Genomic DNA, 72,089 nt, shown 5'->3' with positions numbered 1-72,089 from the left:
TCCAGGCAGGAATGCTGGAGTGGGTAGCCATCCCTTTCTCCAAGGGATCTTCCCAACCCTGGGATTGAACCTGAGTCTCCTGCATTACAGGCAGATTCTTTACTGTCTGAGACACCAGTGAAGCCCCCATCAATGTACAACCCTGATTAATTTGACCAGTAAAGTTTCAACCACTTCTGATATTATCATGATGGTGAAACGCCAGTTCATTGGAAGCCCAGAGCAGTCTCTGGCTCATCAGTTGTGCTTCTACATCTAAATTCAACCCAAATTCTTCTTACCCCCAAAGCTTACATTCCTGGCAAGCAATGAGATCACTTTCTCGTGTCCAGCTCCCCCCATGTGTATGAGAAGATTCCGCAGTAAGAATTGGGGCTAAACTTGGGAGAAATTGGGGGAAGGAGTAGCTGTCATCATAGCGCACCAGAAAACATCGTGATGAAAAATGTCGTAGCCTCAGAAGACTTCAGTGGGGTGCTTCTTTGCTGTGCGTTCATACAGCACGGCAGCCTGAGTTTCTGTCTGAACACAGATGGCCAGGTTGAGATGAAACATCAGACTGGCAAGAGTTCATCTTTCTGTTCTGCGAGATTCTGTTGCTGCATGTCCAGGGAGATTTATGGTTTCCTCTGAAGGGCCAACATGCTTACACCTTTCCAAAATAAGATTCTTTAGAGGCAGCCAACTGTTTTAGTGATGGACATACAGGACAAGGGGCCCCTGAATACTCAAGCCCCTGGGCCAGCAAGGACCGTCTGCCCTGCGGTTTGCTGGAGTCTCACTGCTCCTGGGGAATCTCGTAAATAAATAGGTGCTGGGAACAAGGGAGAAAGAGAGATTTTCTACCTGGGCCTTCCCATCTGTCAGCTCATGAAATGGTCTCACATGACACAGGCTGGATGGAGGGGACCAGGTACCAGGAGCAGTGACCAAGAGGAGATCAAAACCCAAACATTATCTGCTGGTTTGTGTGTGTGTGTGTGTTTCAGAGTGGGGCCAGATTTCCTTTTCTAAATACATGTTACCTGGGAGGAGGAGAAGTGGTTTGGGGAAGAAGAAGATTTGATAGAGATGAAATAATGCAAAGTGCTATGTTTAGTTGCTCCGTCGTGTCCGAGTCTTTGCAACCCCATGGACTGTAACCCACCAGTCTCCTCTGTCCATGGGATTTCCCAGGCGAGAAACTGGAGTAGGTGGCTATGCTCTCTTCCAGGGGATCTTCCCAACCCAGGAATTGAACCCAGGTCTCCCCCAATTTTCTTTAACAGCAGGAATATGTTGATATATTACTAGATCATCATATAGTAGAGGAAGGATTTTGTTTTCCTTAGAAATCAGTATAAGGACTGACGTGGAGATGTAATAAGGAAGATCTCTTAGTAGGTGGCTCAGTGGGTAAAGAATCTGCCTGCAATGCAGGAGACACAGGTGACATGGATTTGATTCCTGGGTCAGGAAGATCCCCTGGAGGAGGGCATGGCAACCCACTTTAGCATTCTTGCCTGGAGAATCCCATGGACGGAGGAGCCTGACAGGCCACAGTCCCTGGGGTCACAGAGAGGCAGACACGACTGAGTCCACACTCATGCACACTTAGTAAAATTAATAATAATAATAATAATAAACTTCTGCAAAGTGAAGCTTTAGTGGGTTAAGTAAACATCATGCAGAGGCTGAGGTTCGCTGACTCCTGGGTGAGGGTCACTGTCTGCAGGGCCTCATGGAAAGGATCCCTGTGTGGAGTAGAGTGTGAACTCCAAATTCAACGCAGTCTCCTCTCCTCTCCAGGTCTGTATAGTTGTGTCCACATGTGGAAGTGAATGGGCAAGACGCCTCAAGGCACAGGCCTGCTGCACTGGACAGAACCTAGACCACACACCCATCAGGTCAGCATTATTGTTAACATGCCAACTCAGGAGAGAAATACAAGGGAACGAGCCAACACACATAGAACACGGACTCTGTCACCAGCTGTGTCCAAGCACGTGCTCATTCATATCCAACTCTTTGCAATCCCATGGACTATAGCCCACCAGGCTCCTCCGTCCATGGGATTTTCCAGGCAAGAATACTGGAGTGGGTTGGCACTTCCTCCTCCAGGGGATCTTCCCGCCCCAGGGATCAAACCTGCATCTGCATTGGCAGGCAGATTCTTTACCACTGTGCCACTTGGCTGAGCACTTAAAAGCTTACTTACTCATTATTGTAGAGACTGGCTCAGGTTACAGAACTAGTAAGAAGAGGACCTGGAATTTGACCTCGGGATATAAGACCCCAAAATCTATGCTCCCATGTTTTTCCTACACAGCCCAACAGAGCCATCTTTTAACCACAGACTAGCCCATCTTTTCTAGAGTCCTTGTTGTCATCACTCACCCACCAGAGAAGCAGCCGGAAGCTGCACCTCGGGGCCTAGGGCGTCCCTGACACTCGGTACACAGCTACTGATGGGCAGAGGAGGGAGTGTGCAGGGGTGTGTCCAGAAAATATGTCACTGAGGCTCCACACAGAAGACCTCTCAGTATCTATGGGGGGGCGTTCATCCTGGGGGTCAGGACAGCTGCATCCCACTGCCCAGTCTCCCATCACCAGCCCCACAGTCATAAAAAAGCAGTAACCTTTCTGAGTAGAGTGTTCTCCTCTGGGGGAAGCGACTAGACGGGCACCACTCGGGTTTTGTTAGTGATTTAACCAAGGCAGAGCTGCTGGGACAGCCACTTTATGTGGGCCCCGTGGGTCAGTGAGGGGAACTCCACTTCCTTAATCCTCCCAACTTTGCCAAGCCTCCCTTTGCCCACAAAGAAGCTAGTGATGAGAAAGATGAAAACAGTTGGCTTGATCAGTTTTTTCTTTTTTTGCCTAAGTCTGTCTCCATAATTCACCTACTGACCGCACAGGAGAAAAGACCTCAGAGCTCACGTCTGCATCCTTTCTGGTACCCACCACAGTGTTCAGTTCTAGGAGTCACATCACTTGTTAATCAGTCAAAACATAATGAAGAAATAAATGTAAAATTACAGCAGTGACCATAAATGGTTCATAAGCCTTCAGTAGAGTGGTCCTCAACCTTTTTGCCACCAGGGACAGTTTCACGGAAGACAATTTTCCCAGGGACCGAAGGGGTAGGTGATGGTTTGGGGATGATTCAAGCGCACTATATTTATAGTGCACTTAATTTCCGTTATTGTTTTTGTTTTTTTTACCTTATTGTGTCATTACTCTGTTTTATTACATCAGCTCCACCTCAGATCATGGAGTAGCCCTCATTGTCAAGAAAAGAGTCTGAAATGCAGTACTTGGATGCAATCTCAAAAATGACAGAATGATCTCTGTCCGTTTCCAAGGCAAACCATTCAATATCATGGTAATCCAAGTCTATGCCCCGACCAGTAATGCTGAAGAAGCTGAAGTTGAACAGTTCCATAAAGACCTACAAGACTTTCTAGAACTAAAACCCCAAAAAAGATGTCCTTTTCATTATAGGGGACTGGAATACAAAAGTAGGAAGTCAAGCAATACCCGGAGGAACAGGCAAATTTGGCCTTGGAGTGCAGAATGGAGCAGGGCAAAGGCTAACAGAGTTTTGCCAAGAGAACGCACCGGTCAAAGCAAACATCTCCTTCCAACAACACAAGAAAAGACTCTACACAAGGACATCACCAGATGGTCAATACCAAAATCAGACTGATTAAATTCTTTGCAGCCAAAGATGGAGATGCAGTCAACAAAAACACCACCGGGAGCTGACTGTGGCTCAGATCATGAACTCCTTATTGCCAAATTCAGACTTAAATTGAAGAAAGTAGGGAAAACCACTAGACCATTCAGTTATGACTTAAATCAAATACCTTACAATTATAGAGTGGAAGTGAGAAATGGATTCAAGGGATTAGATCTGATAGACAGAGTGCCTGAAGAACTATGGACGGAGGTACAAGACATTGTATAGGAGACAGTGATCAAGACCATCCCCAAGAAAAAGAAATGCAAAAAGGCAAAATGGTTGTCTCAGGAGGCCTTACAAATGGCTGAGAAAACAAGAGAAGCTAAAAGCAAAGGAGGAAGGGAAAGATATACCCATCTGAATGCAGAGTTCCAAAGAATAGCAAGGAGAGATTAAAAATAAAGCCTTCCTCAGTGATCAATGGGAAGAAATAGAGGAAAACAATAGAATGGGAAAGACTAGAGATCTCTTCAAGAAAATTAGAGATACCAAGGGAACATTTCATGCAAAGATGGGCACAATAAAGGACAGAAATGGTAGGGACCTAACAGAATCAGAAGATATTAGGAAGAGGTGGCAAGAATACACAGAAGAAATATACAAAAAGGATCTTCTCGACCCAGATAACCACGATGCTGTGATCACTCACCTAGAGCCAGACATCCTGGAATGAGAAGTCAAGGTGGGACTTAGGAAGTATCATTACGAACAAAGCTAGTGGACGTGATGGAATTCCAGTTGAGCTATTTCAAATCCTAAAAGATGATGCTGTGAAACTGCTGCACTCAATATGCCAGCAAATTTGGAAAACTCTGCAGTGGCCACAGGACTAGGAAAGGTCAGTTTTCATTCCAATCCCAAAGAAAGGCAATGCCAAAGAATGTTCAAACTACCACACAATTGCACTCATCTCACAAATTTGCAAAATAATGCTCAAAATTCTCCAAGCCAAGCTTCAGCAATATGTGAACCGTGAACTTCCAGATGTTCTAGCTGGTTTTAGAAAAGGCAGAGGAACCAGAGATCAAATTGCCAACATCTGCTGGATCACTGAAAAAGCAAGAGAGTTCCAGAAAAACATCTATTTCTGCTTTATTGACTATGCCAAAGCCTTTGGTTTTGTGGATCACAACAAACTGTGGAAAATTTTGAAAGAGATGGGAATACCAGACCACCTGATCTGCCTCTTGAGAAATCTGTATGCAGGTCAGGAAGCAACAATTAGAACTGGACATGGAACAACAGACTGGTTCCAAATTGGGAAAGGAGTATGTCAAGGCTGTATATTGTCACACTGATTATTTAATTTATATGCAGAGTACATCATGAGAAATGCTGGGCTGGATGAGGCATAAGCTGGAATCAAGATTGGGAGGAATATCAATAACCTCAGATATGCAGGTGACACCATGTTTATGGCAGAAAGAGAAGAAGAACTAAAGAACCTCTTGATGAAAGTGAAAGAGGAGAGTAAAAAAAGTAGGCTTAAAACTCAACATTTAGAAAACTAAGATCATGGCATCTGGTCCTATCACTTCATGGCAAATAGATGGGGAAACAATGGAAACAGTGTCAGACTTTATTTTGTGGGGCTCCAAAATCACTGCAGATGGTGACTGCAGCCATGAAATCAAAGGATGCTTACTCCTTGGAAAAAAAGCTATGACCAACCTATATAGCATATTGAAAAACAGAGACACCACTTTGCCAACAAATGTCTTTATAGTCAAAGCAATGACTTTTCCAGTAGTTGTGTATGAATGTAAGAGTTGGACCATGAAGAAAGCTGAGCACTATAGAATTGATGCTTTTGAAATGTGGTGTTAGAGAAGACTCTTGAGAGTCCCTTGGACTGCAAGGAGATCCAACCAGTCCATCCTAATGGAAATCAGTCCTGAATATTCATTGGAAGAACTGATGCTGAAGCTGAAGTTCCAACACTTTGGTCCCCTTATGGGAAAATCTGACTCATTGGAAAAGACTCTGATGCTGGGAAAGATTGAAGGTCGGAGAAAGGGATGACAGAGGATGAGATGGTTGGATGGCATCACCGACTTGATGGACATGAGTTTGAGTAAACTCCGGGAGTTGGTGATGGACAGGAAAGCCTGGAGTGCTGCAGTCCATGGGGTCACAAAGAGTTGGACATGACTGAGCAACTGAACTGAACTGAACTGACCCTCAGATCATCAGGCACTCGATCCCAGAGGGTGGGGACTCCTGCCTTAGTATGTTTTAGGTTTTGTTCTGGACATGAGAAATTGAAAACAGCATGTCTTATGTGGTTAAGGAGATCAAAATACAGTAGTTAAAAGTGTTTTACATCAGTTATCTCTGTTTGGGGATTCAGGTTTGAAGATTTTGAATCTTTTATCAATGCACATATAAATAAGTATATTTATATATACATCTATACACATATATATCTTTATATACTTATACATGTATATGTACATATACAGGCATTAACTTAGGAGAACATCAAACCTGGCAAAGAGCAGGCATTTAAATTTTGGTTTCTCTCAAACGTGGCACAGAACAGGCATTTAAATTTTGGGTTCTCTTTTGCCCTTGCGTTTGAGAAGGTACTGAAATAAAAACAGCGAGCTACAATAGTTTGATTCCATCGTATAAATCACTTTTGAACCTGCTTTCCTCACAGGAATGCTGCCTGTTTATACACTGAGACATATCAGCGATGGTCTTATCCTGTCTGACCAGCTGTTAAGTACACTTTCAGAGCAGCAAAATGGACTAATGACCTTGGCATTAAGGATGCATAAAAGCAAATGTCGCTGCCCTTCCCTGCCTCTTGAAGGCAACAAATAAATAAGTGTAAGAGGGTGTTTTGTCTTCAGTCCTTTCTAGCTGACTTCCTCCCTGCAGAAGTGGTCGTTTCAGTGCAAGGGACCAGGAGTTGCCATCAGGCAGGATCCTTTCATCCAGCTGCCCCAGTCTCCTCTCACCTGAGCAGGTACACTTGTCAAGGGTATTCAGCTCACATCAAATCCAACAAATACACATTGATTCCAAGACTTTCAGAAATAGCCATTGTTTAAATAAAACCTTTGTTTTAAAGGTTTGCTTACAGTTATAGCTTCATCTTTTAGTTAATGGCTTAGTGGATCCTGTTTTTCAGAAACTGTTCACCACCTATTCCAGCATGAGGAGGCTTTCCCATGAGAGAATGAGGTATTCTGCAAGAAGTACATTTGTTCTCAAACGCAAACACGTTGACTGCATTTACACCAGAGAACAAAGAAGCAAAAAAACCTAAATTCAGGCAATGACATTTTCCTACATAGAATTCTGTGTTTAAATAGTATTTACTCATCAAAGATTAGTTTATTTTAAAATGCATTCACTCTTTGCTCTATATCGGAGGCTGAAACAATACAACGTTAATAAATATAAACTAACCAACAAATACTTGAAAAAAATTTTTTCCAGGCAGAAAACAGAGCTTATATCATTTTATTTTTGTGATGCTATCTTAATTTGGGGGGGAAGGTTAAATTATTCTGAAAGCTATGAACCATCTACATATTTATTCTTTTTAAAGGTTCTGTGGTGTGTTAGCATCTGTATTGCCAGAAAACAAAATTTTCTTCAAAGTTATTCTTGGGCAGGCCTGGGACTCAACCCATATGTCTCACAGTTAGTTGCAGCTCAAGGCTTGAATTTATGTGACTTGTTCCAAACTTGTTTGCAATGTTATTTGCTTCAGTGAATGCTTGGCGCCACCTATGGATGGACTCTCAGAATTTCACTTCTCTTTATCAGAAAACCACGTCTCACAAAAATGGTTTTTTGAAGCCCATCAAGATTTCAGAGCGTATGGGTGAAAATAAATTATTATTTTGATTAAAGTTATTTTATATGCAGTAAGTGAGATGGCATCATCCTTCCACTTAATTCCTTGGGCTGGGTGATGTTATAGAAAAAGACAAGGATGCATTTTCTTATCGGCTCTAGCTATCTCTTAAAATACTTCCCTTGACTGTTCTTTCTGAGGCATCTCTCAGGGAAGTCAAATGCATGTCTGTGCATCAGCTTTAAGAAGAGAATCATGTCGGCCCAACAACAAATGATCGCTTAACATAAAGCTGAGCATGGCGCTCTCTTCTTCCTTCCGTGTTACCTGAAGATACAGACAATTTAGAGACTCAGCGTTCCCTGCAGAGAGAAGTCCAGAGGGAATTTCAAGATGCATTATGCTGATGTAATAAATACCTTTCAGAAAACACTTCTAGCTTGCAACAGCCCTAGAACAAGTGATATTTCTCAAACCACACTGGCCTGGCTTCTCCTTCCCCATTTACAAAGTAACCAGAGGCACCAACTGGAGTTTTATGTCTCTTTCCTGTGAATTAGGGAGAAATCAACAAAAGCAGAAGCGCCGTTTCTATTGGTATTAAATACCCCAAATTATATCTCCCTTTGTGTCTCCACAACGAAAATCGTGAGGCTTAGATGAGAGAAGCAACTGACTTGTAATATTTCTGCTAATCCATCTGCCCAATGCTAAGCCACTTCTTCCTTTTTTCATCTTCACTGTAACAAAGAACAGTTGGGCAGCTATTGATGGTGAAGCTCAGCAGTCAACTACCTTGTAAATTAGAAGCCGTGGTTGTAAAAACGGATTTGTATATCACCAGGAGTGGAGAGTGTGTCTGCCTTGTAAATTTAATTAAACAGCAGGTGCAAAAATCAGGTCATATGGCTTTGATGTGCCCCGTGCGAGGATGACAACGAGACAATGATTCTAATAGGAAGAAATTTGCATACATTTGCATTGGGGAGCAGAGAGCACTGCCGCTCTCATCCACTTTCATATGTAATTTCTAGGAAGTTGAATAAGATTTGAACGAACGCCTTCTATTTAGACATTGCAGGAAAACGCAAGGAAGGTTTTAGCTCTAAAACAGACTCAGTCGGTGGACTGAAGACTAAGACGCCCTGATGCGCATTTTTAAAATACAGCTGCCATACTGGAAACTGGAGTACAGAAGGAAACAGAACCAGGAGAAGAGAGTGTGAAAATGTGTCCTATCTCTATTTTTTAATCTTTCACAGATAGGGTAACACTGATTGACTCTTCCTTCTCGGTCATCTGTTCAGGAGGGGTCACAATAGTTCTGTGCCCCAAGAGTTGGAATCATTAAGTGAAATGGCTGATGGATGAAAGAAGATGAAGTGATGAAAGATGGGGGAAAAAGACTTTTCACATACAGCCATTAGAACTTTAGATACATTTTTAAAACAATATACTTTCTACTTTGCTGCCTTATTGAGTAGACCATACCTTTGATAACAGCAAACCAGAATGTTTAGTATAGACACATCTTTCCTCTCCCTGTGATTGCCTGCTCTGGTATTAGAATATAGTAAGCAAACAATCGCTGCCAGAAATCAGTATTATCTTTAAGGTGGCGCCAGAAAGTCCAGGTGGTGGATAAAAAACTCGCCTGCCAATGCAAGAGACATAAGAGATGCAGGTTCCATTCCTGGATTGGGATGATCACCTGGAGAAGGAAATGGCAACCCACTCCAGTATTCAGGCCCAGAGAATCCCATGGACAGTGGAGCCTGAAGGGCTACAGACCATGGGGTTGCAAGGGCTTCCCCGGTGACTCATTGGTAAAGAATCCACCTGCAATGAAGGAACTGCCGGAGATGTGGGAGCAATCCCTGGGTTGGGAAAATCCACTGGAGAAGGGCATGGCAACTCACTCCAGTATTTATTTTGGGAGAATCCCATGAACAGAGGAGACTGGCAGGCTACAGTCCATGGGGTCGCACAGAGTCGGACATGAGTGAGGAGACTTAGCAGCAGAAAGAGGAAAGCCTGTCCAGGTGCAGAGGGACAAGACAGGAGCACTTGAGCCAAGAGGTCCAGGAGAACTCACCTGCAGAGCCTGGCCTCACCTCTCCCTCATCTCAGTTTTCCTGAAACCTCCTTCTAAATGTTCTTGCTCCCCTTGGAGAATTCATCCTCTCCACCCTGTCTGCAGATCTGGGACTGCCCAGGGCCCTTTTCTCATCTTTCCGATCCCTTTCTTTTCCTGAGTAGAGCTAAGGTTATCCCAGACCCTACGCTTCTGGGTATTAACTTGGAATTCTACCCCTTTTGTGGACATTATGATAAGATATTGTCAACACAAGTTTGTGTGCCTGACATACAGTAGGCCAAGCACATCAAAAACGTCTGAGCTTGGAGCAGAGAAGGGTTTACTGCAGGGGCCTGCAAGAAGATGGTGGCTCATACCCTAAAAAGCCCGGGGCTTCCCCAAGGATGTCAGCAAAGCAGTTTTCAAAGCCCGGTGAGGCAGAGAGTCACAAGGTCAGTGATCAGCTCGTGCATAGTTCTCTGACTGGCTGATGATGACAAGGCAGCAAGGTGGTGTCAAAGGGGCTCCAGCAGGCCTGGGACTTTGAGCTCAGGGTTATACCTTTTCCATTTGTTTGAGGAGATTTTCACATCTGCAAAACAACTCAGGAAATGTGCATCAAATACTTTGATATATTCAAAAGCTGCTCAGTTATGATACAGTGTTAGACAAAAAGATGTGACTTCAGATTTCCAGTAAATTTTGTTGCTATTATTTATTAAAACTAAATTCTACCATGGCGTATATTTGAGATACTTCAGAAAGTCAGCTTTTAAATAAGCAATGCTTTCATTGTGATAGCCTGTAATTTATTCCTTGTCCTAACTTGCTTACAATTCATCGACGTGGTAAAGTATCCTATGTGTGTGCTAAGTCCCTTCAGTCGTACTCAACTCTTTTCAACCCTATGGACTGTAGCCCACCAGGTTCTTCTGTCCTTGGGGCTCTCCAGGCAAGAACACTGGAGTGAGTTGCCATAACCTCCTCCAGGGGATCTTCTCAACCCAGGGATCGAACCCAAGTCACTTAAGTCTCCTGCATTTGCAGGTGAGTTTGGGCTTCCCTTGTGGCTCAGCTGGTAAAGAATCCGCCTGCAATGCGGGAGACCTGGGTTTGATCCCTGGGTTGGGAAGATTCCCTGGAGAAGGGAAAGGCTACCCACTCCAGTATTCTGGCCTGGAGAATTTCATGGACTGTATAGCCCATGGGGTCACAAGGAGTCAGACACGACTGAGCGACTTTCACTTCACTTCACTTCACTTCTTTACCACTAGTGCCGCCTGGGAAGCCTAAAATATCTTACAGGAAGCAGGAAATCCTGCGCTCTTGTCTTTAAGTAGGCTTTTCAGGCACTGCCCCTACTGAATGCTAATTGCTTGTTGCATTGCTCATCCTCCCGCACTAGGTTGCTAATTCCATGAACAGAAGATGGGGTTCATTTTGTCACCAGTGTCCTTAGTATTTACTCCAGTGTCTGGCTTGTGGTGCTGTTTGCTGCTGCGCTTACTTGCTAAGTTGTGTCTGACTCTTTTGTGGCCCCATGGACTGTAGCCCTCCAGGCTCCTCTGTCCATGGGCTCTCCTAGGCAAGCATACTGGAGTGAGTAGCCATTTCCTCCTCCAGGGGAGCTTCCCAACCCAGGGATCAAACCCACGTCTCCTGCTTGGCAGGTGGCTTCTTTACCACTGCACCACTTGGGAAACCTACACACACACACATACACACACACATACATATATCTTTGAATCACTTTGTTGTACACCTGAAACTAACACAATATTGTAAATCAGCTATATTTCAATTAAAAGATATACAAAAACAATCCTGCAGCCTGTCCTGGTTACACAAAAGAGCCCTTTCCAACCAATGAGCTGCTGCCTAGGGACACACACACACAACATTACCCAAGGAAAAGCAAGGCACCTCAAAATGTCAAGATATTGGTCTAGAAAGTAGCTCTCTAAGAAATCTAACCCTGATTCTTGACTTTAAAGCAAATACAATACACAGATTAAGTTGCTGTCACAATGAAATCATTGTGGAATGCCTACATTATATGAGATTTTGCTATTCTTCTTGAAGGATGACTTTTGACACTGCTGAAGACAATAAAATTAGCTAATGGCCAAATAACATTTACTTCTCATCATATCGCAAATCCTAAGACTTAATGCATAATTCAGAACAAGCCAGCCAATGAGACACCTCCGAGTCTGAATTTTCTCACCTGTCAAATAGCAGGTAGTGGTGAAGATTATAATACAAGGCGAACATGTGAGAGGGCAACAGGAACGCTCGGTACAAACTTCCCTAAGAAGCCACAGACAGCGTTGTTCCTATTGTTGACTTAAATAAAAATACACAGCATGAGAGTTGTGAGTTAGGTTTTATTTGGGGCAAAATGAGGGCTGTAGCCCAGGAGACAGCACCTCAGATAGCTCTGAAAATTGCTCCAAAGAGGTACTGGGGGAAGGTCAATATATGTGATTTTGGTGAAGGGGGAATACATAAATCAAGCACATATTTTTCCAGAAGGTTTCTGCTAGTCACTAGGAACAGGTGTCACCATGCAGGACTTTAGTGCTCTTCTAAATATGGGGAAATACAAGAATCGAGCTCATAAAATCAGCTCCTGAAAATATCTAATTATCTGAAGACCTGTCCTGCCAGTTTTTCCCGCAGAGTACAGAGCACCTCCGTTCTGCTCATCGCCCTGAACTCCCTGCAGGGGGTGTTGTAGGTCAGCAGCTACAGCAGCTCATGATTTAATCCTTGTAGAGGTAAATGGTAAGTGCCGGTGGCGAGTGCCAATTTGAGGCTGACACCACACACAGGAGGAGCTGTGAATGAATGAATGCATGCATTTATAGCACATCTCTCAAGACATCTCTCATCTCCTTTGTACTGGTAGGTCAGACCCCTGGATCTCCATTTTGGATGCAGTTTAATCCAATATGGGCTCTTGCAGCTTCCCTGGTGGCTCGGTGGTAAATAATCCACCTGCACTGCAGGGGATGCAGGAGACACAGATTCAGTCCCTAGGTGGGGAAGGTCCCCTGGAGGAGGGCATGCCTACCCACTCCAGTATTCTTGCCTGGAGAATCTCGTGGACAGAGGAGCCTGGTGGGCTACAGTCCGTGGGGTCACAAAAGAGACAGACAGGCCTGAAGTGACTGAGCATGCACACATGGGCACTTAGTCAACAGGTCCTCAGTCCTGCCTTAAGGGCCAGTCTACCGCATTATGCGGGGACACCTGATGCTTTCTCTGGCTCTCGGGAGGCTAGGGTGACATCTGGAAAACACTTGAATGTGCATGCATGCAGACCTCTCCCCTGGATGTATTGTGAATCATACACACTGATGATAGATGCAGAACTTCTCAGCAGAGGCTCAGACAACGATGTGGGTCTTTAGTGGGATGGGTCCTAATGAGCTGGAAAGTTAGTGCACTTCTAGAGCAGAGACAGATCTTAAAGAGAATCTGATACCCTGAGGAATCCTGCTATTCTTGAAACTTGAACGCTACTCTCGGGCTGCCTTGCCAAATGCTTGCTTTGACAGCTGCATTTTTCAAGACAAGTCGAATCTTACCATCATGTTCACATTCAACATTCATTTTTATCCTTCGCTTTTCACTGCCTCATAAGAAAGTCCGCTCATTCTGCAGGTTCGTTGAATTCAAGGCAACTATTATTTCTATTGTACTTCACAAAGGCCTTTGGTTTGGGCGTTGCTGATTTTCCCTTCTTCCCACAGTGATTTTCAACAGGTTTTTATCAGGTAAACAGTTATAGAGACACCTGGGGCCATCTCCCATCCCTACAATGTACGACTTCCTTCTTTAAAATTCTGCTTGCTCTTTTAAGATCTCTAAAGTGAAAATTATGTTGTCCAGTCATCTTGTACAACTTGGTACATAATTGGAATTTTAAAAGTGGTGCAGACAGATTTTTTTTTTTCACCAGCTTACTTTATAACCAATTTTCTTACTCAACATAGCAGGGGAGGTAAGGAGGATAGGGTTGCAAAAAGGTTATGGATTGGAGAGACGTGTGTGAGCCAGAGATTGGTGCTTCTGCTGCTCAGCCCTCAAAGCTCATCCCAAACCCAAACGCCCTCCCCACCCTGCGCTTGCACCCCAGATGCTCAGGCTTCCCTCTGTTCCTCCAGTCATTTCCAACGTGGTGAGGGTGGGAACACAGCCTCTCTGGGAAAATGGTTTGACTGCAGAGAGTTGCTGCAGTAGAGTCATGCTCCCCTTATAGCCTATTACACCTTGAGACTCTGAGAGCATAACAGGCATGGAGAAAGGATGGAAGGGGGAAATAATACCTAATTTCTGGTGTAAATGGGGAAACAGTGAGTTTGGGCGTGTCTCGTGTTGCTTCTCCATGTCCTCCTCAATCGCAGATTTCTGCATTTATGACTCTAGACAGCTTCTTGAAACTCAGATGTGGCCAAATATCTGACCCATGTGCCCCTTTCCATGGGATCTTTTACAGGACGGTGGAGTGATGAGCCTAATCCCGATCCATTCCAGACATGCTCGGAAGCAAACAGAAACATGGAGATGAGCAGTCAACCTCATCTGTGTCAGCTCCAAGGACATGTGATTAACATGCTAGCAGGAGCCTCTAAGCAGATAGATATCTGATCACAGCAGAGGGCCTGGAAAAAACCCCATAAGAATTCACAGCACTCATCTCACACAGCCTCACCCAGGGATCCTTTAACTGGCAACAGCCAAGACAAAGCTGGTCTGAGCTCCCTGCAAAGGGTTGAGTCACAGCCCTGGGGACAAGGGAAATGTTTGTGCTGATCACTGGCTGTACTCCACTAAGTTTTTCGTGCATATTATTTCCCTAATCTGTAATACGACCTTGAAAGGTAGCTATTACTGCCCCCATTTTACAGGGGACGAAATAGAGGCTTGGAGAAGTCTACATGGCAGAGCAGAGATTCAATTCCAAATCAATCCTATCCCCGAAGTCAGGCTTTGCGCTCATCACTGGGTCATGTCCCAAGTGTTTCTCTTCTCTACTATTTTGTTTTTGAATTATTTGCTCTTAAGGAAATCCCCAAAGAGGAGGCAGCACATGGAGTGAAAAGAGAACCATTTGGGACTCAGAGGACCTTGATTCTAATTCTATCTCTACGTTGACCTTTGGCAAGCCACCCAAAGTTTCCATCTCCATTTCCCAATCTGTCCAACAAGGAGGAAAGAATACACTCTCCAGTCCAGCTTCCACATTCTAGACTTTCTGATGAGTCACTGCATGCATATATAAATGCAAGTCAGAGTTAAGTCCTCCCAAAATGACATTAACAAACTGTTTCCCAGGCAAACCAAGAAACAAAAAGGATGCACTTCTGTTTCCACTTAAACTTCTTTTTGAAATGTTGTAGAATTCAAGTAAATGCTCACATGTATTTGGAAAGCCATGTGTCTCTCCCAGGGAACGATGTCCCATTTCCTTTCACAGTCCTGACCCCTCTCTATTGTAACTGTGTGTGTTTACTACCCATGTGGTCAGTTTTCTGCTGACAACAGAACTCTTTCCAAGCATCTGATGAGATTTATCCCTATTAGCAGAACACAGAGCAAGGGCGGGATATACCTAGTGACCACCCTCCATGCTTTTGGTTTGTACTGAATACTTTTCACTCAAGATAGGAACATCTGTGATGAGGGACCTAAAGGACCGTTTCACCAGATTGCCATCTGAGATGGCCACAGGGCCATTTGGTGATCCCTCTGCCCCTGGGGATTCGCCCCAGGACTTTTCTAGTGACTCAGACGGTAAAGAATCTGTCTGCAATGCAGGAGACCCAGGTGCGATCCCTGGGCCGGGAAAGATCCTCTCCAGTATTCTTGCCTGGAGAATCTCATGGACAGAGGAGCCTGGCCGGCTACAATCCATAGGGTTGCAAAAAGTCAGACATGACTGAGCAACTAACATAACTAACACTTTCACTTTTTTTTCTTTTTTTTTTGCCCCTGGAGGGTGAGGCTAACATGTATACAGTTCGGGCTAGTGGTTAGGGCAACAGATCCCATGATGAAGGGGAGAGAATGTGACTGCTGAATGATGGGAAACGTGGTAACTATGGAGATGAGTTGTCCTCAGCCTGTACCATAAAAGCATGGTTACTGCAACCTCCACAGACACATGATTGTACCAAGCGAGGATGTGGCTCCCTACCCAGAATGCTACTCCAAAAGGTGCTGCCTTCATGCAAAGGGTACTAGGAAAGCAAACCAAAGAAAACCTCAAATGCAGTTGGCCTCGGACCAAGTGTAGAATCAAGAACCATGGCCTTTGCATGGATTTCTTTGCTCTATAATGTGATTTAAAAAAAAAATCTACCTTATGCTCTTTTCTCACCTTGTGCTTCTGTGTATTGGATGTATTGGAACCAGGAAAAAGATAGATTAAAGTGTAGAGAAGTTCAGAGGGTTATGGATGCAAGGATGGGAGAGAGACTGTAACAGGGGCTTATCTACCAATCCCACTGCCTGCTGATGAAAATTAATGGATGTCAGAAAGTTTCTACCTTTACAATTTTAAATGAAATGGAAGCAGCTGTTCCTGTGAATTTTTTTAACCCATACAGAAAAAAAGACTGTTCAAAGTCTTTTTTCCCTGAGTCAATAACGTAGCCGAAATCCTAGGCACTTTTTTGTTTGTTTGTTTTTCCAACCTCTGTGAGACTTTCTGTCTGAGAAAACCCTTCATCTCTGAAAGGGCTCCAGGGAAAGACAAAGAGAATATTGCCCTCTGAGGTTTAAGCACACAACAAATATGTCATCTTTTGTTTAATCATGTTTTTCCTTTAAAACTTTAGAGAAGAATATTCAGGATCCCTCACTGCACATGTGAAAATATAGACAGTTGAACATGAAATGTCTAACTCTTTACCAGTAAGAAGATTTCAAGTAAACAAGTTTATTTCCTACTCTGATCCTAACTTCCAACAGATTTTTTAGAATATAAGAAAAAAAATGTTTCAGCAAGAAGGTTAATTTCCTATGACCCAAATGAATGCCACTGAGGCAAGTTAGTAAATTCACTTTTATATCTAAGAGCCCCACTTATTTCAACTGAAGGGCATGGTAATTAATTATATCAATTCCTAAAGAGAAGTGCCAATTACAAAGAATGACACTGTATATTCTATATTGCTCTAAACTGTTTGGTACTTAATTGTGTCTGAACTATAATGCAATGCACAGATGTACATAATTAATTATAGGAGGAAAGGGGTTACCATATTTTGCCTCAGTATTGAGCAAGAAATAAAAGTATCTTTGCAATCCTCAAATAATTGCTGAAAGGCAATTTCTCTAGAGAAAGAATTCAGGTAACTGGACTTGTTCACATTGGGTAGGGTATTCTTTACAGAATTAACTCACTTCACTGGATATTTGTCTTTATAAAATGGGGATGATAAATCAAGCTCAATGAGAAATTATGAGAACTCATTAACTCTTTTAATGTTTTGTTGCTCATCTACTGAGATTGTGATGAGAAATATCGATAACCTCAGATATGCAGATGACATCACCCTAATGGCAGAAAGCAAAGAGGAATAAAAGAGTTTCTTGATGAAAGTGAAAGAGGAGAATGAAAAAGCTGGCTTAAAACTCAACTTTCAAAAAACTAGGATCATGGCATCTAGCCCCATCACTTCATGGCAAATAGATGGGGAAACAACGCAAACAGTGACAGACTTCATTTTCTTGGGCTCCAAATTCACTGCAGATGGTGACTGCAGCCATGAAATTGAAAGATGCTTGCTCCTTGGAAGAAAAACTATGACCAACCTAGTCAGTATATTGAAAAGCAGAGACACCACTTTGCCACAAAATGTCCTTATAGTTGAAGCTATGACATTTCTAGTAGTCGTGTATGGATGTGAGTGTTGGACCATAAAGAAAGCTGAGCACCGAAGAATTGATGCTCTCGAACTGTGGTGTTGGAGAAGACTCTTGAGAGTTCCTTGGACTACAAGATGATCAACCAGTCCATCCTAAAGGAAATCAACCCTGAATATTCATTGGAAGAACTGATGCTGAAGCTGAAGCTCCAATACTTTGGCTACCTGATGCAGAGTTGATTCACTGGAAAAGACCCTGATACTGGGAAAGATTGAGGGCAGGAGGAGAAAGGGGTTGACAGAGGATGAGATGGTTGGATGGCATTGCCAACTCAATGGACATGAGTTGAGCAAACTGCGAGATGGTGAAGGACAGGGAGGCCTGCTGTGCTGTGGTCCAGGGGGTAGTAAAGAAGAGTCAGACATGACTGAGAGACCAAACAACAATAACTCACCTATTGTCTTACATGCAATACTGTTGGCTCATGATGGTTATTAATTTCCAATGTCTAACACTTTTAACAACTTCTCATCCTCTCCAAAGCTTTAATTTAACAAAGGAAAGTTGCAAGTCTAGCTTCATGGTGCACTGGCATTGAATCCCCTTCACCCCTTCACAATTGCCTCACAAAACCATTTTACCTCTACTATTAAATATACACCATCATGACTGAAATCTCACAAAGAACCCACAAGCCAGCTCTCCTTACCATTAAAGAAAGACAAAGGAACCTCCCTGGTGGTCCACTGCATAAGACTTCACCTTCCAATGCAGGGGCTGAAGGATTCAATCCCTAGCTGGGGAACTAAGATCCCATATGCCTCCTGGCCAAAAAAACAAAACATAAAACAGATAATATTGCAATGAACTCAATGAATTCTTTAAAATACTTTAAAAGACACCTAAAAAAAAAGACAACTATATTGGGTACCCTTTCTAGCAAAGAAACGACATCCAAATGCTCTGAAAGGAACTTGGCCCAAAGTCCCACTGCGTCAAGTGTATTCTTCTCTAACTGCAGGAGAGAGGGGGAAGTGACTGTCATGATTTTCGGAGGGGCCTGGGGAGGCTGGAGGAACAGATATCACGATGGCCATTGGCTGACAGACCATCTCCCGTGGGTCTACTCTGCCTGTGCTCGGCACATTCTTTACCACTGAGCCACCAGAGAAGCCCCTGAGGGGCGTCACTGAAGACGTGTTTGAGCTTTGCAGTGACCTCTGTGGTCGGTGTCTTCAGGGAACAGCTTTGCTGTGGAGGGTGTCCAGGTAGGAATCCAAGGATCACCATATAAACCGGCAATGTCTCCAAACCGCCACAGAGAGGAAGTCAAAAGCAGATCTTTAAAAAAAAAAAAAAAATCAGCTTTACTGAGGTATGCTTGACATTTAAAATTGTAAGATTATTTAAAGTATACAAACAGTTCTCCTAATGTTTGCCCTGGAAACCATGAAACATTAAGTTGGGGTAATAATGCACTAGTAACTTAAACACAAATATTCTCAAGTCTTCTCATGCTAGTCTTCTCATGCTAGAAGAAGTAATCTTCTTTTTTTTTTTTTTTGGTGTTAATCAAATACTGTTGTATTATATTATCTTTTAAAAATGTATTTTGAAAGATACTACTTACCTTTAAAAAAAAAAAGGTAATGTGTTTAAACACTGCTTGTGGAAGCCACCTATTTGTCAGAAAGCATGTGGAAATAGATAAGTATGTGTTCCTGGTAAACACAACAGCAGTAATAATGAAAACTATAGGTGAATATTCATCAAGAGTTTGGTGATACGCCTCCCCTTTCTAGCATTCTGTGCTTCATTTCAGGGAAACGTGGATTACAGCTTTTTAAAAGTAACTTGGAAGCATATTTGCTCAAGGGGTTGACTTTGGGAAGCAGGAAAGTGTGCTGCTCTGCTTACATCCTTTAGTCAATAATTCAAAAATGGCTTCAGGGGACTAAAGCATGTTAAACTTGGCCTCCTTGCAAGAAGACTCTTGAGCAAAATGTGCTTTCTTGAGTCTGAGTTGCTTCTGAACTGCTGAGTGGCAGTTATAGATTTGCCTGAAATCTTCCTCTGGTTATAAAATTGAACTCTCCGTTTCTGCTGTAAGGTTTTGCCTCCCAAACCATTCCTGTTCAACAAGAAGGTAATTGCGTCTCTGTCCCGGTGGGCGCCCTCTGCTGCCCACAGCTGGAGAGGCACACAGTTCAGTCCAGTTCAGCTCAGTCGCTCAGTCGTGTCCGACTCTTTGCCACCCCGTGGACTGCAGCACCCCAGGCCTCCCTGTCCATCACCAACTCCCAGAGTCTACTCAGACTCATGTACATCGCGCCGGTGATGCCATCCAATCATCTCATTCTCTGTTGTCCCCCTCTCCTCCTGCCTTCAATCTTTCCCAGCATCAGGGTCGTCTCAAATGAGTCAGTTCTTTGCATCAGGTGGCCAAAGTATTGGAGTTTCAACTTCAACATCAGTTGTTCCAATGAATATTCAGGACTGATTTCCTTTAGGATGGATTGGTTGGATCCCCTTGCAGTCAAAGGGACTCTCAAGAGTCTTCTCCAACACCACAGTTCAAAAGCATCAATTCTTCAGCATTCAGCTTTCTTTATAGGCAGAGCTCAGACTTAATGGAAAGGACTGCAGAGTGCATTGCTGTTCAGTCACTCAGTCATGTCCCGCTGTTTTGCAGCCCATTGACTGTAGCCCCCTAGGCTCCTTCATCCATGGGGTTTCCCAGGCAGGAATATTGGAGTGTGTTACTATTTCCTTCTCCAGGGTATCTTCCCAATCCGGGGATCGAACCCACATCTCCTGCATTGGCAAGCAGCTTCTTTACCACCCTGGAAGACTCACTGTTACTAGTTAAGCCTCTACTAGTTAATTGGTAGAGGGCTTCTTTAACTCTGGCTTCACCCGCACGGGTACCTAGAATCCTTCCTTCTCTGGTCTCCTCTTCCAGGGCGTCCCCAGCCCCTCTCCAAGGTCGCAGGGTCATTGGCCACAACAGCTAAATTCTGGAGCATGTCCTTTTGTCTCATTTTGTTGCCTTCTGCAAGATGGGCAAATCCCAAATCCTATTCTGTCCTGGATCCTCTTATTCTTCACAACGAACTTATGGTCTGCAAATTATCTTTCTCTTGTTATTCATAGTAAGGAATGCCCTCATTGCATGACATTACTGCACTGTTTAAAAGAAAACCTTCTAACCTATCAGAGGTGAAGATAGGAAAGAAAACAACATGACATAAAGAACCCCTGATGTAATCTTTGAGGTTTTCTCCTTGAAGAGCTTTCACAATTCCTGCCCTACATTTCTCATCAGTAAAGTAAGAAATTTCAACTAAAATGGTTCTCCTCTTGCCCCAAGTGTCTTTGGTTCAGAAGTTGATCATCACTGAGTTTCTGCCCCAACCAAATACATCTTCTGTGCCTCCCATCCTTCTGCCCCTCCTTCCATCCCCGTTTTCACCGTGTTAAACCAGAGTAACTTTCTGAAGGCTGAACACAGACAATGACTACTCCACATCAGCAGATTAGGGATAGGGAGGAGACACACACTATAGAAATGTCTTGTGAATCACACTGCATGAGAGCATGTCAAATACTAGCTAGAACACTAATTCCAAAATGTTTTAGAGGCAGCACCATAAAGGGAAAAAGATGAAAAATCAATACAGGAAAGATTTTCCACAAGTAACTAATGCGTTCAAGGTGGCCTCAGATTTCCTTCTGGAAAATTCTGAGCTCCACGATCTCTACTTTTTGCTTTTAGTCTCAGTATCTGTCAGTGGGCTATCACAGTCTCTCCTCTTCTTATTCTCTCCTTCCTGAATTTACCTTCACGGTGCTTTTTTTTAAATTGACAGTCAAGTAATCACACAGAATGTCACCTCTGCACAAGTAACTTTTTCATTTATAAAGACCAGATATAGGTGCTTTGTCATAATTGAAAGTGTCCATCTCTTTTCGACTCACATGTAAAAGCTCATAGAAAGGCCAGAAGGGGAAAACTGGGCATCTTCCCCAGCCAGTGAGATCCACATAAATGACACCAGGACCTAAGGCTAGGGAAGCCTTGCTCAGCTCTGCTATTTGACCAAAAGTCACCATCCACAGGTAATGTCCCATCTGAGCAGAGCCAGACAAGGGCCACGGCTGCTGCCCTGCTCAAGAGCCTCATCCTATGATGCTTCTGCTGCTGCCTCCCCCGTGTTTCCATTTCAGGCAGAGCAAACATGTGTAAATACTTTATTAAAATTAAAAAAAAAAAAAAGCACAAAGTGAAAGCTGTTCCCCTCTGATTGATTTTTCAAAAGCTCCCTAGACTGCTTCTGCTACAGATGTTTGCAAAATGATTGGCTGCAAAGGGGGCTTAATTCATAAAAGCAATAAAATGTTGCTTATTGACTGAACAGATGAACTAGCTGGGGGTGGGGGGTGGTAATTTGGAGTGTTCTTATTGGAAGTGCTTTGAAGAAATGTAATGATAGTGGAGAGACAGAGTCTTATTAGCTGTGGTAAATATATTTTCTTACAGAAGGCTTGGGAGGTTTTTGAAATAACTGGAAAATAACCCTCAGATTTTCCGTCTTACTGGCTTTTCGACTAAATGTGTAACTCTCAGCTTCGTAAAATCCTATAACTCTTGATGTGCAACATTTAAAACTGATAGGTACATTTTTAGTGTAATGGGGAAACATTTAGGGCTGGGAGTCAGGACAGCTGGGTTCAAGTTTTAGTTTTACTACAGACCCTATCACAGTTCTCTACAATAAATAAGTGTTGGGGAGACAGAGATGGGGAAGCCTGTTCTCTTGCCTCCAGGAGCAGAAAGTCTAGGGTAGTGAGTGGGATTCTCAGAGGACCCTAAACATTCCAAAGAAGTACATCGGGGGTGACTGGGGGGCAGTAAAGTGAAGCAGTGAAGTGGGGTGAGCTGGGGTGCTCTGGGTCCCCCACCTCTGCTTCAGTGAACTATTTCTGCTTCTTCCAGTCATATCAGGCTACAAGAATACATTTCACCTGCCTAAACTATTGGTTTCTTTAAAGTTCTTTTGAGAAACAGTAGTTTCATGATAAGTCATGCCTGTCCTTCCTTCCAGGCCAAGTGCACCTAGAACAGTAAGAAGCCAGTGGTAGGTATGCAAGACTCTGTTAAATCTGAGTCATGAAGAAGCAGATGTCATGTTCTCTGTTGTCACCTCTTCCGCCAGTTTGTGGATCTTCTTGGATCAACATGAATATTTCCGTTATTGTAACTCTTTATTTTTACAAAACCTAATCTGTATTTAGAGATACATGAATAAGAATAAACAAGTGCTATGAACGTTACTCAGCAAAGAAATGTAATGGATGTTGGACAAAACGATGGTCAGACACAGTGATGCCTACCCCACCTCCTCCCCAACCTGCGGGAAGTCAGTTCGGAGGGAATCAATGCCAGGCTGTGTTTAGAGGCCCATGGCCTTTGATGTCTGTATCCTGACCCCACAACACTCTTCCCCCAAGGATTACGGGGACTGTGTCCTGAAAAATCAATATTTAATTTGTTTACAGCATCAGATGAGATACTAGGTAGCATTTATAAATGCTGGCATCTTTAAAGAACACATCATTTGCTGGAAACTGTAACAGCAGTCCCCAACCTTTTTGGCACCAAGGACCAGTTTCATGGAAGATAATTTTTCCATGGACCGGGGTGGAGGGGTTGGTTTGGGGATGACTCAAGAACATTACATTCATTGTGCACTTTATTCCTATCATTATTATATCAGGGCCACCCCCATAGCATCAGACATTAGATCCTGGAGACTAGGGACCTCCTCTACAGCCTCCCATGAGACCTGCTGCCTTCCTTCTCTGCTCTCCATTTGCTGTCACCCCTTGTGGTCCTTGACACCCAAGAGGTAGGTCAGGATTCCATCCTAAAACACTTCCAGTGTTGTCTCTCCTTAGTTTTAGTGGTTATACGATAGCTTTGGGCATCAAATGGAGGTAATGAGAACATTTATTACTTTAAATGTCAATGACAAGAATGCATACATAGCCATCGATGGATAATTACATATGTTTCACTGCACATTTACATTAGCTGTGAGTTCCTCATGTCTGACATGTGTTAGGGACTTAAAGCATATCTGTAATGAGTAACTTCTTGCATATACCTATTCTCAGTCACTCAGTCATGTCTGATTTTTTGCATCCCATAGACTGTAGCCCGCCAGGCTTCTCCATCCATGGGATTTCCCAGGCAAGAGTGCTGGGGTGGCTTGCCATTACCTTCTCCAGGGGACCTTTTTGACCCAGGAATCAAATTTGCATCTCTTGCATTTCCTGCATTGGCAGGCAGATTCTTTACCACTGAGCCATTTGGGAAGCCCTGTATATACCTAACTGAGCTTATTGCTTCCTAAGTTTTTACAGTCTGAGTTTCCTCAGGGCTCAACTTTGGGAGTGGAGTTGACGTCTGCTATATGGTAGGTATTCTTTGTTTCCTTCCTGAGTTCCTCCAGGGCTCACCAGCTGGAGGTGACTGCAATTGCCGATGACCATGACTGACATGACTTAGGGACTGGGCCCAAGCACAATCTGTCCTAATGTAAGCTCTTAAATGTTACCTGCAGTCATTACCAGCTTCTGGGGTGGCACTAGTGTTAAAGAACCTACCTCCCAATGCAGGAGATGTAAGAGACGCAGATTTGATCCTTGGGTTGGGAAGATCCCCTAGAGAAGGGTGTGGCCACCTGCTCCATTATTCTTACCTAGAGAATTCCATGGACAGAGGAGCCTGGCAGGCTACAGTCCATAGCGTTGCAAAGAGTTGGACATGACTGAAGTGACTTAGCATGCATGCACACACAGTCATTCCATTATAGCTTCCCAATAAAGCAAAACATTCTACACCTTATGAAGTGTTTTTACATATACTTGGTTGGGAAGTAACAAATTTGAATTTAAACTGGAAGTACATGCACGGATTAGGTGTGCCCAAGGCTTGGGGCTCTGGGCACAGTGTGAAGAGGCACCAGTCCTTCTCCACCTCCTTCAGGAAATCTCACACAGAGGAGATGCCTTACCTTCAGTTCTGCTCTCTGAACAGCCCAGGGCAGATGCCAGCTCATTCAAAGAGCATTGCTTGAGCAATAAAGAGGAGAAAATGTATAAACGGGTTTTCCTTCAGAAGAGAAAAGGAAAAAATTAGTGAAACAAGACTGAATACCAAAGTGGATGGTAGAAAAATAGAAGCAGTCTAGATTGAGAACAAAGAAAAATAATAAGATTTTTTTTGTTGAAATGACTGTATTGTGATTTTGGGGGCACTCACCCTTCAGCAACTTTCATTAAATATAAAAAGACCTTGGGACTTCCCTGGCAGTCCAGTGGTTAAGAATTTGCCTTGCAAAGCAGTAGGTGAGGGTTCCATCCCTGGTCAGGGAGCTAAGACTTCACATGCCTCAGGGCCAAAACACCAAACATAAAACAGAAGCAATATTGTAACAAATTCAACAAAGAGTTTAAAAATTTGTCCACATATACAAAAAAATTTTAATTAAAAAAAAAAAAACAGACCCTGATGCACATGGCACAGATTTATACAGTGAGTTACAGAGTGATGGCCTTCCGGGAGGAAAATGGAACCTGAATACTTGATTTTTCCTAAAAATTTTTCAGAGAACTCTTTATTCGACAGGAGGGCAGATTACAGAACATAATAATGTCTCAGGGCAGCTACTTCATCAGACGTAGGCCTATGATGGCACTAGTGGTAAAGAACCCACCTGCCATTGCAGGTAGACATAAGAGATGCAGGTTTGGTCCCTGAATCAGGTTGATCCCCTGGAGGAGGGCATGGCCACCCACTCCAGCATTCTTTCTGGAGAATCCCATGGAGAGAGGGGCCTGGAGGGCTAAGTCCATATGGTCGCACAGAGTCACAGAGTCAGGCACAACTAAACCAACTTAGCAAGTGTGCGTGTTTGCATTTTCATACCTTACAAGGCTATTTTCTTTCTATGGTGTTTCATATCATTAGATCCAAGTTGTCTGAGATCTGGAGTCAAGAATAAGCCATTGATCTGAATGGATAATTGAAATGGAATTGGCCTGAGTTGTGATCATTGCTTTCAAGTTCTATCTCCACTGCCACCCAGTTATGCAATGTGGACAGAGCAGTGAATACCACAGAGACTGTTTCCTCATGTGTGAAATGAAGGAGTCAGACCACAGCATCTCTAGTTTGCTTCCTAGTGTCTCTCCTGATGGACAGTTCAGCAGTGTGAGCGATGTTGGTTCATTCCTGACTTCACTGGTCCTCCAGACTGTCCATGACCTTCTTAGAACTCTGTTTGAAAGGACTGGTATTTCCTTGTAAAGAGAAAAACAGGGATTGTTAGGATTCTTGTCTAAGAGAGCCTTTAACTTGCCTTCAGATTCCTTTGAAGTTGAACAAAGATAGACACGGAGTCACGTCTCTGAAATCAGGCATTAGTCACAGCCCAGAAAGTGAATGACAGCTCCCTCAATTCTTGTCACCAATTTTAAGTGAGTGAAATGAGGAGAGGTGGGTGTGTTCAAGTCTCTTTTGAACGCATTTCATATTGTGGGGAACTTTCCTTCAGGTCAAGCACTCTTCTGTTAAATTTCACATGGCTATGCTTTTTAAACTATGAATATTCATTTGATTAATATTTCTACACCCGTGAGTTTAAAAAAGAACCTATTCAAGCACAATAGCCTAAGAACACTATGAGATGGACTTATTATTGGACTTGAATGGTCTACCAACAGGGCTGCCCTATTATCTGCTCTCATGTAAGAGGGAGAAAAGAAAGAAAGAAATCCGAAAATCAGGGGTCAGCTTTTCAACACGCAGTTACCGGCATTTCAAACACTGCAGCTAGCAGGAGAACAAAGCAGAAAGAATAATACACCTTCTTTGAATGAAGGTACATGGAAGGTGAATTCAAGAACATCCTTCACTCTGAAAGAATAAATTATTTTCAAAAGGGTGCAATGAGGCAAATTTTCTCAGTGCTAACCACTGGGGACATACATTTATATAATCTTTTACAGTGCTGTTAGAAAAATAAATCGGAGAAGGCAATGGCACCCCACTCCAGTACTCTTGCCTGGAGAATCCCATGGACGGAGGAGCCTGGTAGGCTGCAGTCCATGGGGTCGCTAAGAGTTGGACACGACTGAAGTGACTTAGCAGAAGAAAAATAAATAATATATGGGGGATAACATATGGGGGAATGATGGAGAGGTATATAGACAATAGGAGGAGAAATAAGGAAAAAGGGAACATATATCAGAAGACTTTAGGAAGTGCATGTTCTTTGTTGCAGCAGTAATTCTCCTTTATCTGGAAATACATTTTAAAACTAATATTTGTACATACATGTGTGTGAATATTACATATATTGTTGCAATAGGTAAGTATATTTAAATGTTTACATATAAGAGTATGTCTGTACATACACATATGTACACACAATGTATATGCAATTATATATGCATGTAGAATAGAAATCCTTCTTTCAAATTTCATTGTATTTCATGCACATACACATATAGTAAACAATGTTGTGTGTCTGTATTTTTTATCAATTTAGAAAAAGTTAAGCTGTAATTGACAAATTGCTGTAGGTTTAAGGTGGAGAAGTTGAAAGTTTCAAATGTTTAGGGTCAAGTCTTGGAGAAAAGACTCCCATTTATCAGTTTTATCCCCAAGATTCCACCAGCTTATCAATGTGCCTACGATCTGAGAAGACTCTGCTCGTGACACAATAGGGAGAGAGGAAAGATAACTATTTTGAAATACAGCCAGAACATCCTTCTCTCCTAAAGGAATTGTCTCAAAAGAAGTAATTTTCCCAGAGCCTAATAACCTGGGAAATCACACCGCAGGTGCCTCTAGCCTTGTCATCTCCCTTAAGGTGGGAAAAGCTGAGATCTTGTGAAGGTTGTGATCCAGGGACACAGACTCACTAATAGGCTGAGAAAAGCCCCAGGAAGGTTGTTAAGAGAAAACAGGGCAGAAGACATAGTTGAAAATCCTTTAAATAACGTTTCTCAAACCAAAGTTATGGCAAATGAAATTTTGTTTTTATTCAGTCACTAAGTGGTTTTCGACTCTTTGTGACCCATGGACTGCTGCACTCCAGGTTTCTCTGTCCGCCACTATCTCCTGGAGTTTGTTCAAACACTTGTTCATTGAGTCAGTGGTGCCATCCAACAATCTCATCTTCTGCTGCCCTCGTCTCCGCCCTCAGTCTTTCCCAGTATCAGGGTCTTTCCAATGAGTCAGCCTTTGCATCAGGTGGCCAAAGTATTGGAGTTTCAGCTTTAGCATCAATCCTTCCAATGAATATTCAGGGTTGATTTCCTTGCTGCCTAAGGGACTCAAGAATCTTCTCCATCACCACAGTTCAAAAGCATAAATTCTTCAGTGTTCATCCTTCTTTATGGTCCACTCTCACATCCATACATGACTACTTAAAAAAACCATAGGCTTATCATAATGAAACTGTTGAAAGGAAAAGGCCAAAGAAAAATTTTGAAAACAGAAAAAAATCACAGTCAAGAGAAATAATTATACTGACATCTGATCTCACAGCAGAAATGACAAAACCCAGAAGACAAAACACCATCTTTAAAGTGGTAAAAGAAAGGAAGAGCTAACCTAGAATCTTGTAGAATTTAATACCCAGCAAAAATACCCGTGAAATAAGAAAATTAAAGAGATATATTTCTAGCCAAACAAAAACTCAGAATTTTTTGCAAGTTGGCATCATTAAAGGAATCAACAATTTCTAAGAAGAAGGAGAAAATATCCCAGATGGAAACATGGAAATGCCAGAAGGAATGAGGAGTAAAAAATAGTAAATATGTAATTAAATACAAGTATATGTGAGCTATGCAAAGCATGAATATTAAAGCCTCATGGAGACTAAAATACACACAGAATTAAAATACATAGAAAAAGGACCAAAAACATCCAGTGGGTGTAAATGGAAATAAAGGTCCTAGTACTAAGTGGCAAGTGCTAAAATTACTAAAATATACTAGGCAGTAATAAGTCAAAATAAACAATGTAAGGATCAATTTAAAATATAATAATAAATTATAGCATAACAATATAATATAAACTTAATACACATCAATAGAAATGAAAATGTAATAACGAAATATCTATTTACATAAAAGTCAGGGAAAGAGGTAAGTCTTATAATATGTAACTATAATAACACACAACCTAAGAGAGATGAATAATATAATAAACCTCCATTAATTCAAAAGAGCACAAGAAAAGAGAAAGAAGTGTAAGCAGACAGCAATGATCAATGCAGAAGGTTAACAAATGCTTTTGCTTCATGAAAACATAAAGATTGAGAATTACATATCAAGAAACAAAAAAGACACCGGTTACCAGGCAGAAAGAGAGGCATATTACTATAGATATTAAAGAAATTAAAATTATAAAAAGTAGTAAAATGACTTTGTGTCAAAAATTCAAGAATGAAAATAAAATAAAGAAAGTCTTGCAGGAAAAAGTCCTTTCCAAATGACAGAAGCAGAAATAAAATCTGAATATATTTCTATTTATTAATTCAATTTTATAATTGCATCAAAAATCTTATATATAAAAATAACGAATGACATGCAAAACCTCTTTCTAAGAAATAAAAAGCACTATTGAGATAATTTAAAGGAAATTTAAATGTATAGATATATCACATTCATAAATTATTTCAGGGCATGTATTTCCCTCAAGCTGACCTATGGATTCAAAACCCCAACAGAGTTCAGCTTGAAGTGAATTCTAAAATGTATATGGAAATACAAAGAAATTAAAAGAGACAAAAAAGAACAAAGTTGGAGGATGTGCACTAGCTGATGCTGAGATTTACTATGAAACACAGTTACTGGTTTGTGAATCCAGATTATTGGAACAGAATAGAGACCAGAAATAGACCCACATATGTACATTCAGTTGATTTTTTTACTAAGGATCTGAGGCCTCTCAGTGGAGAAAGTCTTTTGAAAGAAAATAACACTTCAATAATTTACTAAACACCTGGGAAGTAAAAAATTAATTACAGACCCCCACCTCACCTTTTGCACAAAATTTAACTTAAGATGGATCATAGCCCTAAACCTAAGAGCTAAATTCATTAAAGTTCTGTAAGAAGTCATAGGAGAATAACTTTCCAGGTAGATTGTAAAAAGACACACATAAATCATAATCATAAAAGAAGAAAGGCAAATTGGAACTGATGATAATTTAGATTCCCTACTCTTCAGAAGCTACAACTAAGAAAATGAAATAAATAAATAAATAAATAAAAAGAAAAGACAAACCAGGGGCTGGGAGAACAAAGTCTCGGTAGGTATCTAACAGTGGAGTAAAGGAACCATTCTGTGTGGTTCTGGGGTGAGGCATACATGAGTCTATGCACTTGTCAAAACCCATATTGTTATACATGCGAAACAGAGAACTTTAATGCATGCAAGATAAAAAGTACAAGTTAACCCAGGAGGCCTCGGAATCTAAGGATGGGACACCAAGTGAATCAAAGTATCAGGGATATGTGACTTAACTTCACTGAAGGGGACAGGGGCAGAGGACCTGAGATAGCCTGGAAACTATTGCTTAAACTGGTGACTGTGAAACTAGAGATAAAGGAACTGTACTCTAGTTGTCAATTTGCTTCTCATGGCAAAATAGGTTAATGATTGTTAAACTTCTTCACATGTACACTGGTGTTGGACAAATAAGAAGCAGATGGTAGATGTCTACAATGAAGCTTCTCGTTGTTGGAAAGGAAAATTCCAGGTAAGCAAGAAGGGAAGGCTGGGATGAACCCAGCCTTCATAGTAAGTGTATGAGTCAGATATTTCAGTAAGAACCCATCTTTGCTTGGGTGTGTACATACACGAATACTAACATATTTATACAGAGGCAATATTTCATCCCACATACATCAGTTTGTATACATACATGTGTTATCTAACTTGTCCACTGAGACGGCCTTAACACCTGAATGCTAACATCCAGGTTATTTTATTTCTAAATATTATTTATTTCTAAATATTATTCTCCTAGGACTTCCCTAGATTTCCCTGTAGCTCAAAAGGTAAAGAATCTGCCTGTGATTCAGGAGACCAGTGTTCAGTCCCTGGGTTGGGAAGTTCTTCCGGAGAAGGGAATGGCAATCCACTCTAGTATTCTTGCCTGGAGAATCCCATGGACAGAGAAGCCTGGAGGGCTACAGTCCATGGGGTGGCAGAGTCGGACACGACTACGGACTTCCCTGGTGGTACAGTGGATAAGAATCGGCCTGCCAATGGGTGCAGGGCAGCTAAACCTGTGTGACACAACTACTGAACCTGCATGCTCTAAACCCCATGCTCCTCAACAAGAGAGGCCACTGCAATGAGAAGCCCATGCAAGAGTGGCCCCTGCTCGCTGCAACTTGAGAAAGTCCGTACAAAGCAACGAAGACCCAGCACAACCAAAAACAAATATTATTCTCCTAGAACCCTGAACATTCATTGGAAGGACTGATGCTGAAGCTGAAACTCCAATACTTTGGCCTCCTGATGCAAAGAACTGACTCATTGGAAAAGACCCTGATGTTGGGAAGGATTGAGGGCAGAAGGAGAAGGGGTGGCAGAGGATGAGATGGTTAGATGGCATCACCAACTCAATGGACATGAGCTTGAGCAAACTCTGGGAGATAGTGGAGGATAGGGAAGCCTGGCAAGGTGCAGTCCATGGGGTTTCAAAGAGTCAGACACGACTTAATGACTGAACAACAATAACAACAGTCTCCTAGAAAATACACCAGGGCTCCTTGGAGAAATGTCTGGTTCCAGAACAGTGACGGGGAATCTATATGATGAACCTGGAGCATCTTATCATTCCAGAAAGTAAGGAAATGTTAAAAAAAAAAAAAATGAAGTGATGCGGACATACACATGAACAGGGGTAGGAGATTAAGACATACAAAATACCGAGTATAAAATAAATAAGTTACATGAATATATTATACAAATCAAGGAATATAGTCAATATATTACATAGCTATAAATGGAATATAGCTTTTTTTAAAAAAGGGAACACAGGAGCCAACCTGAAAGAGTTACCAATGGCCAGAACTACTTGAGCAACAATATAAATAAGGTAACATTTGATTATCATCCACAGGGTAAAATACATCCATAGTCATATAAATAAGTGGTTGAATATACAAGTAAATGAAGGCAAGGAGGAAAAATCTCCCTTACACAAAACCTCAAACATATATAGACACTTCCCCCTTAGAAGGTCCAGGTAATTTACCTCCCACCCTGCTGAGAGTGCTCTGAGTTTTGCGACTCTTTCCACAGTGTGGAGAATGAAGAGGAAAAATAATGATTTTCCCTGGAAGAACTGGCCATCACTCCTTCACCAGAGGATCCGCTAGATATGGCACTGAAGCTATGAGGAGGTCAGGTACCTAAATAACATGCGACAAGAAGGGCTCGTTGCCCATGTCCTATTCTTTTAAAAAAGAAGTCTATTAAGTTAAAAACTCACCCACATTCTGTAAAACACCTGGTGAGGATGCCTTAAAACCATCAAGGTCATCAAAACCAAGACAATCTGAGAGACTCACAGACCAGACAAGCAGAACACAGTAATGTAAGAGGATAACATTAAGGGAGAGAGAAACTGGATGAAGAATGTAGGGGCATTCTCTGTCCTACTTCTGTGAACCTGCAAATCAGAAATCACTCAAATAGAAAGTTTGCTTAAAAAATTCTCATGGTGCCATGTTTAGGGCAGCATAGAAATTCAATACAGTTGAATGAAAGAATTATATCAGTAAATGGCTTGGCATGTCTGGAACACAGTAAGTAATCAGTAATATGATAGTTCAAGGTAAAAATTAAAAAGACATAATAATTTACCTTTGATTAGGAATCACACCAAGTAAATGTTTTAAAGATAAAACCAAATACTGATTTTAATGAAGTTTGTTTATGTTTTCTCTTTTTTTCCATTTATTTTTATTCGTTGGAGGCTAATTACTTTACAGTATTGTAGTGGTTTTTGCCATATGCTGACATAAATCAGCCATGGATTTACATCTGTTCCCCATCCCGATCCACCCTCCTGCCTCCCTCTCCATCCCATCCCTCTGGGTCTTCCCAGTGTACCAACCCTGAGCACCCATCTCATGCATCCAACCTGGGCTGGTGATCTGTTTCACCCTTGATAGTATACTTGTTTCAATGCTGTTCTCTCTGAAAATTCCACCCTTGCCTTCTCCCACAGAGTCTAAAAGTCTGTTCTGTACATCTGTGTCTCTTTTTCTGTTCTGCATATAAGAAAGCTGTGGTACATATACACTATGGAATATTACTCAGTCATTAAAAAGAATTCATTTGAATCAGTTCTAATGAGATGGATGAAACTGGAGCCCATTATACAGAGTGAAGTAAGCCAGAAAGACAAAGACCAATACAGTATACTAACACATATATATGGAATTTAAAAAGATGGTAACAATAACCCTATGGGTCATATGTTGGTTTCCTTCTACAATATTCTCTTGGCCTGTAAGATCAGCTCTAATGTCTCTAAGCAAGAATTCAGTTCACATCAGTCAGTCAGTCGTGTCTGACTCTTTGTGACCCCATGGATTGCAGCACACCAGGCTTCCTGGTCCATCACCAAGTCCCAGAGCTTGCTCAAACTCATGTCCATCGAGTCAGTGATTCCATCCAACCATCTCATTCTCTGTCATCCACTTCTTCTCCTGCCTTCAACCTTCCCCATCATCAAGGTATTTTCCAATGAGCCAGTTCTTTGCATGAGGTGGCCAAAGTATTGGAGCTTCCCCATCAGTAAATGAATATTCACTGATGAATGAATACTTCCATGAATATTCAGGACTGATTTCCTTTAGGATTAACTGGTTTGATCTCCTTGCAGTCCAAGGGATTCTCAAGAGTCTTCTCCAACACCACAGCTCAAAAGAACCAATTCTTTGATGCTCAGCTTTCTTTATAGTCCAACTCTCACATCCATACCTGACTACTGGAAAAACCATTGCTTTGACTAGATGGGCCTTTGTTGGCAAAGTAATGTCTCTGCTTTTTAATATACTGTCTAGGTTGGTCATAACTTTTTTCCAAGGAGCAAGCATCTTTTTCCATGGCTTCAGTCACCATCTGCAGTGATTTTGGAGCCCAAGAAGATAGTCAGTCACTGTTTCCACTGTTTCCCCATCTATCTGCCATGAAATAATGGGACTGGATGCCATGATCTTAGTTTTTTGAATGCTGAGTTTTAAGCCAACTTTTTCAATCTCCTCTTTCCCCTTCATCTTTAAGGGGTTTCCTTGGTGTCTCAGACAATAAAGCATCTGCCTGCAATGTGGGAGACCTGGGTTCCATCACTGGGTCAGGAAGATCCCCTGGAGAAGGAAATAGCAACCCGCTCCAGTACTCTTGCCTGGAAAATTTAACAGATGGAGGAGCCTGATAGGTTACTGGGGTCACAAGAGTCAGACATGACTAAGCGACTTCACATACACATACATAAGAGTATGCTTTTTAGTTCTCCTTTGCTTTCTGCCCAGCAAGAATTACCCAGCAATAAAATTCAAGAGCACCTTTTTAAATAATACATCTATCTTTAGATTTTCAGGTGTGAAGAAGAAACTGATATCTTCATTGTGTTCTTCTTTTCCTTTTGTGCTAAACTTGGTTTTTGACTAATGCTTATTTCCTGGTTATACCCATTGACATGGGCAATTCCAAAAAATATTAATCTTTGTCTCATATTACATTTCACATGGGGACAAATACAAGCTGAACTTTAGAATTATTCATTTATTAAAGTTATAGAAGTTCTTACATGTTAAGTCAAAGGAACACAAAGTTCAACTTCAATCCCAATGTTACACCCTGTCTGAAACCCAAGTTCATAAAAAGAATGAAAACACAGAATTTTTAAGTGCATTTTTTTTCTCTCTTCAACTCCATGCCTCAGATTGAAGCCTCTGTAAACACAGTGTCGGAGTGAAAGATATCTTGTTCCTTAACTGCGATACAATTTCACAGAACGTGGAAATGAGAGACAGAAAAGAGCTATTAAATCATGGTGTCCACTCCCTGCCGGCACAGGATTGCTCCCTGCAGTACGTTTTCCGTTGCTTTGTCGATTTTGAAATGACTCAAGCGAGGAGGTTTCCATCACTTCCCTTGGGAGGCTTTTCAATGGCTTAATAGCCCTCACTGTTAAGATTGCTTTAATTTTCCTTCGCTCAATTTTCCTTTGCTTAATTTTATTCTGTCTTTCCCAGTTATACTTCTCTGAATATTCTCTTCCAGTCCCCAGTGTTAAAGGAGCACCCATCTGCTAGTCATCTAAGGCATGAATTTAGTCCTTTTAATCTCCACTCAGAAGCCCAATGCTAGGTCTCCTTTAACTGTTCTCATTGACTTTCTTTGGAGACATCCGATTGGTTGTCAGTTCACACCAGATCGGTTTAAGTAGAATATAACTCAAGTATTAGTATTCTGTTTATTCCAGAACTCTATAACATGTGTTTGATATATTCTTGGATCAACAGCAAGCTCTTCTGTAGCCTTTTTTTTAACACTTTAGTGCCACAGCGCACTAAACAGTGTGCACAGGAGACTGGCCCATTACTTCCCATGGATTTAAACCCCAAATTCAAACATGGCCTGAGTAGAGGTGAACCAAGTTTTTAATGATGCATATGCTTCCATATTTTTCTAGGAGATTTGTAAAATTATAATAAAATTAGCTATGATTTATTTCAAAGAAAGTATATGCTAACAACCGTTACAAAGATATATTTCAGTAAGTTTTAAAATTCATCTTTTGATATTAGAAAACTTAAAAGGAAAAATTTACTAAATTATGATACTGTTTATATTGGTAACATGGGAATTAGGGTCCTGTCCTCAGCCCTGTGGAAAGAAACACATATCAGAGGAAGAGGCCAAGGGGCACTTATTGTTGGTATTCAGTCGCTCAGTTGTGTCCGACTCTTTGCGACCCCACGGACTGTAGGCCCCAGGCTCCTCTGCCCATGCAATTTGCCAGGTAAGAATACTGGAGTAGGTTATCATTTCTTTCTCCAGGGGATCTTCCAGACCCAGGGATCAAACTCATGTCTCCTGCATTGGCAGATGGGTTCTTTACTGCTAAGTCACCAGGAAAGCCCAAGGAACATTTAGCTTGAAGCGGTTGAAGCTTGAGGGCCCCTCAATTTTCTTTCCTCTGCCATGTTCTGAATGTTTGGTTCCTTCTAAAATTCATATGTTGAAACCTGGTCTCTAAGGAGTTGCTATTAGGAGGTGAGATCTTTGAGAGGTGATTATGTCACAAGCGTGGAGCCTTTGTGAATGGGCTCAGAGTCTTGTAAATACCACTTGAGAAAGCCTCCTTTCACCCCTTACTCCCTGTGAGAACACAGAGAAGACAGCCACCTATGAACCAGAAATCAGGTTCTCAGTAGACACCAGATCTGCTGGCACCTTGATTTTGAAATTCCTAACCTCCAGAACTGAAAGAAATAAGTGTGTCATTTATTAACTGCCCAGTCTCTAGTAAATTGTTGTAGCAGCCCAAGCTAAGACACCCTTCTTCCCTCCGTTAACACTCAGAGTTGCTGGTAATATTCTCAGTTGTGTGAGGTGGTAGACAATTTGCGATGGGAAGCATTTCCATGTCAGCATAGCAGGCCCACTGCCCGAAGGCAGCTCGCAAAGGTTGGAACCTAAATCTCTAAGGTTCCAGCAATTTGTTATGATGCATATTTTCATTCTAAGTATGCACTCCTAACTGCTTTCCTGATGTATTTATACGAGTAATTTTGTCAATTTTTCTCAACAAAGACCACTCAAATTGTCTAGGTTTTAGCTCACACCATTGTGAACCCACATTGGCTGAACCAGAGAGGCTGCAGGTCCCAGGTACTGACGAAAGTGAGGACAGGTAGCCTCTTCTATTCCTCTTTCTCTGCCAAGTGACCGGACACGATCCAAAGCTACCCTTGGGGGAGTCCAGTGACAAGTCAGTTCATCCAAGGTTGGCAGGACAGTCATTTTATTTCCTAAATCATTATGAGCCCTGATAACTTCTGCAACTTTAAGCTTAAAATATATATATATATATATATATATATATATATATATATATATATATATATATATCTTGCGGCTTCTCCGGTGGTCCAGTAGTTAAGAGTATAGCTTGCAATGCAGGGGACTCGGGTTCAATCCCTGGTCCAAGAAGATCCCACATGCGGTGAACCAACAAAGCCCGTGAGCCACGACTACTGAGCCTGTTCTCTAGAGCCCAGGAGCCACGACTACTGAGCCCACGCTTCTAGAGCCCGTGGCGGCAACGAGAGAAGCCACCGCCGTGAGAAATCCGCACATCACAACTAGAGAGGAGCCTCTGCTTGCCACAGCTAGAGAAAGATTGTGCAGTAACAAAGACCCAGCACAGCCAAAAATTAAAAATAAATAAGTAAAACATTTTTTAAAAAGTCTTAATTGCTGTACCAGTGCTTCCTGATTTTATTTGACCACAAACACAGCTTTTTTCCTTGTTAATACATTACACCCCATTTTACTAAAGGCCTTAGGGCCTGAGGAACACATTCTGGACAATATTCCACTACTGCATTGCCTACAGATCTAACATGAATGCTCTCTACACAGCAGGACTTAAAGGACACTAATGTGATGATTGAGTCCTGTAAACAGACAGGGAAGGTAGACAGTCATCTCCATGAAGCTTAATGAGTAATAATCTCTCTATTCCAAGGTTACTGAACGGAACAAAATTCTTCTATAAGACAAGAAAAGTGAGCCGTCTCTACTTGGCCCCGAGCCCCCAGTCCTTGAAGATAATTTCCACCTGGAGTGTATGGGGCCAATCATTCCAGACCCCGACCCGGCTGATAAATCATGCAGAATTACTGTCTGCCTCAAACCTCACCAGAGGCTTCTTGCAACGCCATCTGGTCTGATGTTACTTATTCAGCTGTATTTCTTAAATCTTTAATTAGCAACAGGTTCTTTGTGTGAGGACAGAACGCAACCCCTGGGCTAGTTCACAGGCCAGTGAGCCTCACACACTCCTGCGGAGGCTTGGTTCCAAATCCATTCTCTGCGTACTCTTCTTCCACAACTCATTGGAATCAGACAAGGAAACAAATTACTCCAAAGTGAAAGTGAAGGTCATTTGATCTAGAAAATCTGAATCTCCATACAATTGTTCCCACAAAAGCAGGTGTGTAGGAAGATGGACATATTCTTGCTGACTTTATGTCTACTTCTTTCATCAGTATTTTTTGGGGGGGAGGTGGGGAAGAGTTGATTGAAATCTCCAACCATCTCTGTCCTAAATTCCTGGTGTAAAACAGTCCTCTCCTCTTCTCACCTGGTGGTCCAGGGATTAAGAATCCGCCTGCCAAGGCAGAGAACATGGGTTCGATCCCTGCTCGGGAAAGATTTCACATGCCACAGAGCAGCTAAGCCCATCCTCTGCAACAAGAGAAGCCACCACAACAAGAAGCCAGTGCACAACAACTAGAGAGTAGTCCCTGCTCACCGGAACTAGAGAAAGCCCCCACACAGCAAGGAAGACCCAGCGCAGCCTTTAACAAATACATAAATAAAATAAGATTGAATAGGCTCACAATCATTGTAGAAAAAAAGTAGCCTAATAATGATCCTGTAGACTATTATAACCACTGCTCAAATTGGTGACTCTTCAATATGCAAGTATAAAAGAAGCATGTGGTACCCAGCGGGTCAACTGCTGATCAAAACGGTATGTGTCCCAGGGGAAGTGGGTGGGGGGGGGGGGTGGTGTACAGCTCTGTCTTAACTCATATTTCAGTACATAATTCTCAGTTGAGGAAAGATGGGAAAATACTGCTTCCATCTCATCTGGTCCATAGACCAGGCAACACAGACGTTAACCTTCTGAAAACCATTTTCCTTCTTGATCTGTACGGGTAAAACTTGTCCACAGAAGCTTCCAAAGACACCAAAGAGGCACCCTGTGACCTTGCTGTCTGGATCTTTTTCAAGTATGTGCACATGCTCAGTCACTTCAGTCATGTCTAACTCTTTGCAACCCCATGGACTGTAGCCCACTGGGCTCCTCTGTCCATGGGACTCTCCAGGCAAGAATACTGGAGTGGGTTGCCATGCCCTCCTTCAGAGGATCTTCCCAACCCAGGGATCAAATGCACATCTCCTGCATTGCAGGCCAATACTTTACCCACTGAGCCACATGGGAAACCGGTTTTTCAACTATAGCTTTTGTTAAATAGCCAGAAAACTACAAAGCCCAATCCAGTGATGGAGGCCAAACTTATCAGGCAGTAATGTAATGAAGTAATGAAGTAAAAAAAAAAAAAATCCACCATCAGCAGAATGGGTATGAAGTCCCTGTTTAATAAAGACAATCAGTATCTATTGCCAGCTTTCTTCTTAACTGGAATACGACTGAAATGTTGATGGATAAAAATAAGAAAATAAACTTTTGGTCATTTGTTTTTAACATCCATAACATGTTAGGACATGCAAACACCACCCTGTGATTTTATTGTAAAGCTTATCCAAAAAAATGAAAAGCTAAAGCAACATACAAGGTGTGTGAGATTCCCCACAAAAAGTCAGTATCCTCAGTGTCATCATATTATTGGTAGATGCATCCCTCCCCATCAGTATCCAGCTTCCATTCCAATAGGAGAATGGTGTCTCTCTACCATCCAGGTGTGGTCCTATATCTTCTTTCAGCCAATGAAGGGTGCAAAATGGCGTGCATCAATGGTATAAGCTTTAAGAGTTGAGCTCACTTTGTCAGTCTTCTTTTATTGTTATTGTGGCTTTTAAGAGTATTACAGATAGAGGTAGATATGACAGCCTGTAGATAGACCAGAGATGCCAGCTGACCTGAGATGAATAGCTAGGATGAGCAAGACATAAACCTTTCGTCCTTTACACCCTTGGAATGGATGCTTCCTCTGTTACCATGGCAGAGGCCAGACAGTCTGCCTGACATCCTTGACTTCTGAACTTTATATCTACCCAAGAAGACAGCCCAATTCAGACTTAAATTGAAGAAAGTGGGGAAAACCACTAGACCATTCATTCAGGTATGACCTAAATCAAATCCCTTATGATTATACAGTAGAAGTGACAAATAGATTCAAGGGATTAGATCTTATAGACAGAGTGCCTGAAGAACTATGGACGGAGGTTTGTGACATTGTACAGGAGGCAGGGATCAAGACCATCCACAAGAAAAAGAAATGCAAAAAGGCAAAATGGTTGTCTCAGGAGGCCTTCCAAATAGCTGTGAATAGAAGAGAAGGGAAAGGCAAAGGAGAAAAGGAAAGATATACTCATTTGATTGCAGAGTTCCAAGGAATAGCAAGGAGAAATAAGAAAACCTTCCTCAGTGATTAATGCAGAGAAATAGAGGAAAACAATAGGATGAGAAAGACTAGATATCTCTGCAAGAAAATTAGAGATACCAAGGGAACATTTCATGCAAAGATGGGCACAATAAAGGACAGAAATGGTATGGACCTAACAGAAGAAGGAGATATTAAGAAGAGGTGTCAATAATACACAGAAGAAACATACAAAAAAGATACTCACCACCCAGATAATCATGATGGTGTTATCACTCACCTAGAGACAGACATCCTGGAATGTGAAGTCAAGTAGGCCTTAGGAAGCATCACTACAAACAAAGCTAATGCAGATGATGGAATTCCAGTTGAGCTATTTAAATTCCTAAAAGAAGATGCTGTGAAAGTGCTGCACTCAATATGCCAACAAACTTGGAAAACTTAGCAGTGGCCACTGGACTGGAAAAGGTCACTTTTTATTTGAATCCCAAAGAAAGGTAATACCAAAGAATGCTGAAACTACCACACAATTGCACTCATCTCACACTCTAGCAAAGTAATGCTTAAAATTCTCCATCCAGGCTTCAACAGTACATGAACTGTGAACTTCCAGATGTTCAAGCTGGATTTAGAAAAGGCAGAGGAACCAGAGATCAAATTGCCAACATCCATTGGCTCATCAAAAAAGCAAGAGAGTTCCAGAAAAACATTTATTTCTGTTTTATTGACTATGCCAAAGCCTTTGACTGTGTGGATCATGACAAACTGTGGAAAATTCTGAAAAAGATGGGAATACCAGACACCTGACCTGCCTCTTGATAAATGTGTATGCAGGTCAGGAAGCAACAGTTAGAACTGGACATAGAACAACAACTGGTTCCAAATAGGAAAAGGAGTACTTCAAGGCTGTATATTGTCACTCTGCTTATTTAGCTTATATTCAGAGCATATCATGAGAAACACTGGGCTGGATGAAGCACAAGCTGGAACCAAGATTGTCCAGAGAAATATCAATAACTTCAGATATGCAGATGACACCACCCTTATGGCAGAAAGCAAAGAAGAACTTAAGAGCCTCTTGATGAAAGTGAAAGAGGAGAGTAAAAAACTTGGCTTAAAACTCAACATTCAGGAAACTAAAATCATGGCATCTGGTCCCATCACTTCCTGGCAAATAGATGGGGAAACAGTGGAAACAGTGACAAACTTTATTTTGGGGTGATCCAAAATCACAGTAGATGGTGACTGCAGTCATGAAATTAAAAGACACTTGCTCCTTGGAAGAAAAGTTATGACCAAACTAGACTGCTTATTAAAAAGCAGAAATACCACTTTGCCAACAAAGGTCCGTCTAGTCAAGGCTACAGTTTTTCCAGTAGTCATGTATGGATGTGACAGTTGCACTATAAAGAAAGCTGAGCATTGAAGAATTGATGCTCTTGGACTGTGGGGTTGGAGAAGACTCTTGAGAGTCCCTTGGACTGCAAGGAGATCCAACCAGTCCATCTTAAAGGAAATCATTCCTGAGTATTCATTGGAAGGACTAATGCTGAAGCTGAAACTCCAATCCTTTGGCCACCTGATGCGAAGAACTGACTCATTGGAAAAGACTCTGATGCTGGGGAAGATTGAAGGTGGGAGAAGGGGACGACAGAGGATGAGATGGCTGGATGGCATCACCGACTCAATGGACATGAGTTTGCATAAACTCCGGGAATTGATGATGGACAGGGAAGCCTGGTGTGGTGTGGTCCTTGGGGTCACAAAGAGTTGGACATGACTGAACAACTGAACCGAAGAAGACTGCTATAATCATCTAGCTATTTGTCCTGCTTCTCCCATTCCTTTGTCAGAGCCATCATCTACATTTCTGCTGGTGTAAACCTTATGAAATCCAAGTGTATTCCTGCCTTATTACAATTCTTCTATGAAATACAGTCTAAAAGTAAAACCCAAAGTGTATAACTGAAGTCACCCATGACCCACCACCTCCTATCAGATTCCCTCCCACTCTTCTCCCTACACCATCGGCTCTCACATGAGGCTTCCTGCAGTGCTTGGATTGCTGATACTCATTTCTATTTCTGAATTTGCTCATAAAATGTCCCCTACATAGAGGACAGAATTTTGCCAGCTCTCCGATGAAAGCTCACCTATTCTTCAAAATTCAGCTCAGAGAACTCCAATCCTATGAAGGTCTCCCTGGTATTAACCCTACAACCACCACCAACACTGTCATAGTCTCCTAAATATAATTCTAACACTGGATTTGGTATATCTGGCTTTGTAATAGTGTACTTATCCCTCTATCTAATTTGAGTCCCTCAAAGGCATTTTTTCCTAAAGCTCAAATATTAAGGAACTTGCTTAAGATGAAGTAGTTCTAAATGTCTTTGAGGAACTCACGTTTAAATAGGTAAGTACACAAATAATTACAAAGCCAAATATTACATTAAAGGTTAAAGCTGTATTTAGGAGAGTGTGACAGCGTTAGTGGTGGCAAAGTAGGGCTTTCCAGACAGCGCCAGTGGTAAAGAATCCACCAACCAATACACGGGGCACAGAAGATGCAGGTTCGATCCCTGGCTTGGGAAGATCCACTGGAGGAGGAAATGGCAACCCAATCCAGTATTATTGCCTGGGACATACGGAAAGAGGAGCCTGGTGGGCTACAGCCCATGGGATCGCTAAGAATCAGACATGGCTGAGTGCACGGGCACACACACACGGAACTGCAGGGCAGACCTGAGACTGTAATCCATGCCCTTCCCTGTAAGTGCTGCCTTCCCCCTACTGAAGTCAGAAGACCTGTGTTCTAGTCCTTGCTCTGTGAACTATGTGTCAAGGTGGACATTCTCAGCAACGTATGAGGTATTTGAGACATGTTAGGGCTAAGTATTCTTCCTCTTTCTCAATGGCTCTTCATTTATTACCTGATGACTCTCTGACAGGTTCCACATAATCTGCAGAACCAGGGAGATATCAGAAAAGGACTATGCATTTCTAACCTGTCCTTCCCACTGCTCTTCAGTAAGACTTTTGTGATTTTCTGTTCTAAATCTGTAGTTTATTAAAGTTTGATTTGGAATGTCAGCAGGGCTCTTAAACTCTTTGATGGGGTAGATTGAGCTACAGAATCTTCTATGGAGATTATATGTTTTGGCTTGGGATCAAGGCCACATGTCTCAGGATTTAAAAAAAAAAAAATTAACCTTATTTAGATGATCCCCAAGGTCTCTTAAGGGATTCACTGGTGGCCTAGACTGTAAAGAATCTCCCTGCATTGCAGGAGACCCAAGTTCAGTCCCTGGGTCAGGAAGATCCTGTGGAAAAGGAAATGGCTACCCACTCCAGTACTTCTTGTCTGGAGAATTCCATGGATAGAGGAGCCTGGTGGGCTACAGTCCATGGGGTTGCATGGAGTCGGACACAACTGAGCTACTAAAACCACGAGGTTTCTTGTAGGGTAACATCCCATGAGTGTGAAGTTATGGTTCATCCGACCAGTAACAGACAACATTTACTGAGGACATTACAGGCACAAGGTCTCGGATCAGAAGCAGGGACCTGTTCACTAACCTAGAGTTTTTATATGAAGCTCTGAAGGTGTCGATGATAGAATAGAATCTTCCCCTGCTACACTTCTCTCTCTGTATTTCAAGTTCGTGATTCCAAAGCTTTACAACCAGCATCTTCTTGTTTATTACCAATGGCGCCCTTGGTGGGTCCCTGTGGAGTGACTGTGGGGAAATTAAATGTTTTCAAGCTGGGCGCAATCCTTCAAAGAAAGTTCTTGCCTGAGACAAATTTTCTCCATAGGTTGTAGTTAGTAATTTGCTTCCTGTTAATAATTCCACGCACATTGATCTCACAGCAGCTGGTGATTATTTGGCACAAAACCCTCTGGATTTATTTTAAATTTAGAAAAAAAAAAAATTGTTCCAGTACCTGCTTCCTGCTTAGGCATTGCTTTGGGAGACCAGAATATTCTGAATAGCTTGATGAGAATGACCAGTGTTCTCGACAACAACAAAGCCTCAAACTTCTCATCCAGCTGCCCACAGGAACAGATTTTGTTTTTCATTCAAGTGAACTTCTTCAAGCGGTTTCAAATAAAGCCTTTTCTAGCTTCATCCCAGTTCACTCAGTAATAAACAGCTAAAATAAGGCATTTTCTTTCCACAGTTGGCTTCTGTTTTTGCCCTTCACACCATCCACCCCTCTCCACTCCCACAAAAAAAGAGTGGCTATTTCTCATTAAGGGCCTGATATCTGTATTGGGGACATCTTTAATGCCAGAATAGAAGCTCCATTAAAGCATCCTTGTGTTGTTCATTGTGGCATCTGGAGCAACTGGGACAGTGCCAAGTACATAAGAGGTGTTCAGACAGTACCTGTGCTAATTAATCAAGAATACCAAATTGCATTTTCTATTGCATAAATATTATTATCTCTTGCCAAAAAACAAAGGTGAGTTAAGATTTCTCTGAGTATAATGTGACGAACATTTTTCTAAACATAATTTTACTACCAATGCACTCTATTTTGTTAGAGGTAATCACAGCTGAATGTATTTAGATCCTCTGTCTGGTTATCTTATCTTAGGAACCGTCAACAAGGGGATGAATATCCCATTTATCACCTCCAAATTGGGACTTTTGGTGAATCTCCTTCATCATTTTGTTTTTCTGTTCTGAAGCCATTAATGCTCTTTTTACCAGATCACTTAAAATTTAGCAAGCACTTAAAGCTTTCTGAAATTAACCCTAGTCAGAAAGTTTATGCCCCAAATGCCACATGTTCATTCTTTCCTCTTTTTATAAAAGAGCTTCTGACTTTTACCCCAGGATTTTTCCTATGCTTCCAGGGATGTTACACTTTGTACATTCAACAAAAGTGAGCACTCTTCTTTGGCCGGAGGCTAGCAGCAGAACCACATTCTATCAAAAGTGAAGTCCCAACTTAACTTTCTCATTAATCCTTCTGTTAATTCAAAGGACATCTCCTATAGATCAATTCTGTTTTATGTAAACATGGAACGAAACACATGACAGCAAGTGAAATGAAGACATTTCCCTACTCATTCTTGACCCAAGTCTACTTGAGTAGCGTTTTCTAAATTCTCACATGAAATAAATAAATATCATACCTCCTTTGTGGTAGATACCCTGAGAGGTGATGCCTAATGTGATGACTGTCCTTCCCTGGAATGTGGACAGGTCCTGTGACTTGTGTCTAATAGATAGAATAGGGTAAAGATGGTGCTCTGTTGGTTGGGTTATGTTACACGACAAAGGTGGATGCTATCACTCCAGGATGACATTACATTATTTAAGATTATGACTTAGCGAAGAGAGGGCTTTTCCTGATGGCTTTGAAAAAGCAAACAATCCTGCAGTGAAGTGCCGTGGAGAAGGCCAAATATCAGGGAGCCTCAGTGGTCCAGGACCTGAGGGCAGCCAGTGAGAAGCCAAGGGTCTCAGTCATAAAACCACGAGGAGAAAAATTTGACCAATAACCTGAAAGAGCATGAAAACGGATTCTCCCCCAATGAGCCTCTGGGTCACAACACAGACCAACTGACACGTCAGTCACAGCTAGTAACACCCTGAGCTGAAGACTCAGTTAAGCTGCGCCTGAACTCCTGACCCACGGAAACTGGCCGGAAACTGGATGTTGGTGATAATTTGTTGTGGAGCAAGAGAAAACTAATACATCCTTGTTTCTGCGATTTCATCGTATGAGATTTAAAATCAATGTAGTAATAATATCTACCACTAGGAAACTAGTATGATTGCATTAAATATATATTGAAAAAGAGGAATTTAAGTACCTCTAATACGATATATTGATGTCCCAGATGCTTTGCTAAACACAGAGGATGGACTAATAGAAAAAGGACGCAAGCTTTCTGGCTTCGATGAACCCACAGTATGGACGAAAGAGACACTAACAGCAACAAGGCACCGCAGAGATTTCCACTGCCAGCCCCCCTCCCACTGATGACAGCTGAAACTGGACAGAATACAACAAAAAAAGGTACTTGAGATCGCTGAAAAGTAAGGTATATCAGATGAACTGGGAACTGAAGTATAACAACTTACAACCAGAGTGACTTTCATAGATTTTTTTTTCGTCTCTTTTGTATTCTCAAGGGTGGAACTGCTCCCAAATTGCAAAACTATGCAGACTATTGTGACTATGCAGCAGTCACAAACTGCAAAAACAATAGAGAAAAATATCAATAGAATCAAAAGCTCATTATTCCAAAATTTGATGAAATGGATAAAGCATTCTCCAAAATGCCCATGAAAAAAGATGCAAACTGCCTAAATCAAAAATCAAAGAGGAAATATAACTAGAGACCCTCAAGACTTTAGAAGGAGAATAATGGAATTTTATGAGCAATTGCAGGCCCTTCAGTGTGAAAAGGCCACACCGTGGCCCTTTCCCAGTAAGGAAAATGATAGTGACCTCAGTGTCTCTTACAAACGACATGAAGAATTTGGTCTTTATTTGAGGACCACTGCAAAGCTATTGAAAAATGCTCAGCACACATAGAACAAAGTTCCTCTGTCTCAGAATGGATTTGGAGATACAAACCATAATTAGGAGCCTATGGTGCTACTTGAGACAAGAGACCATCAGATCCCCACCTGTATTGTTGCAATGGTGATAAACAGAACTGAAAAGATTCTGGAACATCCATTCAACTAATGGATGAAATTTTTCATTGGTTTGGTTATGGCACATGGCGGCAAAGTGTCAAATATCAGTCTAAATCTGGAGTCCCTAAACATTTTAACATTTCAAGCTTTGAAGGCCACACGTGGACTCTTGCATATTCTTGTCCTTGGTTGATTTTATTCTGCTTCTTACTTTTTAGCAAAGATTTTTAAAACGTTTGGCTCATCCTTAGCTCATGAACAACACAGAACTAGCCACAGGCTGGATCTGCCTCGTGATGTAGGAGATTCTGGCTTTCATATGACAGTAGGTACCACTGCCTTCTGTGGAACAGGTGATGTGATTCAGAGTAAATCCATCAGGGGATTACATTTTAAAATGTTGATCTTGAACTGCTTATGAGGTACCAGATGGAGATATCAAGTCATCACTTGGGTATGCTTGGGTATAGAATTGATGCTCAGAGGAGAAATATGGGCAAACACATCCTTCAGCACCATCTATGACTGTGGTAATAAAGGCAGAGATATGGATAAAAATGGCTGAGGAAAAGTTAGATGGGAAAGAAGAGGGAGTTTGGGATTGAGTCTTGAGCAACTGCCTAAGTTAGTGTCTCAATTAAAGGTGATGAGCCCGCAACAGAAACAAAGACAGTGGGCAGAAACATTGAAGGGAATTAGATCAGGTTGTGTTTAAAAAAAAAAAAAAGGATTCCATTCACATGCTCATTTCTCCTCTCCTCCAGAATTACACTCAAAAAGGGGATTTAAGCTTATGAGTGTGTGTGCATGCTCAGCCATGTCCAACTCTTTGAAATCACCAGGCTCCATGGAATTTTCCAGGCAAGAGTGGGTTGTCGTTTCCTCCTCCAGACTATCTTCCCGATCCAGGGATTGAACCCACGTCTCCTATATCTCCTGCACTGGCTGGCAGGTTCTTTATCACTGTGCTACCTGGGGACCCCTGATCTTATCAAAGTCCTCTCCAAAAGAGCCTTCCAAATCTATGATGGCCCTGGGTTGTTTCATACACTATTTGGATAATGCACTGCATTTTTATTAATATGTGAGGGTCATAGCAATCCTTTAAAATCTAATATCCATAATACAATATTGATTATTTATAAGAATTACAAAGTCTTGTTTATTTAACATTCACACTTGAACTCTCTGCACCTAACTAATGTTGCCTTCCCCATGAACAATACAGAGATCTTAAAACATTTATTTTCCACTGCCTGTCTTCTGACTTCCAAGCCATATTGTTCTCATTGATTTTAGTTTTTTCCTGTTCTTTTTACATCACAGACTTCATTATTACTGTAGGACACAATTGATGATAGTTTAGATTCTTTTGCATATTTATTACCCTCTTTGCCCAACACTTCATGATTCTCAGAAATTCCATGGGTGATAGTTTTCCTTCTGACCAAAATATATCCTTTAGAAATTTCTCTAATATTGCCTGGAGGAAATTTGAGAGTTTCTACTAATAGGAAATATTTATTTTGTCTTCATTTTAAAATACATTTTATAATATTTACAATTATAATTACTACATATAAAATAATTATAATACATATAATTACATAATGATTATAATCATACATACATATAATTTTGCCTTGTCATTTATTTCCTCTTAGTATATTGAAAATTTTAACATTTTTTGACTTTCATTGTGGCTTTCGAGAAGTCAAATATTGATCAAACTGTCATACTTGTAAATGTAATATTTCTTTTTCTGTTTTAAAGACACTCTTAAACCTTTGGTTTTTTCCAGTTTTATTGTAATGCATCTATGTAAGGATTTCTTTTTACTCGCCCTGCTTGGGATTTATTGGGATTTCTGGATCTAAGGATTGATTTCTCTCAAAAATTCTAGGAAATTGTAAGTCATTATGTCCTTTAATATTGATTCTTCTCTCATTCTCTCTATTATCTCCTTCAGGAACTCCAGTTTGATGCAAGTTAACAACTTCGATCTTCCCTGCATGTGTTTCAAATTCACTCTCCTGTGTGACATCTGTTTATTTCCTCGATCATATTCCACATGATGTTGTGATCCTGCAGTTGTCTGACCTTCCGTTTACTCTCTCCAACAGATTTTACTCTTAATTGTCATAGTGTTTTAATTTTTAATTACTTTAGTTCTCTCATTAACCTTATTATTTTTCACTCTCTTGTTTTTGAAGATGTTATCAAGTTTTCCTAATATCTTACTACACATAATGTAGAGAATGCCTCTCCCAAAGATGCCCACACCCTAATCTGTGAGACTTACAAATATATCATTTCAAATGGCAAAAATGACTTTGCAGATGTGACTGAGATTGAAAAAGAAAGTGAAAGTGAAGTCTCTCACTCAAGTCTGACTCTTTGCGACCCCATGGACCAGGTTCCTCCGTCCATGGGATTTTCCAGGCAAGAATTCTTGGATGGGTTGCCGTTTCCTTCTCCAGGGGATCTTCCCAACCCAGGGATTGAACCTGGGTCTCCCACACGGTGGGCAGACGCTTTACTACCTGAGCCGCCAGAGAAGCCCATAAGCCTGATTAGCCTCGATTACCCAGGCTGATCCGATCTAACCACATGCAGCCTTAAGAGGGGAGAATTTCTTCCCATAAGAAGTAGAAGAAGAACATAGTGGAGGGGAAAGCAGGGAGACCCCAAGTGGGAGAAGTGTTCAGTATACCTTTGCTGGCTCTGAGATGTAGGTGCTCCCAAAAAATGACCAAACAGAGGCCCCCAGGCAACAGTCAGGAAGAAGATGGACCTTAATCTTACAACTGCCAAAACCCAGATTTTTCCGATAACCCTGTGAGCTTGGAAGTGAATTCTCCCAAAAACCGTCTCTTGAGACCCTGCCAGAAACACCTACATTTTCCATTCCTAAACCTGGAGCAGAGAACTTGGCTGAGCTAACTCCCAGTGCGAGATAATAAACTCTGTTGTTTCAAGACCCTAAATTGTGGTAATTTTTATAGCAACAACAGAAAACTGATACAACACATTAAACGACATATCAAAACTTTACCACTTAACGTGTGATCCAAAGGCTGGCAACAATGGCAACCCCCTGAGAGTTTATTAGAAATGCAGGATACCGGGGCCAACTCTCAGACTTACTGAGTTAGAATTCTAATCAAAATATAACCAGGTGACTCCCTAGGTGGTCGCTAGTGGTAAAGAACCTGCCTGCCAATGCAGGAGACATAAGAGATGCCAGTTCAATCACTGGGTTGAGAAGATCCCCTGGAGGAGGGCATGACAACCCACTCCAGTATTCTTGCCTGGAGAATCCCATGGACAGAGGAGCTTGGCAGGCAACATTCCATAGGGTCACAAAGAGTTGGACACAACTGAAGCGACTCAGCATACAGATGGCTCATAAATGCCCAGCAGCAGTGTTCTAAAACATCCAACATCTGGTTATGGCAACAACAAGGTCTTTGTGGTGTGAGTCTTGTTTTTTTTTGTTGTTGTTGTTGTTTTCTGCTCATGGTGCCTGGATCCTTTGCATTTTATAACTTACTGTGCATCCCATTGATTGAAATGGTATCTATGGGATTTCCATATATGCATATGTTGACCGATTTTAACTGAGTGGATCTGGGATGGATCAGGAGTATCTACATTGCTAACCAAGGAAGTTCTTTCAGAAAGAAATTGTATCTGTTCTCATCTGCTGCCTGGGGACCCTCAGCTCTGGCTCACATCTTTCATCCTTCACAAGGAGGTGAGTTTGATCTCTAGACCACTGTCAGCGTCAGCTTTTGGTTTTGATTCTCAGGGGAGATGTCTTTGACCTTCAGCCTAAAATAAAAGGTAATTCTCCATGTAGGGGACTGGGCAGGGAGTTTATTCTAGTTCATTCATAAGCTAAAGTCGAGGCTACTCAGAATCACAGGTTAGGTGGGGAGACCTATTGGCTCTCTCACCCTGGGCAGGGCTTTGACTCTGTAGGACCCTATGGTCAGTGTGGCCTTGACCACAGGGTCTTCTAATTACCCCAGTAACAAAGGGCACCTTTGCTTTACTGTCCCAATCTACTCACTTTTCTGAGCTTTATCTTTCACACTCTACTTGGCCTCTGAAAAGGTCAGAAAGAATTTCTTAAGGGATCATTAAAAAAGATGATTTCTATAAATTTACAGAAAAAAAAAATGGCCTCCCCAGGTGACGCAGTGGTAAAGAATCCACCTGCCATTGCAGAAGACACAAGAGACATGGGTTCGATCCCTGGGTTGGGAAGACCCCTGGAGTAGGAAATAACAACCCACTCCATGGACAATCCCATAGACATAGGAGCCTGGCAGGCTACAATCCACGGGGACACAAAGAATTAGACACGACTAAGCCACTGAGCATAGAAAAATATCTCTAAGAATTGTAAAGTGATGGCATTTTGAATGTTTTCATCAATAAGGCCATTTGAAGAGCTTGTTTCATTGTGCAGCTGTAAACACAACTCTCAAGTCACCAGGCTAGGTGACACGTTACATACAAGGCAGGAAGGTGGCCCAGCAGAGGGGTGGGGCTTCCATGGTCCTTATCCCCGGATAATATAGCATTTTGTATCTTATTATTGAACTTGTCAGGTTGAGTCCATGCCATGCATATGTTAGGCAAAAGGGAATAAAGTCATACCTGGTTTGTTTGAAGTTTTCAAGGTGAAAGAGTTGCTAACCCAAATGAGATCCCTCGGGATGGATACCCATGTCATACACTGAAATACAACTGGATTGAAGAGGGAAAACTTCAAGGGTGACGTTTGAGATGTTTTCTCTTGAGGTTTCCCAATGGCGATGTCAGCTATGCTACTGGTCTGGGCTCAGAGCAGAAATCTGGGCTGGAAACATAAAATGTGGAGCGATTTGGGGCAACATTAGGAAGAAACAATATTTCACATTTTCAGGAGACAGGGAAGCTGGCTGATCTTAGAACGAATGCTAGCCAAAATTCACAAGGAAGCCTTCCTGGAAGAGAAAGGTTGTGGGAGCCACAGAGACTTATGAGAAATATTTGCAAGTGAGAAAGAATGATGTGTGCTGAGTGGTAAGGTTGCTCTAAGAGTAGAATTCTGACAGCAGGCCCACCTGAGAGGAGTGGGCAGGAGACAGCGGTGTTTGTTTTCACAAGGAGATAATGAGGTAAACAATCTCAGAGTCATGTTATTTTCGAGTGGCATGATGTTGTGTGAGGTTATTTAATCTTCCTGTAAACAAACAAACAACCCAAAAAGAACAGAAGGGGAATACCATAAACATAAGCTGGAGGAACCTCCGGAAAGGTAATCTGTTAGGCTGTAGCGATGAACATCAGCCCTGCCTCCCCCAGCTTCTCTGGCTACGGGTGCTGCCTTTCACAACCTGCAGAGTCCCAGTCCCCTACACTTGCCTATGGCCCAGTGGTTAAGACTTTGCCTTCTAATGCAGGGGGTGCTGGTTCTATCCCTGGTTGGGGAGATGAGATCCTACATGCCTTGTACCCCAAAAGCCAAAACATAAAACAGAAGCAATATTATAACAAACTCAATAAAGACTTTAAAAATGGTCCACATCAAAAAAATAAAAAGAGAGAGAAAGAATCCCAATCCCAGAGGGGAGAAGCTATAGGACCTGGCTCCTAGGAGCACGGAAGTCTGCATTTAGCCGAAGAGGAGTTTGCCCAGACCAGAGTGCAGTCCGTGTGGATAGAGTCCTGTCTGCCCTCTGCTATCGTTCCCCATTTTGAGAGTCCTGGCAGTGTGGGACTCTCTGCATCCCTGCTGCCTCGCTGGTCTTCCCGCCTGGCCACCCCATCCTGACCCCATTCTGTACTTGTCACTCCTAGATCCGGTCTCATACCTCACGCTCCTCCAACTCAACTCAACTCTTTGATATCTTCACTGCAGATGTCACCTCCTGCATCCAGCTTGCAGAGCAGGTTGCCCTGGATGCTGACACTGGTCTGGATCAAGCAAAAGTTTGTTCCACCCCAATCCCCCCCTTGCTGCAGTGTTACTGTAATGTTGGAACACTGTTACTCAGGCTCTGGGTCTCAGGGTCCGAAAGCAGCTCAGCACCAGGTCTGACCTGGTTCCAGCTTTCTTTCCTAATGTCTTAGCTCAGGTCACCATTAGTTTTTCATCCCTGTTTCTGAACCCAGGTGATTCTGCTCCATGAAACCTGGAAGTTTCTAGGAAAGCCATTCATTACTTTATTCCACAAATATGTATTACCTGGCTACTACGGGCCCTATGGATTCCTTACTGTCTGAGCCAGCAGGGAAGCCTGGAGATTCTGCAGCACCAACAAAAATAAAATCCCTGTCCTTAGGAGACATGTCCCACTCATCTGCGACCCCATGGACTGTAGCCTTCCAGGCTCCTCTGTCCATGGGATTTCCCAGGCAAGAATACTGGAGTAGGTTTCCACTCCCTTCTCTAGGGGATCTTCCCTACCCAGGGATCGAACCCACATCTCCTGCATTGCAGGTGGATTCTTTACCACTGAACCACCAGGGAAGTCCCATGGGGCTTTAGATGGTGTTGAATGTGCTGAAGAAGAGTAAAGCAAAGTGAGAGAAAAGAAATTTCCAGGGGAGGTGAGGGAGGGGTCCCTATTTTTAGAGTGCCTGAGGATGGTCTCAAATAGAGCGATATTTAAGCAAAGGGGTAAGACCCTGTTCAGCACTGTGGGGCATCCATTCTGGATTGTGAAGTACACGTGGAGTGACCAGACACTGAAGAAATTGCAGTTCGAAAACTCCACTGTGGAAGAGAACATCATGATGAGACTTGCACACGAGGCCATGTGGAAGGGCTGTTGCATGAACGGTTAGTGAACTGGTGCTCCCTCAGTCACCGTTTCGAAAATGATTACCTCTCTGTCTTTAGCAGGTCCCGAGCGGAAACATTTGATAGCTCTAATTCTCTCAAAATATTTGTTACGAGTAGAAAGGTGACATTGAAAATAGAATTGGTCACTGAGCTTTTTTTCTTTCAATGATATTTACTTAAATAAAAGAAGTGTTGCCACTATGGTGTACTGAGAATCCGGTTTATTCAAGCTCATCACATACTTTGTCTCTGTAGACTCTGTCACTCAGGAAAAACAGTTCCCATTTTAGCTATAGGGCCCAAGGTCGCATATTCAGTTTGAAACTAGAAATCAAATACAGACTTAATTGAATTTAAAAAATGTTGACTTTTGCAACATATAATCCTTACTCCTTCTCACGGGGTTTAGCCTGTTAAACTGTCCCATATTCGTATGGAAATACTAAATAATCTTGGCATTTTCTCCATGGTAATGCAAATATAAAGGGTTAATTTTGAAGACAGAACCAGTTGCAAAATTTCTAGGTAGTTGAACTAAAATTCAGGAAAAAAATTGTTTTCTTTAACCAAGTCTCTAGTCTCTGGTCCAAAATGAGAAGACTTTGCCATTTAGATGAAAAGAATATTTGCCAAATTTGGTTTGAGGTGGTAAATTTTCAGCTGTAGGGGACCCTGTCAATTATATGGATATCATTAGAACCCAAACAGAGCTAACAAAGGTAGCACATTTTCACAAGACTGCAGAAGCTTGATTTAATCAGTGAGAATTTCTTCTTCACACAGATTTTTGTTATCTCACTTAGCTCCAGGGGCCCCTTAATGACAAATTAGAAAGGTGCTACTGTATTGTAACTGGAAGACATTTTATCACATTGACATTCAGCATTGTGACCTGCTTCTTGCCAGACAGATTATTAATATTTGCACTGGCTACAGAATTAGCTTGTTTTTTAGATTATTTTATACTTGAAATCTGCCGTCATATGAAGCAGGTTTTCATCTGGAAGCCAACTTTGTTTTCATTTTGTTTTATTAGTGATATTTACAAGAACAAACCAGTCCATCCTAAAGGAAATCAACCCTGAATATTCATTAGAAGAACTGATGCTGAAACTCCAATACTTTGGCCACCTGATGCAAAGAGCCAACTCATTGGAAAAGACCCTAATGTTGGGAAAGATTGAAGGCAAAAGGAGAAGGGGATGACAGAGGATGAGATGATTAGATGGCATCACCGACTCAATGGACATGAATTTGGGCAAACTCCAGGAGACAGTGGAGGACAGAGGAGTCTGGCATGCTACAGTCCATGGAGTTGCAAAGAGTTGCAAACAACTTAGCAACTGAACAACGATAAAAACAATTACCGTGGATGAGATGTGTTTTTGCTGGCCTTGCAGACATCTTGATTACTTATATGACTTCTAGTGCACTAAAGTGGGCAAGATAAATAACATTAGCTCCATTTCATAGCTTAGGAAACTAAGCATCAAAAGTTGGACTAATCTGTCCAAGCACATGCAGTTGATGAGGACTGCAAGGAGATTCAAATGCCCTTCTGTCAGAATCCAAAGAATCTGGTCTGGACCAGACCATCATCATCAAACTAAAGAAGGTCCACTCAAAAGAGAAACAGAAATCAATCAAAACTGCAAGTTGAAGCCTCATCTTAGCAGGTGTCCTGTGTTACTATAGATCTTTCAGCTGCAACAAAGAGAAAACACTCTTCCAAACCAAATGATCTAATTGGGAGTTATGTGAATACACCTGAACTCCCCAGGTATTCCTCCAGCATGCAAATATGATCCCAAGTACCATTAAAAAAAAAAAAGCATTCATTTTGATGAATTTATACTCAGCGCTAAACCAGCTATTATATATATATTGAATCACATTCCAAAAGAACAGAAACTGTATCTTCACGTGTTTCTTCATGAAGACAGAACAGTTTTCTTAATAATAAGAGAATATAGTTGATGATAAATGAACGTATTACCCTGTTTTATTGACTACGTCTTTGTGGGAAGAGCTAACAAAAGTAAAATCATGCTGGAGGGCAATGGGAACCAAGAGTCAAGTCAAGCCACCTGAGTTTACTCCCAGGAAGGGCAATTTGTTTGGGGCCTTGACTGTAGTTGAAGTCTCAGGATTCTCCTCAGTGTTTCTTTTCTAAGCACAATTTTACTTTGCCAATGACCGAGGTCAGGACTTGAACAGATGGCAGCTGGCATTTCCAAACTGTCGCTTTCTGGAAAGATTTGGGAGAAAGACTCTAAGAGTTCTAAACTGAAAAACCTAAAATTTTTAAAGAAATCACCTTTAAAACAAAGGTCAAATAAGTGTTGATTTCTTCTTTAAAGGAAAGGATGTTCAAATTCAGATAGATGTTTCATTCATTTTTACTTTTACTTTTAGTGTGTGAAAGTGTTAGTCGCTCAGTCGTGTCCGACTCTTTGCGACCCCATGGACTGCCTGCCAGGCTCCTCCTCTGTCCATGGAATTCTCCAGGCAGAATACTAGAGCAGGTTGCCATTCCCTTCTCCAGGGGATGTTCTCAATCCAGGGATCGAACCTGGGTCTCCTGCATTGGCAAATAGGTTCTTTACCACTAAGCCACCAGGGAAACCCCAGCATACAAATACTGAATGCTTATTTGGGCAAATGGGAAGTACAGAGAATAAAAAAAGGAAAAGAAAGAAAAAAAAATATGTATAATCTCTTTAGAAATAAGGGAGCATTGCTATCAACTTGATTTGACTTATGTTAACCCAACTGTGGGAAGGAGATATTTTTTTTAATTTCTTCATAACCTTCTTGGAACTTGTCTTTTTTACACCCTATAGACTTATAATAAGCATGTTTGTATTACACAATGACATCATATTGTATATACTATCTGTAAAGTATTATCAGGCTTTTGTACTAACAAGTTCATTATCATGTTCACTATATGTATGTTACAGTGTTTAGATAATGTTCATTGTTATTTCGTGGCTGGGCCATTCCATCAAATGGGTGTAATATTTTTCTTGATAAAGCCTTAAATAAGATTGCAGTTGATTAATTTTTGTGTTGTTTTTATTTTAAGAAACACTTCAGTGAACATCTTTGTGTATACACATTTTGGCACTTCTAATAATTTACTTAGTATAAATTCCTAGAGTCAGGTCAAAGCAACAAACATTTTTAAAGCTTTTAATGCAATCTGTAGAGAGGTTACAGCAAATTATTTTCATACAATCTGCGTGCAAGCGTGCCATACCTCCTCACCCTCTTCGACACTGTATATTTTTATTCTGTTTCACCACTGTCAGTCTCATCAGTAAATACAAGAAAACAGTAGCTCATTCTTGTCTTAATTCAGCCTACCCCTTTCAAGCTGTACTCAACACCATACAAATCCAGCACAAGACTTTAGGATATTTGGACTTTATGCTAGACATTTTTTCATCCTATATCTTTAAATGTTGTCTTTCCAAGCTACTTTCCATTTTCTGCCTCACTCTCTTCTGAATGCCCAGCACTTAAGCACTTGCTTCAAAGGAAAAAACCTAAAGAATGGAGCTTGAGAACTGCAGTTTCCTGCTTGTCTCTCTGCTCAGTAGCAGAGAACAGCAGAAGGGGAACAGACTGTGTCCCAGGCCCCCGCCTCATACAGTTCCTAGAAACAGATACCCAAGTTCAGAGAAAACCATAATTCGAAAAGATGCATGCACCCTAGTATCCATTGGACTGTTGACAACAGCCAGGACATGGAAGCAAGCTAAATGTCCAGTGACAGATGAATGGACAGAGAAGGTATGGCACATCCACTCTGAGTGGAATGTGTATTCTCTGAGTGGAATACCACTCAGCCTTAAAGAAGAATGAAATAATACCATTTCTAGCAACATAGACGGACCTAGAGATTCTCACACTAAGTGAAGCAAGCCAGACAGGGCAAGACAAAATCATATATCATCACACATGTGGAATCTAAAAGCAAAAAAAAAAAAAAAAAAAGACGCAAATGAACTTATTTCCAAAACAGAAGGAGACTCACAGACACAGAGAGAAAACCTTTTGTTCGTTACCAAAAGGAACATGGAGATGGGAGGAGGGGTAGATGAGAATGTTGGGATTAATATATACATGCTGCTGTGTATAAGATAGGGAGCCATAAATGATCTGTAGCACAAGAACCTATACTCAATATTATGTAATGATCTATAAGGGAAAAGAATGAAAAAGAATATATATATATATGCCATAAAGAAGGCAGATCGCCAAAGAATTGATGCCTTTGAACTGTGGTGCTGAAGAAGACTCCTGAAAGTCCCTTGGACAGTAAGGAGATCCAACCAGTCAATCTTAAGGGAGATCAACCCTTAATATTCACTGGAAAGACTGATGCTGAAACTGAAGCTCCAGTATTTTGGTCATCTGATGTGAATAGACGGCTCACTGGAAAAGTCCCTGATGCTGGGAAAGATTCAGGGCTGAAGGAGAAAAGGGCATCAGAGGATGAGATGTCTGGACGGCACCTGTGGTGCAGTGGACATGAACCTAAGCAAACTCTGGAAGACGGTAAGGGAAAGGGAGGCTTGGTGTGATGCAGTTTGTGGAGTCACAAAGAGATGGACACGACTGGGTGACTGAACAACAACATCAAATATATATGCTACATATATATATATATATATATCTGCTGTACACCTAAAACTTACATGATATTGCTAATCAACTATACATCAATAAAAGTTTTGAAACTATAAATAAATAATATGTTTTAAAAATGGAAAAAAGAATGGATACCCAGGTTTCTTGGCACCTAAATTTCTCCATACTGAACAAGGCACAGGCCAGGCAATGTCCGAGCCCAGCAGCTCTATGGCAGTCCTTTTATTTGAAATAACAGTCTATTTTTATTTTCTGTAAGTGATTATCCATTCAAAGTGTATGTTTGGTGGTTTTGATAATACTGACCCATTTTCCAAAAGATGATGTAGTGGGTGCATTTCCCCTCACTTTCAATGAAGTGTTTCTCCTGAGCAGGTTGCCCCTCTTTCAAGGATTCCTGCCCCAGGGGTGACTGAGAAAACACATGGACAGTTTGGCAACCAATGTGCAAACAAGCCCCGTCAGTGAGGCTCACAGATAGGGGAACATCTCTAACTTCAGCTTCAGCTTCAGCTTCGCAAAGATCAGTACGTGAGGAGGTGAGGAGATACAGGACTTGGAGTGAGGTAAATACTGCTCCATCCTGGAGTCAAGGATACAGCCAGTCAGTTGACACCTGGGGAATCTATCAACAGACATGGACTGGTTAAATACTGAAGCCCTGAGCTACTTCCACCAAGGAAGATGGTTAATGTCCAAACAGGGCTCCCTTATCATGTCAGAACTGAACTTTTTCTTCAAACACTAACACATAGAAACAGGTTAAATCCCACAGATTTTAAAGAACTCTTCCAGTATTTACAATATAGGAAACAGGTTTACAACAGGGCAAGTAGGGGCCATTGGAGAAAAGTCCTCCACAGGGATGTTTGTCTTAATCACACTAAAGAGAGGAAATTAACTTTAGAACCACTGTATAAATGGTTGTACTGGAAGTTGTACCTGAATAAGAGTAATAAAGTGTGTTGTTCGTATTTATAATAACCAAGACATGGAAGCAACCTAAGTGTCCATCGACAGATGAATGGATAAAGAAGATGTGGTATTTATATTAGCAGGGGTTTCCCAGGTGGCCCAGTAGTAAAGAATATATATTGGAATATTATCAGTCTATCAGTCATAAAAAAGAAGGAAATGTTGCCATTTGCAGCAACGTGGATGGACCTAGAGACTATTACACTAAATGAAGTAGCCAGAAAGAGAAAGACAGATACCATTATGGAATCATTATATGTTGAATCTAAAACATGATACAAATGAATTTATCTATGAAACAGAAATAGACTCACAGACATAGAGAACAGACTTGTGTTTGCTGAAGGGGAAAGGCAGTTGGGGAGGATAAATTTGGAGCCTGGGTCTAGCAGATACATACCACTGTACACAAACTAGACAAACAACAAGGTCCTACCTTATAGCTCAGGTAACTATATTAAGTACCCTGTAATAAGCCATAATGGAACAGAATATAAAGAAGAATATATATGTATGTAATGTACATGCGTGCTTAGTTGCTCAGTCATGTCCGATTCCTTGCTATCCTTTGAACTTGAAGCCCACCAGGCTCCTCTGTCCACGGGATTTCCCAGGCAAGAATACTGGAGTGGGTTGCCATTCCCTTCTCCAGGGAATCTTCCCAACCCAGAGATCGAACTCAGGTCTCCTGCGTCTCCTGTTAATGTAGAATTCTTTCCCCGCTAACCATCAGGGAAGCCCCATGTATGCATAGAGCTAAATCACTTTGCTGTCACCAGAAATGAATGCCACATCGGAGGGTCTCACACAGCTCCACTTCTCCACGAGCAACCCTGGGCATGCCCAGTGGACCACGTGCATTCCAGAGCACACTTCTCACAAGGTCATCACAGAAACACTGAGGACGTGAGCACCAGGCGCAGCGCGGCCCAGAAAACCCCCAGGCTGTGGTCCAGGAGACGTCGGCTTTGTCTCTGGTCCTCTCCATCCCTCCAGGATGAGGAAGCAGCCCTGGCTCCAAGACATGCCAGCACATTGCTGAAGGATGCTCCTCAGTGGTTCCCCATGAGGCCCAGCCCCTCTGTCTGGCTTCCGAAAGGATGGACACTCAGCCTTTCAAGACATGCAGACGATTTACAGCACTTACGAGGTTTCATACTCATTTCAGGCTTCCCTCATAGATCAGTTGGTAAAGAATCTGCCTGCAAAAAAAAAAAAAAAAAAGAATCTGCCTGCAATGCAGGAGACCTCAGTTCAATTGCTCGGTCTGGAAGATCTGCTGGAGAAGGGATAGGCTACCCACTCCAGTATTCTTGGTCTTCCCTTGTGGCTCAGCTGGTAAAGAATCCGCCTGCAATGCGGGAGACCTGGGTTCAATCCCTGGATTGGGAAGATCCCCTGGGGAAGGGAAAGGCTACCCGCTCCAGTTTTCTGGCCTGGAGGATTCCATGGACAAGAGTAAGACACAACTAAGCCACTTTCATACCCATCTCAGAGTTCCTTTTGCCAAGTCTGCGTCTCCAATAGAGCCTCTCCTCCCTGGGGCGTAAGCACCCTCGGGCTGACCCAGGCTCTGGCAAGGCTTTCGCTGTCCCTGTTGCTGAGGACAAAGGTAGGGATTTCTCCTGAAGGAGACCTCGGGGGCTGAGAGGGCTTTCAGATTCCCAGCATCTGGAAGGAGAAGCGGGCTCACTGTGTCAATGGGTACTGCTGCACTGAACAAGCAAGGTCAAACGAGAGGCCAGGGACCAGAAGACAGAAACAAAGAGGGAAGAAAGGTTTTCTGTGTTGAAAAGCAAAGAAATCAAAGACCCCTCTGGCCTGGCACAAAGCCTCCTGACAAAGAAAAGCAGAATAAGAACTGGCCCTCGCCTGAGGAATCCGGAGAAGTTAGAATGAAGAGAGCATCTCCTCGGGGAAACAGAACAGACTCTTGTGGGAGCCAAGGCCAGCACGCTCGGAGCAGACCCGGTCCACCAGGGAACTGGTTTCTGCTGATGAATTTCCCCAAGCAATGAAGCGCCCCAAGGTCACCCTGCCACCCTCCTCAGGAGGGTGTCCTCTTTCTCTGTCTTCCCAGCACTGGGAAAATGAATGCTTGCTGTCGCAGGCCTGTCAAGTTTACTTTACAGTATCCTCATGTTCAAATATGCAGGCCCCTGATTTCTTTAAAACCCTAGAAATTATAACAGGAAACACATGATAAATGCCCATTTCATATGTACTGGTAATCTTAGCAAATAATTCTACTATTGCTGATTTTTCATTTGCCTTGACCCACTCCCATATTCTTGCCTGGAGAATTCCATGGACTTGGCGCCTGGTGAGCTATAGTCCATGAAGTCATAGAGTCAGACACCACAGAGCAACTAAGACTTTCACTTTTCATTTTAACTTTTAATTAAGGCAGGATTTGGAGTATTGATGACATCAAATTCTTACCTTGTATTTTTTTTTTAAGTAGACACATGTTTTAAATGACCCACTCTCCAAGTAGTTACATAAATACTTTCAAAATAATTATTTTGGGGTCCCAAAATTCTTTTTTCTCACCTATACAGATACAAAATTCAGCTTTTGACAGTCAGAGAAAATCCATCAAATGGGAATCACTAATGCCTGAAAGGGAAGAGTTTTGACTTGGCAGGGGATTTTAGGGGGTGTGCTGGTCTGGAAGTTAGTAGAAGTGGTCTGGGGAGGGTGAGTGAGCTGGGCTTCCTCAGATAAATGTCTTTACCTCTCTGAGTCATAGTTCTCTATGTGTTAAATCAGGGAATCAGAGCATAACTCAAGAGTTTTCAAACTTTCATAGAAATCTTTAACCCTCTTTGCATATACCAAAATATCTGCAGAGAAGCCTAGTTTTAAAATTAGGAACTGTGGGGGGCTTCACATTTTCTCCCAGAGCAGCCTTGAAAAGACTCCTTGACAGCCAAAAGACCCCACATAGCAGTTTGCCAAGCACTGGGTAGCTGCCTTGACCTATTGTCGGTCCCGGGGAGTCTGTGGTCCATGGTCAGGGGCCACATTCCTGCAAGAAATACAAGCTGCAGATCACTGCGTGTGCATCCCGCTCTGAGAGAGGAGGGTGACCAGCCTGAGGAAGTGCTCCCGGTCATCATGAGAGTTGAGGGTGACAGATCATCCAAGAAAAATTGCAGTAATGGGAAAGACTAAATTATTCCTGCTCTTAAATAAAACTAGGAAGAATTCCACTTCTTTAGGCTTCCCTCTGCCCAACTCTAAAATGAGAGATCAGATTAGAGGATCATTAATAATACCTTGTTACTCTAGAACAACGTATTAAACATGACAATTTCATTTGCTTTTTGCATCTCTGTGGTACCGTTCCTAGCTTCATTTTCTGGCTGAAGAGACAGGCTTGGGGGATTGTGGGGGTTGACCGGCGACACCTCCCAGGTGGTTCTAACCCCCCATTCCTGTAATTCCTGACCCAGTGCTCATCCATCACCCCCAAATACTCCCTCCCTCCACCATGCACGGTAGCTTCAAGCTCTGTAATCTATGATTCTCCGAAATATTGTCCTCACATTCTTATCATGGAGAATTGCAGCTTTTCACGTGGATGTGAAACCAATAATTTGCAGATTCCAACATATTGTGAGTGACCACAGCACTCCCTTCTCGGACGAGCACACATGAAATATGAGCATTCCTAACACACAGCAGCTGGACCCCAGAGCAGACTGCATCTTCAGGCAGGCTCCTCAAGGTGTTACTGTCACGTCTTCCAGGGCCCTCTTGATCCCTCTACTCCAGACATGGGGGGCTTCCTCCGTTCTGTTGAAATCTCTCGGGAACACGCTCTCAATCCTCATCACACCTGGACTGGGTATTACAACACAACTTCAGTTTCCCGTTTTCCTCTCTCGTTCATGTTAATTTCGCTGATTGCCCCCTTATCACTTAATACATTTTCCTCGTTATTGGCATCTGGGCTGATGGCTGTAACACAAACACTGAAAGACCAAATCAAGATTTAAAAAAAAAAAAAAAAGAGCAAAATATTCCCGTTTCAGATGGAGAAGCAGATGGGGCTCTTGGCACTTCAGAGGATTTAAATTGACCCTCTGCACCATGCAAGGGAAGACAGACTGTCACTGCTGACAAGGAAGCACGCAGAGACCTGCTTTCCAATCGAACATAGCAGCATTTCATAGCTTTTTTCTCTTGATGGTGCAGGACAAGAAGGAACCATATGATTTATCCTCACTCTCTGGGAACCTGCAAGTGCAGCGGTGGGACCAAGACAACCCTGGGTGCAGACATGGCACTACCCCCAGTTCCACCTTGGCAGTCTGGACCCATTGACTTCTGAGCCTCGGTTTTGCCTTGTGAAGATGGTAATAAAAACACCTGCCTCTCATCAGTATTACATGAAGGGAGGTGAGTGCAGGTCAAAGTGCCCAGCACGTAATATAATACACTGGGTTTCTTTTCCCTTTTTTTCACATGGTCAGAGACGTGAATTTTTGGAATCTCTCTTTTCACAACTTTCTCTTTCACAGCTGGTAAAGATAAGGACCAGGTGGGTAGTTCTGACCTTCCCTTGGATGACATTTATGAAATAAGCACGATCTATACATAGGACAAGTGTGATCGGCATTTGAGACAGGAGTTACTTATTTTAAACAGGTTTTGAGCTTGCCTGCAAATCTTTAAAATATGGGAAACTTGGACAACCTTTAGTAACAAATCTTGAAGCTGTCCTCCTGTTCAGTTATCAAAATATGTTCCAAATCTCGATGTCTATCCATTTTCAGCTATTCTGAGCACTGACTTCTTTTGATTGGTGTGAACTGTTCATTTTAATAATAAAAAAAATTTGCTTCAAACAAATCATACTCTTTGTGCTGTCACTAAAAAAAAAAATGGCGTACGCCAAGCATAGCTAAATTAGTCAAAGGGTTACTTGGTGATAAAATACTACAAAGAAAGGAAATCGATTTGGGAGATTTATAAATCAAAGTGTTTATTAGAAAGACGATGAGAGAAGAAAAAGGGTACAAAGAGAAAACGCAATGAGAAGAGAGAAAAACCTGGTGAACATGTCCTCTGAACTTGCTGCTGGACATCTTAATTCTCCATTTCAAGTCCTCCATAGGTGCCTCGCTGGCCATAAAATACATCCAATTCCCAAGGTACAGCACACACTGACTTTTCTAATTAGTCTGCCCTAACCTTGTTCAGCTCAAATTTTTGCTAAAATGTGTTTGTTCTCACTAGCTCTCAGATAAATTATAAAAGAATTTTAGTTGGCTGCTGTTGGGTCTCAGTTGTGGCATGCGGCATCTTTGGTTGCAGCGCATGAATGAACTCCCTAGTTGCCATGTCCGGGCTCTGTTGTTCCACGGCATGTAGGATCTTAGTCTCCCCACCGTGGAGCAAATCCCCTGCGTTGCAAGACACATTCTTAACCACTGGACTACCAGGGAAGTCCCTCAACTCAACTTTTAATAATTCCCCACATGTTCCTTCAGTGATGATCTAAGTCTCCAAACCATTCCCACTCCCCAGATGACGCCCAGCATAGTAACTGCACCTTGCACGTGTGTGTCTGTGTGGTTTATCCAAACAAAAAGCTTAAAAATCACTGTGTGCAAGTCAATAGGATACAGACCACATAAACTCTCAGAAGTTCCACTTACTTCCAGAAATAGCAGTAAGAAGAGAGGCTCAGAATAGAATGATTAGGTACCCACACAGAGAGCTAGACCTCCATCCACTCCTCCATAAACCCTGAAGTATCTACAGGCCTCCATCCACATGGGATATGGGGTGTTCATCTGATGGTGAAATCAAACCAGAGTCTCCAGACCTAGGAGTAAAGATGATATGAAGGTAATGTAGGAGAGAGAATACAGAAGGAGAGAATGAAGTCTGCATAATGAAGAGAAAGTCCTCCCAAGACCCTTCTCTCTTTGACTTCCAGTATAGCACAGGAAGAGATGGGGAAAACATCCTCTTGAGAATGGATGTGTCTGAGGGAAAAAACACAGCTCCTAGGACACAATCCTAGCACTGATTACTCTAAGTGAAGCTTGCTAAGCCATACACTCAGAATTTCAGATTAACTGTTTAGTACCTGACTCTTAAACCTAAGCAGAAAACCAAGAAGCACTAGATGTTTGGGGAATTGGAAACAAATCAAAGCTTAAGAACAAGGGAGAAAATATTAAATAAATTTTTAAAGTTTCTATTGCAATGAGCAGAAAATATGTTTAATTAATATTCTCAAAGAGATAAGATATTATAACAATGAAATAAGAACAGAATGCTGTTAAATAAGATCAGAGAACAGAGCTCTTAGAAAATAAAATAGTAATTCATAAGGTTAAAATTCACAAAGGATTGAGAGCAAAATTTGAGACAATCTCCCAGAAAAACATAATAAAACTTATGGGAAATGGGAAATAGAAGATAAGAAATTAAGAGGATTTGTCTGAGAAACCAAATTTCTCAATAACAGGAGTTCCAGAAAATCCAAATAGAGTAAATCGAAGAGAAGAAATATTAAAGAAATAATAAAAGAAAATGTCTCATAACCAAAGAATTTCAGTTCCTGTTGGGTGGACTATGGTGGGATGGATAATAGCAAACCCCCCTCCCCAAACATAGATGCGGAAACAGTGGAAACAGTGACAGACTCTATTTTGGGGGGCTCCACAATCACTGCAGATGGTGACTGCAGCCATGAAATTAAAAGACGCTTGCTCCTGGGAAGAAAAGTTATGACCAACCTACACAGCATATTAAAAAGCAGAGACATTGCTTTGCCAACAAAGGTACATCTAGCCAAAGCTATGGTTTGTCCAGTAGTCACGTATGGATGTGAGAGCTGGACTACAAAGAAAGCTGAGTGCTAAAGAATTGATGCTTTTGAACTGTGGTGTTGGAGAAGACTCTTGAGAGTCCCTTGGACTGCAAGGAGATCCAACCAGTCCATCCTAAAGGAGATCAGTCCTGAGTATTCATTGGAAGAACTGATGCTGAAGCGGAAACTCCAATACTTTGGCCACCTGATACGAAGAGCCGACTCACTGGAAAAGACCCTGATACTGGGAAAGATTGAAGGCAGGAGGAGAAGGGGAAGACAGAGGCTGAGATGGTTGGATGGCATCACCGACTCAATGGACATGAGTTTGTGTAAACTCTGGGAGCTGGTGATGGACAGGGAGGCCTGGTGTGCTGCAGCCCATGGGGTTGCAAAGAGTCGGACACAACTGAGTGACTGAACTGAACTGAACTCCCCAAACAGTATCTGTATCCTAATACTTGAAACATGTTTTGGTTTGTTTTGCTTTTAAGTGTTTGAAATGTGATTGAGTTAAGGACCATGAGTTGGGGGAGATTATCCTGGATTTTCTAGGTGGCCCTAAATGCTGTCACCTGTGCATCCATCAGAGAGGCAGAACGCCTGACACACACAGAAGAAAAGGTATTATGACTACAGAGGCAGAGACTGGAGGAATGCAATTGCAAGCTTCAGGACTAAAGATTCAAAGCTTCCAGAGAGAAGGAACAAATATCTTCAAAGGAAAAGGACTCAGATAAGAACCCTAATAATTACTACAAACCAATGCAGCAATATCTGCAGAATATACCATTTTGAGATTAAAATAATTTCTGATCTAGAATTCTACATCCAACCAAAACAAAATATTGTCCCAATTAATTATATTTTGACAGGTAGTATCTCACTGAATGAATCTCTTCTTGTACATTTTCTTGGGAAGATCCTGGAAGATATACGGAAATGAAGATGGAAACTCAAAAAACAACAACAACAACAACAACAAAAAAGAGGAAATCATGAAGTGAAGGAAGGTAAGCCAAATTAGGTGTAACAAAAATGAGATCCCAGGAAATTGCTGAAGGCAGGTTCCAAAACAATAGCTGGGCCACAGACTGAAAGCAGAATTGTCTGTGTTAGAGCAGGAAGATGAAAGTTCTCACAGGATCTCTCAACTACAATCCCACAATGGAATCCATATATTTTCTACACATTGGATGATACTGGGTGGGATGCTAACCCTCCTTTCAAAAAGAATTATTGATAGCTTAACAGAAAAAGAATATTTTAAATCAAAGGTGTATGTAGTAGACCTAGACTGTGACACCTAAACCCTCATCTTCATGATTGAAATCAACAGAGAAGATTTTAAATTTAAAAAATAGAATAAATATGATTTAGAATTCTGAAACTTGAAACCAGAAGAAATAACTAGGAGAATTTCAAGCGGTTGGTTCTGGGGCCCAGGTCCAAGTTTTTCCTAAGTTTTTATTACTTTGATTTTTGTAAGCCTTACACACTTCTTACTGTGAGTTTTTTTTTTTTTTAAAAGAAAAAAAAGTCATGGGCTTTCTCTCTACAAAGAGAGGCCTAATCCAGTAATTGTGCTAGGTATTTATATATATATGTGTGTATATATATATATATGTTTCTCTCTACACTGACAAAATGTAACTGGCCAATGCCAATTAAAGATGAAGAAACCAAAGTTTAGAGAAATGAGGTCTGATGTCCAAGGTAGTAGAATAAGGAAGCCAATGACCCACGACCTTCTAGCACGATGTAAGGTATCCTGTCAATCCAGGTCTCCTTGATCTGAGCTCCATGCAGCAAGACAGACCTCTTTCTCTTGATTCCTATGAGCTTGCTCTCCTCCCATTACACACACCTTCCCCACTTCTTGGCATGAGGATAAGGGACGTGTGCAGATACTAACTTCAACAGGACGGCCAGCATTCTCAAAGATGCTTTGCAGGCAATGAACCCAGCCTCCCCCTTCCATCTGTCCAGATGGGTCCTGGGCTGGCCAGGTTCTGAGACTGAAGGGAGGCCAATGGCACACGGACCTGAGCCTGACCTTGAGTGAGCCTGATTCCCACCAGGTTGTCTATTCAGGCAAAGAAGACACAGGCCCTCTTCCTCTGCCCTGCTGAGTAGACGAAGTGAGAGTACCTGGTGAGTCACATCCCATTCATACCCTCAAGATGTCCACAGGGAGAAACTGGATATCCAGTGAGAGCTAGTGAGAATGTATCTTAGAGGCTAGAACCCTGGTGCTCAGAAGAAGGAAAGGGGCTTTCCCGATGGCTCAGTGGGTAAAGAAGTTACCTGTAATTCAAAAGACACAGGAAATGTGGGTTTGATTGCTGATTTGGGAAGATCCCTTGAAGGAAATGGCAACCCACTCCAGTATTCTTGCCTGGAGAATCTCATGGACAGAGGAGCCTGGTGGGCTATAGACCATGGATGGGGTCGCAAAGAGTCGGACACGACTGAGCAACCGAGCATGGAAGGAAAAATCCCTTTTGGCTGAAACCTCAGAAAAGGCTCCATGGCAAGAGAAGCATTTAATCTGGGCTCTATTGAATGGGCAGTTTCAGTCATGCCCCTGAATTCCCATGCTGTGAAATGCCTCCATCCTGTCTCATCCTGACACCCATCCCCAAGGCAGGTCTGCGGGCTCCCTGCCCTGAGCCCTGTGCCCTCTGCAGGTAACCTAAACACCATGGCACTATGGGGCTCTGAGTCCCTCGGGGGCTGGGATTGGTCTTAACCAAAAACTAAAGGCTGCTTGGCATTTATGAACCTCTATTAAAAATATTCTTGCTGAATGAAAATGCAAGTGTGTTTGGGCCATTAGCTCGGCTCCTATCAGAAACCCTGCCGAGGTGAAGGGATGAGGTCCATTTCCAGCCTTCAGAGTCACCACACTGGGCCAGAGGAACACAGAGTTTCCAACAACTGGCAAGTGCTGCTTCTAATTTGTCATTTTAAAGAATGTTTTTGAAACTAAAATCTAATGTAAGTGGAAATGAAGGTGTTTTGCCTCTTAATTCAAACCCCAGCCCTTTCTCTTGGGACTTCTAAGTCCCTTGGAAGCTGGAAACTTGAATACCAAGCAACTTTGATATATTATGGGGGTTCAAAGGCTCCCAAGTGAAAAGACATATCTTTGCAAATAAAAATCTCAAAGCTTGGGGCTGGTGCCGCAAGTCTGAGAACTGCAACCAGCACGGAAGACCTGAGGGGTGTGTGTGGGGGGAGGGGGGAACAGTTTTCCTGATGTTAGGGAAAAGAAGGGCTTATTTTTCCACTGCCATTCACACCAGCTGCCATGAAGCAGCAGTAGAGGCCCCCTGATGCAGCTCTCTGGCCATAGATCACGGCGCCAGCCCCAGCTGCAGATGGACCCGGCAGCTGGCCGGAGAGGTGCTGGGCTCGCCCCCTCCCGCCCAGGCTCCCCCGCCTCACTCCCCAGATTTATGAAGCAGGAAGCAGCCAGCCAAAAAAGCTAAAGACAAAAAACCCAACTGCTCTTCTTTTTTTCCTTAAAGCCAACACACCTAGTTCTGTTCTTAGCCACTAACGGATGCAAATGTCCATCACACCCATGTGTCAGGAAGCCAACTCCTTGGACCCAGAGGACAGCATCATGTGCAGATGCTGTTAGGAATGTCCAAGTCCTCACAGTTTCCCGTCACCGGGGTCTAGGAACGGTTGGGAGACAGTAGTCACGTTTACCATGCACCCACTCTGAGCTGATGGATTCTACAATACACTGAATCACCAAGTGATATTTGGAGATAAAAGATTAAGGAATGCTGAGGTTGTGCTCAGGTTTATATAGCTCAAACATGCTCCTCATTGGGAGCTCAGAGCTGCTTTTTATATATGCTTATATTATTTATTTATATATATATATATATATATATATATATATATATATTCTTTTTCAGATTATTTTCCCTTACAGATTTTTACAAGATATTGAGTATGGTTCTCTGTGCTATACAGGAAGTCCTTGTTGGTAATTTTTACATATAGTAGTGTATATGGGTTAATCCCAAACTCCTAATTCATCCTTCCCCCCTTTCCTATTTGGTAACCACGAGTTTGTTTTGAAAAGAAAGTTCTAGAACTTTCTAGAGCCCTAGAATGTCTTTATAAGACTTCAGAATAAGTCATTGATATTGATGCTTCAGTTGTCTTTCCCTGAGACTTAGATGGATTTTTTTCTATGGTTTCACATCATACCTGGTATAGAGCTCAAAAGCTCAAACTAGGTCTGGTGTGGAATTCCACCCTTCCGTTTCACAGGTGAGAAAACCAAGGCCATGAGGTTCCACACAGTTGCCCAACCTCACCCAGTGACTTCGGGGGAGAGCAGAGAGTAGAGCTCAATAAATGCCTCCCAATAAATGCTGTTACTCTTTATCTAGTTTTTAAAGATAATCACCATCAAAAATACCAAGACATGACTGAATGACTAAACAACAACAAAAACCCTCAAAAATAATGATATGTCATATACACAGCGTAAGTGCCCAAATTCCCTAATATGAACCCATGGACCAGAGTCATGATATAAAAACCTACTTAGGTGAGTAGAGTCCCCTGTACTATACAGTAGGTCCTTGTTGGTAATTAACCTGTATACAGTAGTGTGTATGCGCTAATCCCAACTTCTTAATGTATCCCTCCCCCCAACCTTTCCCTTCTGGTAACCATAAGCTAATTTTCTATGTACATGGGTCTGTATTGTAAATAAGCTCACTTGTATCATTTCCTTAGATTCCACATGTAACCTGATGTGCATGGTAAGTCTCTTCAATCGTGTCCAACTGTGACCCCATGGACTGTAGCCCACCAGGCTCCTCTGTCCATGGGATTCTCTAGGCAAGAATACTAGAGTGAGTTGCCATGCCCTCCTCCAGGGGATCCTCCCAATCCAAGGATTGAACCCGTGCCTCTTAAGTCTCCTGCATTGGCAGGCAGTTTCTTTACCACTAGCACCACCTAGGAACCCCATCCACACACAACTGATATCTGGTATTTGTCTTTCTCTGTCTGACTTACTTCACTTAGTATGATAATATTCTGTAATGATCTATAAGAGAAAAGAAGTTGAAAAAGGATAGAGATGTGTGTGTGTGTATGTATAACTGAATCACTGTGTTCTACATCTGAAATTAATACAACATTGTTAAACAACTATACACGTGTTGCTCAGTCTCTAAATTGTGTCCGACTCTTTTTGACCCCATGGGCTGCAGCACTCCAGGCTTTTCTGTCCTTCTCTGTCTCACAGAGTTTGCTCAAACTCAAGTCCATTGAATCGGTGATGTTATCTAACCATCTCTTTCTCTATCGCCCCCCTTCTCCACTTACCCTCAATCTTTACTAGCATCAGGATCTTTTCCAATGAGTCAGTTCTTCACAACAGGTAGCCAAAGTAGTGGAGTTTCAGCTTTAGCATCAGTCCTTCCAATGAACATTCAGGGTTGATTTCCTTTAGGATTGACTGGTTTGATTTCCTTGCTGTCCAAGGAACTCTCAAGTCTTCTCCAACACCACAGTTGATCGGGATGGGGAATATGTGTAAATCTATGGCTGATTCATATCAATGTATGACAAAAAAAAAAAAAGTATCAGTTCTTGAATGCCCAGCCTTCTTTATGGTCCAATTCTCATGTCTGTACATTATGACTAAGAAAACCAAAGCTTTGACTATATGGACCTTTGTTGGACTATATCCTTAATACTTCCATTAAAAAACAATTCAAAAAAATCACATTGGTCAGCTCGGGAGCTTGGTAGTTACAGTTTAGCTATGACACTCTTCCCATTGTTTGTCTCTAGGAAGGGAAGGGTTTAGGGCTCCTGGAGAATCAGACGTGCAGTTATCAAAATTCACTATTTTCTCAGCATCCCAGGGCAGGCAATCAACAGCGTTGGTATAAAGGAGATCATGGGCTTCCCAGGTGGTGCTAGTGGTAAAGAACCTGCCTGCCAATACAGGAGACTTAACAGACACAGGTTCAATCCCTGGGTCGGGAAGATCCCCTGGAGAAGGAAATGGCAACCCACTGCAGTATTCTTGCCCGAAGAATCGCATGGACAGAGGATCCTGACAGGCTAAGGTATGTAGCGTCGCACAGAGTTGG

General features: G+C 42.0%; 1 long non-coding RNA gene across 1 annotated transcript; it reads right to left on the bottom strand.

The window, feature by feature from the left end:
* Positions 1 to 24,964: 24,964 nt before the first annotated feature.
* Positions 24,965 to 71,371, bottom strand: LOC122702959. The gene is made up of 3 exons (XR_006343379.1): positions 71,314 to 71,371; positions 51,305 to 51,506; positions 24,965 to 25,863 (listed from the first exon to the last, which is right to left on the bottom strand). It is a non-coding gene; the product is annotated as an uncharacterized LOC122702959 (long non-coding RNA).
* Positions 71,372 to 72,089: the final 718 nt, after the last annotated feature.

Source organism: Cervus elaphus, chromosome 11 (genome assembly GCF_910594005.1).
Source record: "Cervus elaphus chromosome 11, mCerEla1.1, whole genome shotgun sequence".
Classification (NCBI taxonomy): domain Eukaryota; kingdom Metazoa; phylum Chordata; class Mammalia; order Artiodactyla; family Cervidae; genus Cervus; species Cervus elaphus.
The sequence above is the reverse complement of the archived record's forward strand: the minus strand, read 5'-3'. Positions and strand labels throughout refer to the sequence as shown.